At 36.5% G+C, this 72089-nt stretch overlaps 1 protein-coding gene and 2 pseudogenes across 2 annotated transcripts; 2 read left to right on the top strand and 1 right to left on the bottom strand.

The window, feature by feature from the left end:
* Positions 1-38197: 38197 nt before the first annotated feature.
* On the bottom strand, positions 38198-40053 carry LOC110742853 (annotated as a pseudogene).
* A 6852-nt stretch (positions 40054-46905) lies between these two features.
* On the top strand, positions 46906-68914 carry AGR3 (anterior gradient 3, protein disulphide isomerase family member). Of its 2 annotated transcripts, XM_009203297.4 has the most exons (9): positions 46958-47010; positions 48196-48227; positions 49657-49792; positions 54072-54135; positions 65644-65696; positions 66237-66313; positions 66876-66939; positions 67719-67802; positions 68696-68914. In XM_009203297.4, exons 3-9 carry the CDS (start codon positions 49687-49689, stop codon positions 68743-68745), a joined length of 498 nt encoding a protein of 165 aa, XP_009201561.1. In that variant the 5' UTR covers positions 46958-47010; positions 48196-48227; positions 49657-49686; the 3' UTR covers positions 68746-68914. The 2 variants fall into 2 exon arrangements, with proteins under 2 accessions (XP_003896290.1, XP_009201561.1); XM_003896241.5 differs by lacking the exon at positions 48196-48227 and having other exon boundaries at positions 46906-47010.
* On the top strand, positions 60476-64593 carry LOC100997656 (annotated as a pseudogene).
* Positions 68915-72089: the final 3175 nt, after the last annotated feature.

The raw sequence follows: 72089 nt of genomic DNA, 5'->3' as shown, positions 1-72089 counted from the left end.
TTTTCACAGGAATGTTCAATGTTTTATAGTACACTGTGGTTTCGCATTTAGGATCAAATTTGGAACAGAACCACTTTCCGTTCAGTAAAGCACAACTAAAATGTCACAGCTGTGAAGATTCATATCCTTTGGAAGAAGGCTGCCCTGTCATGAGCACCACCAAGTGGCCTGTACAGCTCCTACAAGCCTCCCACGATGTTACTTGATTGCAAGGTTCTAATCCAAAACCTTGACCAGCTGTTTATACAGAGTACCAGTTTTTAAGTATACCTTTCAATGACTCAGAGAACCTATTTGTTAGACTTCCACAAAATTTATTCAAAAAATAAGAATTGCTGCTGCCATCTGAAATCCCAAATGTGGGACCTAAAAAGTGTTGTTGGATGCACTATACTATATTATCACAAGTGTGTACATTGATATATGGGAACTAAAAATAAACCAAAAACTTGAGGGCATCTCTGCCTCCATGGATGCAAGCTGGCCCCATTTTACACAGCTGTAGAAATCAATTGCTCTCTGTTCCTGAGATGCAGCCCAACTTTACTGAGCAGCTGTAACCTAGGAACAGGAAGGAGATGAATTGCCACTATCTTTAGTTTCACATGAAAACATTTCTCATCTCGTATGTGTACAAACACAAGGCTGAAAGATTTTTCACATTGACAACTTGCCTGATTTTTTTAACTATACAAAAACTGGTTACGTAGAACACTAGAAAATGTGGCCTCTACCCTCGAGAAGATGAGACTCAAAGGACAGTGCTACCACATCATCATTCCCTTCTCTGGTTACAAATGCAAAATGTGTGCTGTGGGGATGAGGAGAGGGCTGCTGGGTGGCCGTTGGTGAGAAGAGTGAGCTGAAAGTGATACTTCAAAGTACATCTTCCAGAGCCTCCATTCCCAGCCCTGTCCATCCAAGTCATGGCTCACTCCCATTGTGACAAACAAAAAGCAAATTATAAATGGTCAAGATTTGTTCAATATTTCAGGAATTTTAACTTATTTTAGGGTCAAAGAATGTTGTCTGGAAATCATTTCTGTAAGTAATAAACAAAGGATTACGATTTCATGAGGCAATTAGTAACAAATGCCATTAGAGCAGAAGAAGCCTGTCATATGCACTTGCAAAGTATTTAAGAGTCAGAAGTATTACCATTATTTTTAAAAATACACTTGGCAAGCCTTAAATTTTTTTTTTTACAAAAGAAAAAAATATATATATATGTAGTCAGTTTAAACAGATTTCTAAATTGACACTGATTAAAAGTTGCATAAGCCCTCAGGTAAAGAACTGGGGACCTGACAGGTGCCCAATTTGCCTAAGGACACAGAGCAAGGAAGTAGTAAAGTCCTGTGATGCCACCTTTGCATTCATATGGTATTTTGCAGTTTACAAAATGCTTTCAGGTCCTTTTGTCCCCTTCATTTGAACCTTACAAAAATGCTGTAATGTGGAGTGCACATCATCCCTTTAAAGTTAGAGACTGTGATTCTGCTCTCAGAAAGAATAAAGATTGGTAGTGGCTGAGAGGCTGAGGGCTAGCACCAGGCCAGGGTTACCTCATTCTGCAATCATTTGCATTGACTTTATAGTTTTCAACACACTGTAGTGTTTCATTTATTTCTCTCATATGGGTAAAGCAAACATCTTTCCTAATTAACAAGTAAAGAAATTGGCAATACAGAGAGAAAGCAATGTGCCCAAGATCCAGAAGAGCTGCAACTAGGAGTAGAACCATATCTCCTGGATCCTCTCTTGCTTTCTTCCTACTATTCTCTACTGCCACCTTCAAGATCCTAAGTCATCTACTGCAAGACTCAAAGCTGAAGTCAGACTTTAAAGTCAGACCTTAGGCCAGGCACGGAGGCTCATGCCTCTAATGCCAGCACTTTGGGAGGCCAAGGCAGGCAGATCACCTGAGGCCAGGAGTTCAAGGCCAGCCTGGCCAACAGGGTGAAACCCCATCTCTACTAAAAATACAAAAAATTAACCAGGTGTGGTGACAGGGGCCTGTAATCCCAGTTACTTGGGAGGCTGAGGTAGGATAATCGCCCGAACCTGGGAGGCAGAGGTTGCAGTGAGCCGAGATCACGCCATTGCACTCCAGCCTGCGCAACAAGAGCGAAATTCCATTCTAAAAATAAATAAATAAATACAACAAATTAGCCAGGCATGGTGGCGTGTGACTGTATTTCTAGGTATTCAGGAGGTTGAGGCAGGAGAATCACTTGAACCCAGGAGGCAGAGGTTGCAGCGCAACGAGATCACACCACTGCACTCCAGCTTGGGTGACACAGTGAGACTCCATCTAAAAAAAAAAAAAAAAAAAAAGTCAGACTTTAAAGAAAAAATGTCTGTAAGATTAGTTGGAAAGCAATAAAGAAGGGAAAGGTGGGGATTTCTAAAACTGTACCCGTGAACTCAGACAATTGCCACATATCGTTTTAGTCACAAATATTGAACTAAGAAAAAATACGTTGGCCTATAAAATGGCAATTTATCAGAAGATTTTATATCTAGTAGCAAAATGATTTAAGAGAGATAAAAATTCCAGAACTACTTCTCCACAACTGCTGAATGGTCAGTTCTGAAGGTGAGATTTGCACTTTCATGGAAGGCAAAGCGTGATGGGTAATCTCGGGCAGCCCTGGATGTGGAAAGAACCTTCAGTGTGAAGCAAACTGCTGAGATCCATGATCACAAAGCTCTTGTAGAAACACATGTCAGAAAACCCGGTTCCAGCTCGATTCTGCTACCTGGGAGTTAATCAATTACTCTCTACATCATATTGTAAAATGATATAAATGATCATAACAGTGACTTCCTTTATGCCAAACAAACCACTTGCTTACATTCTGTCAATCATTCTTCACACAACCCCATAATGTAGGCATTATACTCATTCCCATTTGACTAAACCAATACCTAGAGAAGTTATTATACTCAGAGGCACCATGGTCTGATTCTAAAGATAATTCCTTTAACCTGCCTTACTGGAAAGTAATTTGTTTTCCTTGATAAAGTAATAAACTAGTATTCTGGTTTTACATATTTGTCTTTCATGAGTTCTGTTTGTGAATCAGCCCAGCTTCAAGGATAATGCCAAATTTCTGACATTTCAGAGCTGAAAACTAGATCCCAAAGCACAGTAACGGTGAAACCTATGTTAAATGGTCAGGATGTCGGTCACTGGAGACGCTCCTCTAGGCCTGTTTTCAGTACAAAATGTTGGCAACTATCATGACACTGCCATGACCTCTTCTCAATTGTAGTGGGTGGGAAGATGAGGTGGAGTTCAAGCTCACTCTCTGGCTGGGTGTTGAAAACCGTTTATCATACAGAGACTGAAAGAGTGAAGAAAGTCAGTGCCTTGAACTTATCCTCTGACTGAATGTATTTGAGATCTCAAAAAAGATAGTGGCAAAGATAGAAACTGAAAGACTTCTTCACCAGAAATGGAAATTTGAACTTAGATGTGAAACAGACCCCTACTACCAAACTGTACACAATGAAAAAATAGCTAGGACAGCTTTGGGCTGAAATGAGGGATGGGCTGAGAGTTTCTCAAAGGGGAATTTGTATTGCTTAGGGAGAAATAGATTATAGCCAAAGCAAGGATTTTAAAATGCTGATTTTAAAATCAGGCATGCTCAAACTGTTAGCAGGCCGAGGCCACTAGGCCTCATTTGTTTCATGACAGGGATTAGGAACCCGACCAAGTCCCCAATCACTTCTCCTATTAGAGAAGGTAGAAAGCAAAGTTGTTTTTTTGTGTTTTTTTTGTTTTTTGACCGAGTCTCCCTCTGTTGCCCAGGCTTGAGTGCAGTGGCGTGATCTCGGCTCACTGCAACCTCCACTTCCCTGGTTCAAGCAATTCCCTGCCTCAGCCTCCCGAGTAGCTGGGAATACAGGCACATACCACCACGCCCAATTAATTTTTGTATTTTTAGTAGAGACGGGGTTTCACCATGTTGGCCAGGCTGATCTCAAACTCCTGACCTCAGGTGATCCGCCCGCCTCCACCTCACAAAGGAAAGTAAAGTTCTACATGCACAGGTTTGGGGCTAGGTAGGTGAAGGTGTGATGAGAAGAAATGTGACCAATCACAAAAGAAAGTGTGTGTGTGTGTGTGTGTGTTTAAAAAATACAAAAAAATAATAATAATTTTTAAAAAAAATACATTGGGCTAGAAGTCCTGCACTTCCTGGGAATGGGGATTGGGTGACGTATAAGCAGAAATAAAAATTAATGCTTCACTAGAGAAACACTAGTGTTTCATGTAAAAGACATTTCCTGCCTACTCCCTAGGTAAATATTTCAAACAAACAGAAAAAAAAAAAAAAGATGTGTTTTAATCTCCCTTGTAGAGGTAACACCCCACCCCATTTCTCTAAGACAGCTTGGCTCTAGAAAAGGTCTAACCAGTCTAACACCTTGGGCCACTGTACAATTTGACCCCATCTCTTCATGGCCTGGGGACTTGGCCTACCTGGTGAAAACAGAAAATCATGTGGGAAATGAATTGCCTAAGAAATGAACCCTCTATGGAAGGTAACTTCTAAGACTAAATACTGCATAGCTCTTTCAAAAAGAGAGGGCCTTCTACTTGTATGCTGCTCTGGAAGAATCCACTGTGCCTCCTGCAGCATGATTTGTTAAATATTAATGAATCCACAAGCTGTAAAGAACCCCTGGAGTGGCCTAATTGCTTTTAGAACTGCTTAATTCCTGTGAGTAATCCACTTCATTAATTTTGCCAAGCAATACTTATTCTGTGTTCGACCTTTCATGGCTCATTTCCAAAATGCTAACGTTAAGGCAACAACACTGTTTGCAAACCACAGTCTGATAAATAAAATGCTAAAAGCAACAGCAGAAACTTTCAATTACATTCACTTCTGTGAATTGTTCTACTCAGTGCTTTAAAGACTAAAATCCCGTGGCCTAAGCTATTTAGTTTTTTGTTTGCTTGTTTGTTTGCTTTTTACTATGACCCTATAGTAGACCAAATAATAACTCCCCCAAAGATGTCCACATCCTAATCCTGAGAACTGGATGTGGCCTTACATGGCAATAGGGACTCTGCTGATGTGGAGAAGTTAAGGATCTGGTGATAGGGAGATTGTCCTGGATTACCCGGGTGGAGCGCTGTCTTCACAAGGGTGTTTATAAAAGGAATACAGGAAGGTCAGGCAGAGGGGAAGGCAATGTGACGATGGAGGCAGAGACTGGGGTGATGAAAGCACAATCTGGAGAACACAGCAGCCTCCAGAAGCTGGAAGAGCCAGAAACAGAGGCTGCCCTGGAGCCTCCAGAAGGAATCAGATACCACCACCTCCCACCCTGATTTTAACCCTGTAAGACTCATTTCAAGCTTCTTACCTCCAGAACTTTGAGGCAAGAAATCTGTATTGTTTGTAGCCACTAAGTATGTGGCAAACACTTGTTGCAGCAGCAACTTTCTTGTAAATGTATTTAAGTTTGAAATATCACTGTAGACAGCCCATGAAACACCTTCAACATCTGCCTTGCTTTCCACTGCTGTTTGAGCACAGTGGTCAGTCCGTTCCTCATGAATAATCTGTCCATCGGCCTGGCTACATCTGATTGGACCCCCTATAGCTACACGCACAGGCCTATGGCTATGAGGAAGCCTGGAACAAAGTCTGCCTTGGAAGACACTTCAGGAAGGACAGTGACTAACCAAAGGAATCAGATTCTCTCCCAGAGACTTTTGAGTGCAAGACATTGACAAGGCAATAAAACTATAAGGAAAACAACAGGAAATACAAAAAAGACAGGAAGGGAAAATGGAGAAAAAAGCTAAGGGGCCAATAGGATGGAGTCGGGAGTAAGGGACACCAATTTCTGGAGACCAGGCCACCACACTTCTCCACGGCGCCAGTGCCTACCATAACCCTGCACGGGGGCCCTCAAATGACTGCTGAACATTTGAACAATAGTAAAGTGCATACCATTTCTTCGTGAGACACCACTGCATTACTGCTAAGATTGGTTGTACTTCCATATTTCCCCATGCAGCCTTATAATAACCACTCCCCACCTCAGATGACCAGAGTAGGTTTTTTTTGTACAACTCTGTTTTATTTTATTTTTGAGACAGAAGTTGTGTTATGTCACCCAGGTTGGAGTGGAGTGGCATGATCTCAGCTCACTGCAACCTCCGCCTCCCAGGTTCAAGTGATTCTCCTGCCTCATTGTCAAAGCAGCTGGGACTACAGGCATGCCCCACCACGCCCAGCTAATTTTTCATACTTTTAATAGAGTTGGGGTTTCACCATGTTGGCCAGGCTGGTCTCAAACTCCTGGCCTCAAGTGATCCTTCCACCTCAGCCTCCCCAAATGCTGGGATTACAGGCATGAGCCACCGTGCCCAGCCTGTTTTTTACAACTTTCAAGAGCCTAACCATGATTCTCTCCTCTCTAGTCTTATCCTTATAATGCAATTTTAAAAAATCATTGGGGGCAAAGAACTTGAATAGACCTTTCTCCAAAGAAGATCTACAAATGGCCAAGAAGCTCAACCAAAGATGCTCAAAGTCACTGTGGAAATGCAAATAAAAACTACATGGAGAGACCAGTTTATACCCACAAGGATGGTTATCCTCAAAAGAGCTTTGAGGAAAATGCAACAACATTGGAACTCTCATACACTGCTGCTGGGAATGCAAAATAGTGCAGCCACCACAGAAAACAGTTTGGTGGTTCCTCAGTAAGTTAAACATAGAATTACCACATGACCCAGGAATTTCACTCCTGCATATACACCCACAAAAATTAAATAACAGGCATTCAAACAAAAACCTTGTACACGAAAGTTCACAGTGACACTACTTACAATAGCCAAAAGATGGAGATAACTAAAGCATCTGTAGATGGATGAATGAACAAATTTTAGTATATACACACAATGGAATATTATTTACCCATAAAAAGGAAGAACTAATACATGCTACAACAGTAATGAACCTAGAAAGTATTATTCTTTGTGAAAGAAGTCACAAAAGGCTACATAATGCATGATCACATTTATATGGAATATCCATAATAGGCAAATTCATCAAGACACAACGCAGATTCGTGGCTACCGGGGGGAAATGAAGAGTAAATGCTTAATGGGTTCAGGGTTTCTTTTTGGAGTAATGAAAATGTTTTGGAACTAGAGAGTGGTGATGGTCGTACAACATGTTGATGTACTAAATTCTACTGAATTGTACATTTTTTAATGGTTAAAATGGTGAATTTTAGTGAATTTTACCACACTAAAAAAGATGATGGGAAATGCATTTCATGTGAGATCTTCCTCTATTTGCCACATGACTGATAGACAATTTATTATTTAACCATTTCAACTTATGGTTAGATATCCGAAATGCTGCTCTTGCCCCAGGTGGCTTCAGGGCTTGAATTATTCCTTTGTTAGCAAGGGTACAATCTAGGGTTTATAACACACAGACACCTGTCTGTGATCTCCCAGTGTCACACCCAAAATTTCTTTCATGTGGGCCTAAGACTTACAGATCGTTTTGTAATATGGAGTAAAAAGCCAACCAATGTCGTGTCCTGATTAAACTGATCCTGGGCTAAGCAATAAAAACCACACAAAATTTAGAGTGATGTGGGTCTTGTATTTCAACATTTTAATGTGAGATCAAGATACCTTAAAATAAAGAAACTAATCCCTTGATAATAAGAGTTAGTCACTAAGTGGATTAAGAAGTTAATGATGACACAATTAGGGAATCATTTCTATAAAGACAGTGACTGATACTTCAAAAGAATGTGATAGGTATTTGCCACTGAGCTCTTCAATACAGTTAAATTTCTCAATTAAAAAAAAATGACAGATTGGTCCACCTTTGCTTAAAAAAGTAGAAAAGAACTCATAATTGTGTTTGCTTCTCAAAATATTCCAGAAGTGTTTTTATTTTTAACAGCAGGTGGCGCTGCCAACATAACTGAAATTTAAAAGCTGCCTGGCCATTTTCTTCAAGCCCTTTATTATATAGGAAATATGGAATAATTCACTTTTTGAATGCATTTCATGCTTGAAATACATTTTACTATTCTTGGCATTAGTTGGGTATGTTTAAGGTTCTGCAATCCTAAGAAATTTAATTCAATTAACTCATGGAAACAGCTTTTAAAACATTATTTATTAATGTTTTGAAACATTCATTATTATTAACTAACATGGATAGGGTATTTTCTATTGGTAGGCACTTTACTGCACCCTCACATCAGCTTTCTCCTTTATCTTGATAAATTTAAAGGCTATTATTTTCATTTTAAAAAGGAGAAAACAGATAGGTAAATTATGTTCTCTGCCCAACTCACACATCTCTGCAAGGAGTAGAACCAGGATCCAGAGAGAACTGACTCCCTCCAAGGCCCACATCCTCAACCATGTCATCCCACATCACACATAGTGCCATAGTGCCCTAGGATTCCCAGCATTTTGGAAAGACATTCAAAGACAGGTTTACAAGATGAATATTGAGGCAGATAACCCGAAACCACTGAACATGCAGGTGGCCCTCACTCAAACCATTTAGACAGCTAAGTTCGTTTAACTCCTAAGCGCCAGTTGTATTCAGAATTCAGTCAAAGCTTAAAACAAGTGTGACCTTATTTCTGTTTGGGAAAAGTTAAGAGTGTAAGGTGATATTCCATTGAGTCAAACTGTGTAGGACAAAGACTTTGCACAACATTCAGAATGAAAGGCACCCTGAAACACAGAAATCACGCCAACTCCATTTACTGTGTGAAACAAAAGGAAGCTAAACTCCAGCAGCAAAGAAAGGAGAAAGAAATAGGTTATTTGCATACTTGAAATTTGACCTTTCCACGATCAGATAGTCATTGTCTGTTATGACACTGTTCTGAGTAAACAGTTTGATAATAATGCAAAAGTTGAAGAAAAAGGAAGTAGAGCACAGCGTAAGTATTCTAAATCTTTCTGACAGGCACATCCTACGTAAGGATCTATAAAGGTTACCTGTTTTTAACAAATTGAACACTATATGAGAGTTTTTTCTTCTCTCTAAAAAAAAAAAGAAAATTGTTAGCCATCTCACAAGTAAAGATAAACTGAGGACTGGTCAGAACCCATTGCTCCATTTTCTCATTCAGTCATTTGATGCCATCACCCTCGGGAGAAGAAGGAACACTTGAAGCACATGACGGTGGTTTTAATAAATTCAATAAGACTTTATTCCCGGGCACTTAGGATCAACCCTCATGGACTGGACTAGACCATGTTGTTTCTCTGGCATAACACAAAAACCAGAGTCCCTCTACTGGAAGCCACATCTGAACATTAGCCCTTGTCATTTCACCTTTTCAACAGCAAATCAGGACAGACCCAAGCTTAGAGAGAGCTCTCTCAGGCATCCCTGCGGCAGAGAGGCCTTCCTAAGCTCCTAAGCATGGCAGATCCCACAGGTCACATGGGAGGGAACATAAGGACAAAAGCAACCCCAAGAGGCCCCAACATACAAAAGCATCGCTTCCAATTTATTCATTCTTCACACTGCGCTGCCCTCCGCCCAACTCCTAGCACCACGGCCCATCAGTGTTCTTCCCTTTGATACTATTTCTGGTGTGTTGACTAAGCGTATCTCATGTTGTATGCAAAAACACAGCTTTATTTTTTGCCTCCTGATGCCTTTTAAAATATATCCAGTGGGAGTAATCTTTCTTGGCCCCTGGATTAAGAGCATGTCCCATGCTTTTTCTGCTCATTCTTAGGTAACACAGTTCTACATACATTGGAAGTGGCCAACAGACTAATTTCAAAAAATAAAACTTTCAGTACAAAATATAAATCAAAACTCCTACTTTGATTAAACAGCAAAACCTTCTCCCTTTTCTTGGCTCAGGCTGGCTTCAGGCTAAACCTACAATAGGAGAAAGAGGCACAGATGGATTATTTTGTATTTCTCCCGCTTGTACTTTTCTCCCTCCTATCTCCTTCCCTGTTTCCTAGCTGATTTCTTCTTCTTCCTGAACGGAGTGAAGGGCGGGGTACAAAATGAGAAAGAGCAAAGTATTGAAACTGGATGAGAAATATCTTACCTGAAATGGTACCAAAGACAGCTTGCAACTCTCTGGGTCTGGCAGAAGTAAGGATGACTCACTCTTGTAGAAATACCATTGTGGGTTCTTCACAGAGATGCACACTGGGGATTTCTCTCGTAAACTTCCCTTGACTCGGGCAGATGCTTCTCCATGCTGAGTGATCACTTGCAACTCCTTCCTTGGCCCTTAAGTATTAGGTCTTTTCTCCCAAGTTGCTGCTCCCCTATAGGGAGCAATCTTTGCATACAAATGTCCCTGCTGTAGGAGGGCAGGTCCTCGGATGGCCTTTTTTGACCCAGCTCTCCCCTCTGCAACTTGTAGTTCTCAGAACTGTAGAATTTGTTCAGAGTGCATTACCATAAGAAAAAAAGAAACAGGCTAGAATAGCCAGAGCTATGAACCTCTAGAAGAGGATATTCTGCAATACTTGAGCCCAGGGAGCAAGTGATACCCAAGGTGCAAAATACAAGATGATGTGCTTTGGGGGTCCCTTGACTGCAGTACAATATGGGACATGCACAGACAAGACTATTCACACTGGAGAGCTTTCCTGAGCCCTGGGGAACCAGCTCTCCATGGATCCTAGACTATGTTTTTGCTTTCTATCAGTGAATAATAAATTTGCTTTGCCTGACTTGTTGTGAAAGTTCTGTGTCTCACTGTTCTAATGCAAATAGTAGAAAACCTTTGCATCTGCCAGTACATTCCACATCTAGACCACAATAAACAACCATGCATTCCACATCACTTTCAATAAACCCTGGGGTAAGCAACTCTCCTGGCTTCACAATCAGCACTGACAGCCCATCTAAACACTTTCTATTCATGAAGATACTAAAGTTCTAGTGTTGCGGAACAGGTTCTGGACCATTTTGTGCCTGCAGGGTAGGGTGTATGTTATATCACACATTTTGTGACAATGCTTTAACCAGTTCTATAATTTCCCACAGTAAGTAGTTACGGCTTCCTGGAAATTGTTGAAGTAACATATTGAAGACTGAAACCACTGTGGTGTGCAGGCCCTTATGATTTTTATTTCCTTCATGACACACACTAGCATCTTGGGAATAATAGAGGGAGCATCTTAATTTCAGGTCAAATAATATTCACCAAAGTCTACATAGGTTAAATATTTTATAATACTTTTCACAGATCTTCTTCCTCAATAATTTAACCCCCTAAAAATAAGAATCTTAAAATAGGGACTTTCAGAATTGTTGTACCTCAAAAATATCTTCTGGTGATCATAGAATGCTTAAAATGCTAACATAAATAGCTCCAAGCCAATGAACACTTCAAAGTAGCCAAGCAAGCCTAAGCACACCAGGTCTCTTGATGATCCACACAGTGCTCAGAGCCAGAGGGCTCCTCCCTGACATCTGACACCAACAGAGGCTGTGATCAGGGAGTAATGTCTGCACGGTTATGAAACAGAGGAGTGATTGCACTCACGTAGCATATTTACCATCACAGATCTAGATGCAGGGTATTGAGCCACATATACACAATGGCAGGGAATCTGTCATCCTAAAACATTAGGAAGAAGAAATTGAAGATTAAAAGAAATACTATATTTTTTCTCGTTGTCATTTTTACAAGAAACCTTAGTTTTCTACAGTCTTTCATCTATAAACTTAAAGAAGCTTGGACTTGGAGAAATCTACTATCAAGCGATAAATAAAATCCTGTTATTTGTAGAAACATGGATGGAACTGAAGGACACTTTATTAAGCAAAATAAGCCAGGCACAGAAAGGCAAACAAATATTATATGTTCTCATTCGTATGAGACAGCTAAAAGAGCTGATCTCATAGAAGCAGAGGGTAGAATGATGGTTACCAGAATCTGGGAAAGGAACTGGGGAGGCGGAGGATAAAGAGGGGCTGGTTAATAGGTACAGAAATACAGTTAAAGAGAATGAATAAGACCTTGTGTTCTGTAGCATAGTAGGGTAGCTAACAATAACATTGTATATTTCAAAATAACTAGAAGAGTGAAACTGGTATGTTCCTAAAACAACAAAATGATAAATGTTTGAGCTGATGGATATCCCAATTACTCTGATTGATCATTACACATTGTATGCTTGTATCAAAATAACACATGTACCCCCCATAAATACATACAACTCTTCTGTATCCATAAAAATTATTTTAAATTTTTTTAAATAAATAAATCTTTTAAAACATAAATAAAAGAGGGGGAAGCAGAGCAAGATGGCTGAATACAACTATCGAAACAGGGAAAAGCGTCCTAAGAACCAAAAATCAGGTGAGCACTCACAGTACCTGGTTTTAACTTCATATCACTGAAACAGGCACTGAAGAGGCAGATAAAACAATCCTGAATCTCAGATGCGACCCCTTCCTCTCCCTCAGTAGCAGCAGCAGCAGTGTGGTGCGGAGAGCATCTCTGGGCACTGGGGGAAGAGAACACAGCAATTGTGAGGCACTGAACTCAGTGCTGTCCTGTCAGAGCAGAAAGAAAAACAGACCAAACACAGAGGGAGCATTTAAACCAGTCCTAACCACAGGGGAATTGCTCACCCCAGGGGTCCAAACTTGAGTACTTGCAAACTTTACCACTGAGGATCAAGGTGTGCTCGGTGTCGAAGTAAACTTGAAAGGCAGTCTAGGCCATAAGGACTTCAACTCTTAGGAGAGTCCTAGGCTGAACTAGGTCCAGAGACTATAGACTGTGGGAGCATGTGACATACTGAGACACCAGCTGGGTAAGCCAAGGAAGTGCTGGCATCGTCGCCCCGCAACCCTAGACTGCACAGCTTGCAGCTCCAAAAGAGATCCCTTCCTTCCACTTGAGGAAAGGAGAAGAAAGACTGGAGATGACTTTGTCTTGCATCTTAGATACCAACTCAGCCACAACAGGATAGGATACCGGTCAGAGTCATGAGGCCCCCTTTCCAGGGGTCTCATACCCTAGGACAGAAGGGAACCCACTGTCTTGAAGGAAAGGATTTAGTGCTGCCAGCATTCATCACCTGCTAACTGAAGAGCCCTTGGGCCCTGAATAACCAACAGCGATACCCAGATAGTACGTCAACTGCCATGGATGAGCCTCTGGGACTTCCTGGCTTCGTGTGAGATTCAGCACATTACCAGCTGTGGTGATGACAGGGCAACTTTGTCTCGCACTTTAGGTATCAATACCACCACAAGGGGGCAGAGCACCAAGTGGAATCTTGGGGTCCCCAATTCCAGGACTTGACTCTTGGATGGCATTTTTGAACCTGCCCCGGGCCAGAGGGGAGCCCACTGGCCTGATGGGTGAGTCCGAAGCCTTGCAGCATTCACCATAAGCTGACTTAAGAGTCCTTGGGCCTTAAGGAAACAGTGGTGGTAGTCTGGCAGTACTCCTCATGGCCTAGAGTGGTGGTGCTATGGGCTGAGACTCCTCTGCCTTTGGAAAGGGAAGGGAAGAGTGGGAAGGACCCCATCTTGTGGTTTAAGTGCCAGCTCACCCACAATACAATAAACCACCAGGTAGACTTGTAAGGTTTTTGACTCTAGTCCCTGACTCCCGGCACTTCTGGACCCACCCAGGAACTAAGGGACCTCGTTGCCCTGGAGGGAAGGACACAGGACTGGCTGACTTTGCCACCTGCTAACTGTAGAGCCCCAGGTCCTTCAACAAACCTGGAGAGTAGACAAGGAGTGGTTAGAGCAGGCCTTGGGTAAGACCCAGCACTGTGCTGGCTTCAGGTCTGACCCAGCACAGTCACAGTGGTGGTGGCCACAGTGGTGCTTGTGTCACTCTGCCCCTAGCTTTAGAAAGCTCAGAATAGAGAGAGAAACTCTGTACGTTCAGGAGAAAGTAAGGGAAGAGAACAAGAATTCCTGCCTGGTAATCCAGAGAATTCTCCTAATTCTTGTCTAAGACCATTAAGGTGGCACCACTACAAGTCTGCAACAAGCACAGTGTTACTGGGTTCTTTCAAATATCTGGAAAGCCTTCTCAGGAAGGATGGCTACAAATAAGCCCAGACAATGAAGACTAAAATAAATTCCTAATTCTTCAATGCCCAGACACTGAAGAACATCTACTGGCATCAACACTATTCAGGAAAACATGACCTCACCAAGTGAACTAAATAAGATACCAGGAACTAACCTTGGAGAAACAGAGATATGTGAACTTTCACACAGAGAATCCAAAGTAACTGTGTTGAGGAAATTCAAAGAAATTCAAGATAACACAGAGAAGATATTCAGAATTCTATCAGATAAACTTAACAAAGAGATTGAAACAATTAAAAACAAGCAGAAATTCTGGAGCTGAAAAATGCTATTGACATACTGAAGAAGGCATCAGAGTCCCTTAACAGCAGAATAGATCAAGCAGAAGAAAGAATTAATGGCCTTGAAGACAAACTATTTGAAAATACCCAGTCAGAGGAGACAAGAGAAAAATGAATAAAAAAACATAAAATATGCCTACAGGATTTAGAAAATACTCTCAAAAGAGCAAATCTAAGAGTTATTGGCCTTAAAGAGAAGGTAGAGAAAAAGACAGGGGTAGAAAGTTTATTCAAAGGAATAAGAACAGGGAACTTCCCAAACCTAGAAAAAGATATCAATATCCAAGTACAAGGTTATAGAACACCAAGCAGATTTAACCTAAGGAAGACTACCTCAATGCATTTAATAATCAAACTCCCAAAGGACAAGGATAAATAAGGAATCCTAAAAGCAGCAAGAGAAAAGAAACAAATAACATACAACAGAGCTCCAATACATCTGGCAGCAGATTTTTCAATGGAAACCTTACTTACTTACTAAAGACTCTCAGGAGAGAGTAGCATGACATATTTAAAGTGCTGAAGGAAAAATATTTTTTACCCTAGAATAGTTATCCAGCAAAAATATCCTTCAAACATAAAGGAAAAATAATTTCACAAAGTAACAAAAGCTAAGGGATTTCATCAATACCAAACCTGTCCTAAAAGAAATGCTAAAGGTAGTACTTCAATCAGTAAGAAAAGGAAATTAATTGGCAATATAACCTGAAGGTACAAAACTTACTGGTAATAATAAGTGCACAGAAAAACACAGAATATTATAACATTGTAACTGTGTTGTGAAAACTACTCTTTCTAACACTCCTAAGTAGAAAGACTGAACAATAAACCAATCAAAAATAATAACTACAGCAACTTTTCAAGACACAGTATAATAAGATACAAATAGAAACAACAAAATGTTAAAAAAAAAAAAAAAAGTTAGGGGACATAGTTAAGGTGAGTTTTTATAGTTTTTCTGTTGCTTGTTTGTTTATGCAAGCAGTATTAAGCTGTTATCAGGTTAAAATAATGGGTTATTATTTGCAAATCTCATGGTAACCTGAAACCAAAAAACATACAATGGATATACAAAACATAAAAAACCAGAAACTAAATCATATCACCAAAGAAAATCATTTTCACTAGAGGATGACAAGAAAGAAGGAAGAGGAGACCACAAAACAACAAGAAAACAAATAACAAAATAACAGTAGTAAGTCCTTACTTATCAATGATAACATTGAATGCAAATGGACTAAACTCTGCAATCAAAAGACATAGACTGACTGAATGGATGAAAAAACAAGACCCATTGCTCTGTTGCCTGCAAGGAACACACTTTACCTATAAAGACACATATAGACTGAAAATAAAGGGATAGAAAAAGATACTTCATGTCAAAGGAAAGCAAAAAAGAGCAGGAGTTGCTATATTTATATCAGAGAAAACAGATTTCAAAACAAAAACCATAAGAAGAAGGGGTCACTATATAATGATAAATGGGTCAATTCAGCAAGAGGATATAACAATTTTAAATACATATGCACCCACCACTGGAGCACACAGATATATAAAGGAAATATTAATACAGCTAAAGAGAGAGATAGGCCTCAATACAATAATAGCTAGAGATTTCAACACCACACTTTCAGCTTTGAACAGAACTTCCAGACAAAAAATCAACACAGAAACATCAGTCTTAATCTGTACTACAGACTAAATGGGTCTCAGCTATTTACAGAACATTTCATCCGAGAGCTGCAGAGTACATTCTTTTTCTCAACACATGGATCATTCTCAGGATAGACCACGTTAGGTCACAAAATAGGTCTTACAACATTTGAAAAATTGAAATACTATCAAGTACATTCTCTGACCACAATGGAATAAAACTAGAAATTAATAACAAGAGGAATTTTACAAACTATACAAATACATGGAAATTAAACAATATGCTCCTGAATGACCAGTGGGTCAGTTAAGAAATTAAGAAATAAATTGAAAAAATTCTTGAAACAAATGACAATGGAAACCAAACATACCAAAACGTGTGGGATACAGCAAAAAATAGTACTAAGAGGGAAGTTCATAGCAGTAAGTGCCTACATCAAGAAAAGAGGCAAAGCTTCAAATAAATAACCTAACAATGCATCTTAAAGAACTAGAAAAGCAAGAGCAAACCCAAACCCAAAATTGGTAAACAAGAGTAATAATAAAGATCAGAGCAGAAATAAATGAAATTGAAAAAAACACAAAAGATCAATGAAACAAAAAGTTGGTTTTCTGAAAAGTTAAACAAAATTGACAAACGTTTAGTAAGACTAAATAAGAAAAAAAGAGAGATCTAAATAGGTAAAATCAGAAATGGAAAAGGAAACATTACAACTGATATTGAGGAAGTTCAAAGGATCATTGGTGGTTACTATGAGCAACCACTGTGAAAGACAAATATTGTATGTTATCATTTATATATGGAATCTAAAAATCACAACAATTGAACTCATGGACATAGAGAGCTACTTATCTTAACTTTTTCTACCATGAAGACATGGGTAAATTTAGCATAGTTTGACAGATGAATAAGACCTACTATTTGATAGCACAACAGAGTAAGTATAGTCAATAATAACTGTACATTTTTAAATAACTTAAAGAGTGTAATTAGATTGCTTGCAACCCAATGGCTAAATGTTTGAGGGGATGGATACTCCATTATTGATGATGTGCTGATTTCATGTCACATACCTGTGTCAAAACATCTCATGTACCCCATAAATATATACACCTATAAAGTACACACAAAAATTAAAAAAACAAATCCATAAATAAATAGTTGATGTTTTCTTAAAAAGAAGTAAATGATACCACTCTGTTCTTGCATTCACCTTATCTGAGGGAGCAATTTTATTGCCAGGTGAGAAATTGGCATCTGAAATAAACTATTTTTCTCTTAAAGTCAGAATTTGCAGCACAACAGAGTGATTACAGTCAACAAAAATTTATTGTACATTTAAAAATAAAAGTATAATTGGATGCTTTGCAACAATAAAGAAAGGATAAATGCTTGAGATGATGGATACTCCATTTGCCCAGATGATTATTACACATTGTATGCCTGTATCAAAATAGCTCATGTACCCCATAAGTATATGCACCTACTATGCACACACAAATTTTTTTAAAAGAATTTGCATTGGTGACACCATTAATCTCTAATTCCATTTGTTTCCAGCAGTGGCTGACCTCTGTTCTAAATTCCTGAAATGACAACTGAGAGCAAGACTTCATGACCATCCACTGAAGATCCCTGAACAAAAATAAAAGCCTTGGGTATCTCATGTCAATCACTCAAATCGGCACCACTTGGTCATTTTTTTCCTCTCTTTGGATATAATCATACACACAACTACAGAAATTAGAGAATGTCTAAGAAATAAATCAGAGTTAAATTAATAGCCTGTTGAAAAATGAGAGAAATTAGGAATTTATTCCTCGCTTGATTGCCTCTTTGGTTGTAGATGTTGACAAGTGGATATCAATTGTAGTCACATAAGGAAAATTGAAGCTGAAACTGAAAGACAATAATCCAGGTGATCAATTTCTGTACAATCCACCATTCATGGCATCATCAATCCAAAATCCAAAGTATTACATATTAAAGTGCTGCCTGTTTTGAGATGAGACTTTTTGACTCCCCAAATAATTAGCTAGTACCACTTTTCTACTAGCAAGAGGCAGAGATAAAGATATTAACTATTGTCAAACTTGTTTTTCCACAGGGAACTTTGACCTAAGGTTTCAGAATCACTGTTTTCATCAGTCCAGATTTTACTAACTACACCTAGCACTTACGATACTTGCAAGTTGTAGTATTAAGAGCAGAGGCTGCTTCTGATGTCAGTTTTAAACTTTATGAGGAACTTTGTTTCTTAAATATGTGGATCTTGAATATTCTAACTACAATCTGTCAAACTATGCTAAAATTTACCCAAGACTTCATGGTAAAAAAAAGTTAAGATAAACAAAGTTAAGGAATGATGCTAAAGCTTCAGCCAACCTGCCACCACCAGCACTAGCTTATGAAGATTCAGAAAGACAATGTATGTTTTCAGTACTGTAAGGCACTGAAGTCAAAATCTTATGTAAAACAGCCAACTCTGGTGAGGCACTGAACTGCTTTGGTAAAGACTTTACTAAGTCTTTTTTATTTTTTTATTTTTTTGAGTTCCTTGGTATTAATTACCAAATTATTTTTTTTAATTCACCTGTTTTTCTACCTTTTTATTTTTTATTTTCCCATAGGTTACTGGGGTACAGGTGGTATTCGGTTACATAAGTAAGTTCTTTACTGGTGATTTGTGAGATTGTCATGCAACCATCACCCGAGCAGTATACACTGCACCCTATTTGTAGTCTTTTATCCCTTGCCCCCCTCCCACCTTTCCCCCCAAGTCCCCAAAGTCCATCATTCTTATGCCTTTGCATCCTCATAGCTTAGCTCCCACATATCAGTGAGAACAAATGATGTTTGGTTTCCATTCCTGAGTTACTTCACTTAGAATAACAGTCTCCAATTTCATCCAGGTTGCTGCAAATGCCATAAATTCATTCCTTTTTATAGCTGAATAGTATTCCATCATGTATATATACCACAGGTTCTTTATTCACTTATTCATTGATGGGCATTTGGGTTGGTTCCACAATTTTGCAATTGTGAATCATGCTGCTATAAACATGTACGTGCAAGTATCTTTTTCATATAATGACTTATTTTCCTCTGAGTAGATACTCAATAATGGGATTGCCAGATCAAATGGCAGTTCTACTTTTAGTTCTTTAAGGAATCTCCACAGTGTTTTCCATAGTGGCTGTACCAGTTTACATTTCCACCAGCAGCATAGAAGTGTTCCCTGATCACCACATCCACGCCAACATCTACTGTTTTTTGATTTTTTGATTATGACCATTCTTCCAGGAGTAAGGTGGTATCACATTGTGGTTTTGATTTGCATTTCCCTGATCATTAGTGATGTTGAGCATTTTTCATATACTTGTTGGTCATTTGTAACTAATAGTGTCTTTGGCCTTTAAATTTGCACCCATATCTTGGCCCTTTGCATTTTTCCACTCTATCAAGAAGAATCAAAGAAATATAAACTCAAGGAAAAGTTCAATAAGAGGAAACAGAGCTAAGCCAGCTACCACAATCTTCCTTGATAAGCCTCTGCCAACAAAAAAGCACCTTGGGCTGTTTTATCATGTCTGCTTCATGTAAACCCCTTGAGAGGAAGAGCCACACTGAACATACCATGAGGAAACAGAAGCTTTTAACCTCCTTGAGCTTCACCAATACATTTCACTCCTTTAGTACAAGAGCCCAGTGAAAACTTCACCCTTAACCCAAGTCGGAATTTTACTCTGCAAGGAATAAAATAAGCAAAGAGAGTTCTAAACATCTCAAAGAAAGGGATCAGAATTCAGGGAGGCCAGCAGAACACTGTAAAGGAAGGTAGAGTATAATAGCAAAAGGGTAACTCAAGCTTAGTTTTATTCTCACAGTTGCATCCAGCCAGGCCAAAGAGATTTAGTAAATACATAATAAAATGCCTAGGATAGTATTTTTTTCCCAAAATTTCAATCAGCTTGAGATAATCATTTATACACACACAAAAAAAGACCCAGAACAATATCACAAAGTAACTTTGACCTGAAGAACCACTGTAGGAAGAGATCATGCCAATAATGCTTGACCAAAAATGAAAGAATGAACGAGTCTCATCATGTACCAGGGACCTTTTTGACTAAAAAATTTTAAAGATATTCTTTTCTTATATCTAAGAAAATAACCACATGTGTACATTTATGGAGAAATCTATTATAAACTAGCTGTCAGCACAATTCTTAATAAGTACTTGAAAATTTTAAACCTCAAACATATAAAGAATTACTATAGAGAACAAAAAAAAGTGTGGTGGAAAATATGTGTAAAATCTGTCCAGTATAGATGGCAAGTAAGTAACCTGTGAAACATATTAGCATAGAATAAATGAAATAAGCAAGTAGCACATATGATATTTTTACATAGATTTAAAAGGATGAGGGGAAAAAAACCCAAGAGCATTATTTAGGAATAAGGAGGAAGAGAAAGAGGTAAACATTAACTATGCATAAGGCACAAACCTTCAGTTCTTTTCATAAAGGAGTACCTGTCACAAGATTGGACAACAAGGCAAGTAGACAAATACTGAAACAACTGTTTTTCATGAATTACACAATAGGCAATATGGGAGGCAATTCCTGAGAGGATAAACAATGAAGTGAGTTTGACAATCACCCCAGCTTTTTGCCTGGAGGTAATTTCTGGACCATAGCACAAGGAAGGATCATATTAACAGAGCTGAGGGGAAAAAGATTCAAGTTCAGGGAGACCACGAGGGTTAGAAATTGTGGACCAGAGGAGGGGTTAGGTATAGAAAGGGTTATATACTGAAAGAACTACAGAAATATGCTAAGGTTTTCCTTAAGTCTTTGGCTGAATGCCAATTTACAAACACATAGAGTGACATTCCAGGAGGCCAGAGAAGAACTACTGCTGGGAAATAACAAATATCAAGAATCTGTAAACTAAACAATTCACCGAGTTCACACAGGGCTGGGAATTGTTTGAGTTTCCACCAGCCAGAGTGAAGAGACCTCATTGAACATATGAATTCACAAGAAAGCCCTTGGGTCACACCTTAATAGTGAGACTAAACTGCCCTAGAATAAAAGCCACACCAGGACCACTTTCAAAAAGCTTAAAAACATGGCCTGTAATAATCAAGACTGTCATGAAAATATTCTACACACTTTAAATAAACTTGTTGAAAAATCACTCAAAAACGTAAAAATTTAAATATTTGTCATCCAATCAAAAATTACCAAACATGTAAGGAAGCAGAAAATTTAACCACTATACAGGAAAAAAAACAACCAATATAAACAGATCCAAGAAAGACAGTGATGAAAGAATTTACAAAGAATAATTCTAAACAAGCTTTTATAAATATAAATAGGATATTTTTAAGAATATAAAGAAAAACATAAATCTAGTAAAGAGGGAAACAGAAAACATAAAAATAATCAAAGGAAACTGTTGGAGATAAAAAATACATATCTGAAATAAGAATTTCATGGGTTATGATTAACAGCACATCAGACACTTCAGGAAAAATGATCAACGATAATATATAACAACAGAAACTGCATCCTGGAGTACAGAGAATAGCACACTGAAAAATGATAAACAGGTTCAGTGACTTCTAAAGAATGCCAAATACATATATATGTATATAATATATTAACATATTCACAAAGTGATAGAAGAGAGACAGGAAAGAAAGTGAAAAAAAAATTTAAGACATAATGGCTGAAAATTTTTCCAAATTTGGTAAAATCTTGAATTCACATATACAAGAAACTCAATTTATTCCAAGCAGGAAGAACTCAAAGTCAATCACAGCAAGTCAAATTTCTGAAAAATAGTGATAAAGGAAAAAATTCTAAAAACCAGACAGAACTAAAGGATTCAATATTTTAAAAAGAATAAATCTAAGTATTGTCATAAATTTTGTGTCAGAAACAATTTAACACAAAAAACAATGTAATGATATCCTATAGCTGAAAGACAAGAATGTCTATCTAGAACTCTAAATCCAGTTTTAAAGAAACAGTCTTTAAAAAACAAAAGGCAAAATAAAGACATTTTTGACAAGTGGGAGTGAAAAGAATTTATCAGCTGCAAACATGCACTCAAGCAAGCAGTTAAGGGCATTCTTCTGGCAAAAGGAAAATGATCACAATGAAAACTTGGTTCTCAAAGACAAAAACCACATGATTCTCTCAATAGATGCAGAAAAGGCCTTTGACAAAATTCAGCAGCCCTTCATGCTTTCTTAATAAATTCGGTATTGATGGAACGTATCTCAAAATAATAAGAGCTATTTATGACAAACCCACAGCCAATATCATACTGAATGGGCAAAAACTGGAAAAATTCCCTTTGAAAACTGGCACAAGACAGGGATGCCCTCTCTCACCACTCCTATTCAACATAGTGTTGGAAGTTCTGGCTAGGGCAATCAGGCAAGAGAAAGAAATCAAGGGTATTCAGTTAGGAAAAGAAGAAGTCAAATTGTCCCTGTTTGCAGATGACATGATTGTATATTTAGAAAACCCCATTGTCTCAGCCCAAAATCTCCTTAAGCTGATAAGCAACTTCAGCAAAGTCTCAGGATACAAAATTAATGTGCAAAAATCACAAGCATTCTTATACACCAGTAACAGACAAACAGACAGCCAAATCATGAATGAACTTCCATTCACAATTGCTTCAAAGAGAATAAAATACCTAGGAATCCAACTTACAAGGGATGTAAAGGACCTCTTCAAGGAGAACTACAAACCACTGCTCAATGAAATAAAAGAGGACACAAACAAATGGAAGAACATACCATGCTCATGGATAGGAAGAATCAGTATCGTGAAAATGGCCAAACTGCCCAAGGTAATTTATAGATTCAATGCCATCCCCATCAAGCTACCAATGACTTTCTTCACAGAATTGGAAAAAACTGCTTTAAAGTTCATATGGAACCAAAAAACAGCCTGCATTGCCAAGACAATCCTAAGCCAAAAGAACAAAGCTGGAGGCATCACGCTACCTGACTTCAGAGTCTACTACAAGGCTACAGTAACCAAAACAGCATGGTACTGGTACCAAAACAGAGATATAGACCAATGGAACAGAACAGAGTCCTCAGAAATAACACCACACATCTATAGCCATCTGATCTTTGACAAACCTGAGAAAAACAAGAAATGGGGAAAGGATTCCCTATTTAATAAATGGTGCTAGGAAAATTGGCTAGCCATAAGTAGAAAGCTGAAACTGGATCCTTTCCTTACTCCTTATACAAAAATTAATTCAAGATGGATTAGAGACTTAAATGTTAGACCTAATACCATAAAAACCCTAGAAGAAAACCTAGGTAATACCATTCAGGATATAGGCATGGGCAAGGACTTCATGTCTAAAACACCAAAAGCAATGGCAACAAAAGCCAAAATAGACAAATGGGATCTAATTAAACTAAAGAGCTTCTGCACAGCAAAAGAAACTACCATCAGAGTGAACAGGCAACCTACAGAATGGGAGAAAATTTTTGCAATCTACTCATCTGACAAAGGGCTAATATCCAGAACCTACAAAGAACTCAAACAAATTTACAAGAAAAAAACAAACAACCCCATCAAAAAGTGAGCAAAGGATATGAACAGACATTTCTCAAAAGAAGACATTCATACAGCCAACAGACACATGAAAAAATGCTCATCATCACTGGCCATCAGAGAAATGCAAATCAAAACCACAATGAGATACCATCTCACACCAGTTAGAATGGCGATCATTAAAAAGTCAGGAAACAACAGGTGCTGGAGAGGATGTGGAGAAATAGGAACACTTTTACACTGTTAGTGGGATTGTAAACTAGTTCAACCATTATGGAAAACAGTATGGCGATTCCTCAAGCATCTAGAACTAGAAGTACCATATGACCCAGCCATCCCATTACTGGGGATATACCCAAAGGATTATAAATCATGCTGCTATAAAGACACATGCACACGTATGTTTATTGCAGCACTATTCACAATAGCAAAGACTTGGAATCAACCCAAATGTCCATCAGTGACAGACTGGATTAAGAAAATGTGGCACATATACACCATGGAATACTATGCAGCCATATAAAAGGATGAGTTCATGTCCTTTGTAGGGACATGGATGCAGCTGGAAACTGTCATTCTCAGCAAACTATCGCAAGAACAGAAAACCAAACACCACATATTCTTACTCATAGGTGGGAACTGAACAATGAGATCACTTGGACTCGGGAAGGGGAACATCACACACCGGGGCCTATCATGGGGAGGGGGGAGGGGGGAGGGATTGCATTGGGAGTTATACCTGATGTAAATGACGAGTTGATGGGTGCTGACGAGTTGATGGGTGCAGCATACCAACATGGCACAAGTATACATATGTAACAAACCTGCATGTTATGCACATGTACCCTAGAACTTAAAGTATAATAATAATAAACAAACAAACAAACAACAACAACAACAAAAGAAAACTTGATTCTACTCAAAGGAGTGAATAAAGCTTAAAATAATATGTAGGAAAACATTTCTTTAAATCTGTTTTAATTTCTCTAAATAGTAATTTACAGTATAACGCAAAAATAATTCAATGTATTATGGGGTTTAAACACTTAGAAATATAATTCAACACATCTATTCCAACCACTGATAGATCAAGTAGGCAAAAAATGAATAAGGACACAGAAAAATGAACACTATCAACCACCCTAATCTAGTTAATATTTATAGACCATCTTACCCAAGAATGACAAAACATATATCTTTTTGTTATATATCTGTGATATATATGTATCTATATGTTCATATATTTATATATATACACACCCAAAAAAGAATAAATCTAAGTATTATCATAGTTTTTTGTCAGAAATAATTCAACACATCAAAATGAAATTAAAAATCAATAATAGAAATATACCTAAAAAATTCTCAAAATTTAGAAATTAACACATTTTACCAACCAATGTGTGAAAAAGGAAAAAAAGATGAGAAATTTAGAAAATCTTTTGAACTGAATGAAAATTCTTTTAAAAGGTCAAAATTTGGGGGGATGTAGCTAAAAGAGTGTGTAAAGGGAAATCTGTGAATTAAGTGTTTTTATTAGAAAGGAAGATGTGAAATCAGTGTCCAAAACTCCTACCTTAAGAAGTCAGAAAATGAAGAGCAAATTATATAGAAAGGAATAAGAAATAAGGAAATAATAAAGTACAAACCAGTAAAATATATAACTGAAAACAGAGAAAAATCAATGAAACGTTCAATAAAAAGATTAATAAAATTTATAAACAACATAGACTTATCTATAAAAAAGCAAGAAACAAAATGCCAATATTAGAGAAAAGGGGACATTATGGCAGAGATTTTAAGCATAAGAAAATAACTTTATGAAAAACTATATTCCAACAAATTTGAATATATACATGACATGGTCAAATTCCTTAAAATATTCAAATTACAACAACTGACCCAAGAAGAAAGAGAAAATCTGCATAGAATTATCAATTTAACAAAACTGAATTCCATAATGAAAAGTTTTTCATTCCAATTCTGCACATATGGAGTAGAAGAAGTACTTTTTCCTACTATTCCCACTAAGTACAACTAAACAGTCAGGACATTTATATATAAAACTAGCATAAGATGACTCTGAAAGATGGAGAGAAGAAAGCAGACAAGTTAGAGACCTCTGATCTCGAAAAAGATTACGTTCCTGAGTTTTGGGAATTTTTTTTATCCTCTTATATCCCAAACTTAGTGTCAAACAAGGCAGCAACACCAGCTGGAGCTGATCAACAAGAAGCTTCATCAAAAGCCAGTTCATGTAACCAAAGAGCAGGAAAGGGACAACCTAGAAATACAGAACATTTTTAGGCAATATCTACTCCACTGTAACAAAATACCATAGAAGAAAAACCCCTACAAATTCACGCTCACTAACACAGGTCAAATAAAGAATCTAGACTCCTATCACTGCCAGGCTGAAAGGAATCACTTCAACTTACCTGTGAGAGCGATGTCAAAGAAGGCCAAGGAGAAACCTGGATTTTTATATTCATGAGGTCACAGTGAGGTCTACTCTCACAATGTCTGTGAAGACCACACAGGAAGTCTAGACTTCCACACCCACTAGGTGATAAGAAAATACTCTTTTCATTCACCTCTGGGTTAGTGTCAGAAACCTAGTAGAAAGTTGGGACATTCACCGTCACTCAGTGTTAATGAGGTCATCTCCCCTGTGGCCTCAGTGGAGGCTGCATGGGGAAAAGTGGCAAAGTCCTCCGATTCTTCTCAGGCAGAGTGGTATTAGCAAGGCATAGTGGAGAGTCAATACTCCCGCCCTCAGTATCAACTGAGGTCATTTGGGAAACTGGAATTTCATCTTCCCCTAAAAATAAATGGGCATTATTTCCTAATTCCCTACCCCTACAAGAGTGGAGTCAGAGGAGGACCACTAAAACAGAAAATTTATTAAGATCGTTTCATAACATAACACCAAAAATGTCCAGGTTTCAGTGAATAATCATGCATCATACTAAGACCCAGAAAAATATCAACCTGCATGAAAATAGACAATCAATAGATGACAGAAATATTAAAATTATCTGACAAGGATTTGTAAACAGTGATAATAAAAATTCTGTAATGAGCAATTACAAACATGATAAAAACAAATTTTTTTAAAAAGACAGAAATGAAAGAGAAAGTCTCAATAGATAAATAGAAGCTATTAAAAAATCAAAAGGAAATTTTAGAGCTGAAAAATACAATCACAAAAATTAAAACTAACTAGATGGGATCAACAGCAGAATGGAGAAAACAGAAGAAAGAATCAGTGAACTAGAAGATAGAACAAAAGAAATGACACACTCCAAACAACAAAAAGAAAATCGACTGGCAAAAAATAAACAGAGCTTCAGGGACCTGTGAGACCATAACAAAAGATCTAACATCCATGTCATTGGAATTTTGGAAGAGAAAGAAGGTGAGGCTGGAAAAATATTAAAATAAATAATGGCTAATAAATTTCCAAAAATGTAAATGACAGAAATTCACAGATTCAAGATTCTGAGTGAACCTCAAACAGAAGAAAACCCAGAGAACTCCTCCTAGAGACATATCAGAATAAAAAATTCTAAATAACTAAATACAAAGAAAAAAATCTAGAGAGAAAAATTATACATTACCTAAAGGGAAAAAATATATTGTCAATTAATTTGTGACAACAATTCAAATGACAGCAGATCTATCATCAGAGACTACAGTGGACAACATTTTTCAAGAGCAGAAAGAAAAAAGTTATCAATACAAAATTCCATCCAGTGAAAATAACCTTTAAAAATTAGACAGGTAATCAAAATAAGATGAAGAGAAATTGTTGTCAGCAGATCTGCCTTAAAGAATGACTAAAGGAAGTTCTTGAAATATAATGGAAATAATAAAAGATAGAATCTGAGAACATCAGGAAGGAAGAACAACAGAATGAGTAAGAATATGAATAAATAACAACAGACTTAACTTCTTGAGTTTTCTAAATTATGTTTCAAGGTTGAAGCAAACATTAGAATGCTGAAGTAGTTCTTAATTTATGTAGAGTAAATTTTTAAGATAATTATATTATAAGAAGAGGAAGGTTAAAGGCCATAAATGGAGATTAGTCATTGTCATGGCTCAGAGTTGAAAGAGGGAAGAGGATAGGGGTGACTATAAAAGGATAGTATGAGGGAGATTTTTGTGATGATGGAATAGCTCTGTATATTAATAGCATAAAAACCGCACAGAACTATATACACATTTTGTGGCAATACCAGTTTCCTGGCATTGTTATTGTATTGTAGTTAGGTAAGATATAATCAATAAGGAAAACCGCTGAAGGTTACACAGAACCTCTCTCGACTATCTTTGAAATCCCTTGTGAATATATAATTATTTCAAAATAAAAGGTTTTTTTATTTTAAACTTTCCACAAATAAAACTCTAGGTCCAGTTGTCTTTATGGTGAATTCTACCACATATTTAAAATAAAGAAATGGAGGCATGTTTGCACAACAAAATAGGTGGAGGCAAGATGACTGATTAGAAAGCTAAGGTCCACGGCACTCACAGAGAGGAAAGAAAAGGGATGAGTGAATTCAGTACCTTCAACTGAGGTATCCAGATTATTTCATAAACAGGCAAGCAGCTGGACCCATGGAGAACAAGGAGAAGCAGGGAGAGGCAGTGGCCTACCCAGGAGTGGCACAGAATCAAGAGAACCTCTACCCCTAGCCAGTGGAGGTGGTAAGTGATCGTGCAACCCTGCCCAGGAAGTCACACTTCCCCTATGGATCTTTGCAATCTGTGAATCGGGAGATCCCCTTGTGAGCCCAGACCACCAGGGCCTTGGGTCCAATACACAGAGCTGTATGGAGTCTTGGCAGAGCAGCCACTCAGGCATGCAGAGACCTAGGAGTTTTACATACTCTGACTCCCAGATCCCTGCCAAGATGGAAAATCCATCAAACAGAAAACACCACCACCAACAAAAACAAACACAAAAACCCCATTCAAAGGTCAGCAATTTCAAAAATTGAAGGTAGATAAGCCCGTAAAGATGAGAAATAATCAATGAAAAAAAAGACTGAGGGGGGAGGGGGGAGGGATTGCATTGGGAGTTATACCTGATGTAAATGATGAGTTGATGAGTGCTGACGAGTTGATGGGTGCAGCACGCCAACATGGCACAAGTATACATATGTAACAAACCTGCACATTATGCACATGTACCCTAGAACTTAAAGTATAATAATAACAACAACAACAAAAAAGGCTGAAAACTCAAAGAGCCAGAATGCCTCTTCTCCTCCAAATGACCACAACACTTCTCCACCAAGGGCACAGAACTGGGCTGAGGCTGAGATGATTGTATTGACAGAAAGAGGCTTCAGAAGGTGGGTAATAACAAACTTCACTAAGCTAAAGGAGCATGTTGTAACCCAATGCAAGAAACTAAGAATTATGATAAAACAATATAGGACCTTATAGTCAGAAAAGCCAGTTTAGAGAGGAACATAACTGAGCTGATGGAGCTGAAAAACACAACACAAGAACTTCACAATGCAATCACAACTATCAATAGCAGAATAGACCAAATGGAAGAAAGAACCTCAGAGCTTGAAGACTATTTTTCTGAAATAAGACAGGCAGATAAGAATAGAGAAAAAAGAATGAAAAGGAAAAAAAGAATGAAAACCTCTGAGAATTATGGGTTACATAAAGAGACCAAACCTATGACAAATTAGGATACCTGAAACAGACAAAGAAAATGGAACCGAGTTGGAACACATACCTCAGGATATCATTCAGGAGAACTTCCCCAACCTAGCATGACAGGCCAACATTCAAATTCAGGAAATGCAGGAAACCCTAGAAAGATACTTCATGAGAAGATCAACCCCAAGACAAATAATTATCAGATCCTCCAAATTGAAATAGAAGATAAAACATTAAGGGCAGTCAGAGAGAAAGACCAGGTCACATACAAAGGGAAACTCATCAGACTAACAGTGGACCTCTCAGTGGAAACCCTATAAGCCAGAGGAATTAGGGAGCCAATATTCAACATTCTTAAAGAAAATAGTTTCCAACCCAGAATTTTAATCCAGCCAAACTAAACTTCATAAGCAAAAGATAAATAAGATCCTTTTCAGACAAGCAAATGCTGAGGGAATTCATTACCATCAGGCCTGCCTTGCAGGAGCTTCTGAAGGAAGCACTAAATATGGAAAGGAAAAACTGTTACCAGCCACTACAAAAACACACTGAAATACAGACACCAGTGACACTATGAAGCAATCACAAACAAGTCTGCATAATAACCAGCTAGCATCATAATGGCAGGATCAAAGTCACACTTAACAATACTAACCTTAAATATAAATGAGCTAAATGCCCCCAACTAAAAGACACAGAATAGCAAGCTGGATAAAGAGCCAAGACTCATCAGTATGCTGTCTTCAAGAGACCCATCTCATGTGCAAAGACACACACAGGCTCAAAATAAAGGAATGGAGGAAAATTTACAAAACAAATGGAAAACAGAAAAAAGCAGGGTTTGCAGTCCTAGTTTCTGAAAAAACAAACTTTAAACCAACAAAGATTAAAAAAAGACAAAGAAGGGCATTACATAGTGGTAAAGTGTTCAATTTAACAAGAGGGAACTATCCTAAATATACATGAACCCAATACAGGAGTGCCCAGATTCATAAAGTAAGTTCTTGGAGACCTACAAAGAGACCTAGACTTCCACATAGTAATAATAGGAGACTTTAACACCCCACTGACAATATTAGACAGATCACCAAGACAAAATTAACAAAGGACCTAAATTCAGCTATGGATCAAGTGGACCTGATAGATATCTACAGAACCCTCCACCCAAAAACAACAGAATATGCATTATTTTCATTACTGCATGGCATTTACTCTAAAATTGATCACATAAGCCAAAGTAAAACATGCCTCAGCAAATGCAAAAGAACTGAAATAATAACAAGTAGTCTCTCAGACCATAGCACAATCAAATTAGAACTCAAGATTAAGAAATCCACTCAAAACCACACATCTACATGGAAATTGAACAACCTACACCTGAATGACTCTTGGTTAAATAATAAAATTAAGGCAGACATCAAGAAGTTCTTTGAAACTAATGAGAATAAAGAGACAATGTACCAGAATCTCTGGAAAGCAGCTAAATCAGTGTTAAGAGGAAAATTTATAGCACTAAATGTCCACATCAAAAAGCTAGAAAGATCTCAAGTTAACAACCTAACATTTCAATTGAAAGAACTAGAGAATCAAGACCAAACAAACCCTAAAGCTAGCAGAAGACAAGAAGTAACCAAGATCAGAGCCAAACTGAAGGAGATAGAAACACAAAAAAACCCTTCAAAAAAATCAGTGAATCCAGGAGCTGATTTTTTGAAAATAATAATAATAATAATAATAATAAAATAGACCACTAGCCAGACTAATAAAGGAGAAAAGAGAAAAGAATCAAATAAGCACAATCAGAAATAAGGGGAATCTCACCACTGACCCCACAGAAATACAAACAACCATCAGAGAATACTATAAACACCTCTCTGCACATAAACTAGAAAATCTAGAAGAAATGGATAAATTCCTAGACACTCACACTCTCTGAAGACTGAACCAGGAAGAAATTGAATCCCTGAATAGACCAATAACATGTTCCGAAATTGAGGCAGTAGTAAATAGCCTACTAACCAAAAAAAAGCCCAGGACCAGACAAATTCACAGTGGAATTCTACCAGAGGTACAAAGAAGAGCTGGTACCATTTTGACTGAAATTATTCCAAAAAATCGAAAAGGAGGGACTCCCCACTAAATCATTCTATGAGGCCAGAATCATCCCGATGCCAAAACCTGGCAGAGGTACAACAAAAAAAGAAAACTTCAGGTCAATAACCTTGATGAACATTGATGCAAAAATTGTCAATAAAATACTGGCAAACTGAATCCACAGCATATCAAAAAGCTTATACACCACAATCAAGTTGACCTCATCCCTGAGATGCAAGGTTAGTTCCACATATACAAATCAATAAATGTGATTCATCACATAAATACGGCTAAAGACAAAAACCATATGATTATTTCAATAAACGCAGAAAAGGCCTTCAATAAAATTAAGGATCCCTTTATGTTTAAAACTCTCAATAAACTAGGTATTGAAGGAACATACCTCAAAATAATAAGATCCATTATTGACAAGCTCATAGTCAATATCATACTGAATGGACAATAGCTGGAAGCATTCACCTGGAAAATCAACATAAGACAAGGATGCCCTCTCTCATCACTCCTATTCAACAGAGTATTGAAAGTTCTGGCCAGGGAAGAGAAAAGATAAAGAGTGTTCAAATAGGAAGTAAGGAAGTCAAATTACCTTTGTTTGCAGATAACATGATCCTATATATAGAAAACCCCAAAAGTTTCTTAAGCTGATAAGTAACTTCAGTGAAGTCTCAGGATATAAAATCTATGTGCAAAAATTACTAGCATTTCTATACACCAACAACAGGCAAGCAGAGAGCAAAATCATGAATGAACTCCCATGCACAATTGTTACAACAAGAATAAAATACCTAGGAATACAGCTAACAAAGAAAGTGAAGGACGTCTTCAAGGAGAACTACAAACCACTGCTCAAAGAAATCAGAGGACACAAACAAATGGGAAAACACTCCATGCTCATGGAAAGGAAGAATCAATAGCATTAAAATGGCCATACTGCCCAAAGTAACTTATAGATTTAATGCTATGCCCATTAAATTGCCACTGACATTCTTCACAGAATTAGAAAATACTATTTTAAAATTCATATGGAACCGAGAAAGAGCCCAAATAGCTAAGTCAATCCTAAGCAAGAAGAACAAAGCTGGAGGCATCATGCTATCCAACTTCAAACTATACTATAATGCTACAGTACCCAAAACACTGGTACTGGTATAAGAACAGACACATAGACCAATGGAACAGAATAGAGAAATCAGAAATGAGACCACACACCTACAACCATCTGATCTTCTACAAACCTGATAAAAACAAGCAATGGGGAAAGGATTCCCTATTTAATAAATGGTGCGAGAGAACTGGCTAGCCATATGCAAAATATTGAAATTTGACCCCTTCCTTACGCCATACACAAAAATTAACTCAAGATGGATTAAAGACTTAAATATAAAACCTAAAACTATAAAAACCCTAGAATAAAATCTAGGCAGTACCACTCAGGACAACCATGGGCAAATATTTCATGATGAAAATGCCAAAAGCAATTGCAACAAAAGCCAAAATTGACAAATGAGATCTAATTAAACTAAAGAGCTTCTGCACAACAAAATAAACTATCATCAGAGTGAACAGGCAACTTACAGAATGGGAGAAAAATTTTGCAGTTTATCTATCTGACAAAGGTTTAGTATCCAGCATCTATAAGGAACTTAAACAAGTTTACAAGGAAAAAAAAAAAAACCTAAAACTAAAAAGTGTGCAAAGAAATGAACAGACACATTTCAAAAGAAGACATACATACAGCCAACAATCCTCTGGGAAAAAAAAAAAACACTCAGTGACACTGATTATCAGAGAAATGCAAATCAAAACCACAATGAGATACCATCTCATGCCAGTCAGAATGGCGATTATGAAAAAGTCAAAGAGTAACAGATGCTGGTGAGTTTGTGGAGAAAAGGGAATGGTTAAACACTGTTGGTGTGAGTATAAATTAGTTCAACCATTGTGGAAGACAGTGTGGCAATTCCTCAAGACCTAAAGATAGAAATATCATTTGACTCAGCAATACTATTACTGGTTATATACCCAAAGGAATATAAATCATTTTATTATAAAGATACATGCACATGTATGTTCATTGCAGCACTATTCACAATAGCAAAGACATGGAATCAACCTAAATGCCCATCAATAATAGACTGGATAAAGAAAATGTGGCACATATACACCATGAAACACTATGCAGCCACTAAAAAGAATGAGACTATGTCCTTTGCAGGGCCATAGATGGAGCTGGAGGCCTTTATCTTTAGCAAACTAACACAGGAACAGAAAACCAAATACCACATGTTTTCACTTCTAAGTGGGAACTAAATGATGAGAACACATGGATACACAGAGGAGAACAACACACACTGGGGCCTATTGGAGGGTGGAGAATAGGAGAAGGGAGAGGAGAGGGAATAATAACTAAGGCACACTAGGCTTAATACCTGGGTGATGAAATAATCAGTACAAGAAACCCCTATGACAGAAGTTTATCTGTGTAACAAACCTCCACATGTAACCCTGAACTTAAAATAAAAGTTAAAAAAATAGAAAAGAAAAAAAATAGGTGAGTGGCTAAACAAATTGAGATCTGTTTATATAGTGGAATAACACTCAGCAATAACAAGGAATGAAATACCAATACATTAAATAACATGGATAAATCTCAAAAATATGGTTAGCATAAGAAGCTAAACACAAAAGACCACATTCTATATAACTTTATTTAGAAAAGACAAAATTAATTATACAGACAGAAAGAAGAGTAGTGGTTGTCTAGGGTTTATGGTGGGCCATTGACTGCAAAGTGGCACAAGGAAATTTTGGGAACTGATGAAAATATTCTATATCTTGATTGTGCTAGAAGTTACATGAGTGTGTAATTTCTTCAAAAGTCTTAGAAATATAATTTTAAATGGATGCATTTTATTCAAATTAAATATCATTAAAGATGTAAAAGTATATACATATAAGTGTGTATGTATATATATATATATTTTTTTCTAGATTCAAATCATGCCACCTTCATTAACATCATAGTTAAGTCAGTCACCCATTGTTGACACTCATTCTGGCTCCTCATGTTTTCTGTCCCATAGAGACAAAAGTCATTGCTATTTAAAAACAGCTACTGGCCATTTTACCCTGTAGTCTCTCAGATATACCAACATGACTTTGAGCACCTTCTTTCTGCTGAGCCTCCTTTCCCATGTGCAACGCAGTCATCATAAGCCTACCATTAGCAGGGAACACTAATGAAGTGGAAAGGGGCAGGATATATGGATATAATGCAGCTCTGGATTTAAGTATTGTAGTCCCTCCTTCTCATTTGCATCCCATCCAAGTTATGTTACTCTTTGCCACTTGCTTCTCACTGTGTTTTGACTCAATAAACCATGTAGTTTGAGGTCTTAATTTGGTCCATGAGACCTTGGATCCTGACTTCTGAAACAGTAGCATAGTTAGAAGCTATCATGGCATCATGGTAATTTCTCATCTTGACAAGACTACAGCCTAACTATATACTGTGAAATCCAAAGATGTACAATGGAATCAACCTTAAGAATTGGAATTTTTAAGACATTGGAACAACAACAAAAAATACATGTAACAATGAAATAGAAAACCCCTAAGTAAAAGTGGCCAAACAATGAGAAATGGTGGAATTAAACAGTAGAAAAATACAGTTCATTGTGACATCAATATGTGTCTGGTATTGGTGAAACAAGGTCCTTAATCATGATGGTAATCAGTGATTGTTAAAGTTATAGCACCAAATATTAATAACATGTTCATATTTTTAAATTGTATGCTCCATTCATCCTTTTGTCAGTGAACACTTGACATAATTAAAACAGAGTGGCACAGACACATTGAGACATATATAAGCAGTAGTCCTCTTTCCTTCCATTATAAAAACTTAGCAGTTTTAATGCATGCAAAGATTAACATAACCCAGATAATTTAGCTGTAAGTTTGGTTCGGAATCACCAAGAAAATGATACAAGTATTCAGAAGAACAGCTTCTGAATACTTCCATTTCTTCTCAATGAGAATAACCAACAGAAAACAAAAATATCAACCAATTGTCAAATAACAATTAGGTAATTACTATGGACTCAGTAATCTAAGCACTGCACATGATGCAAAAACACCTTGAACATGAAAACTGCCTGCTCTTAGGCCCTTGCCATCCAGTCTTTCTTCTTCAACCAATCTACATGAAACAGTTTACATATATTGCATTAATTCTCACGTACAGCAAAGGAAAAAAATCAAGGCACTTTAAAATAAACTTTGTCACCAGTACTGAGAACCCCACTCCTATCCCCAGTATCAGTCTACTTCCTGGGATCACCAAGGTAATGTAGTTATGTTAGACACGAATCTGCCTTTCTGAATCTTCAGAGCTGTATCCGCCTGTTGATGCCCATCAGAATCAAGGCCTTCATCATAGCTTGAAAATAGATGTAGACATGTAAAGACCAAGCTTCTCTCTGCATATTTCATATTTCTCTCCATGTGGGACCTTCCCACCACTAAAGCAATGTAAAAATTAGCAGCTCAGACCATTATCAAGAGGGTAATGAGAATGAACTTTGATACTTATACTTGGAACCTAAACCAGAGATCTTGTGGGCTCTTGATAAGCCAAGTTATACATACGCAGGCTGATATTCAACCAATAAATACTGGTATAGTCATCCCAGTTATTAATATGTCAAAGTACTTCCCTCAAGAGTTGATAAATAGGTACTACAGCAGTTGTTCCCCATCGGATCCTCCCTACACCCATATGGAGTGCCCTTATTTTCCACTGAAAGCACTAGCCATGACTAGATTTAATTCATTGGTACCTATGCCGCACCAATTGTTAGATATTCTGAATCTATTCCAATAGTGTGTGCCAGTTCACACACATAACAAGATACATTTAATATAATATCCCTTGGGAGGATGGACTTTTCAGTTCACCCAGCTGCCTAGCAATAAATGGAAACATTAGTTTGGTCCCCTGCCCTCCAACTGTTTGTAGGTATTTTGCTTAAGTAAACAAATGTGAATGTATCTGGTAATTCTACTTTTAACACACAAATACTAGTAACCTGGGGTTCTTCACATCTTTAAGCAAAGAAACTTTGGAAATACCTGATAAAGTATATAATTGAAGAATATTTGAAAGACAACTTAAGCCTTAAATTAAGCTCAGAAGAACTAGACCTGGTGATCTGGTCCGTAAAATTATCATTTAGAACTTGTTAGGAATATTCTGCACTGAAAATCTTTGAGGGCCTCTATCAGTTCTATCATCTATTAGGGGAAGAAATACCAAGATGTGCAAAGTGGTTAGGAGTTTTTCCTAGTCAATGTCTTAGGAAAATGAATGCGGTTGCCATACATATATTAAAATGCTCCTTTTTCCCCATGGCAAGGTGGATACGCAAATCATGTCACAAGTTCTTATCCAGGAACTTTGCACCACAATTTAAACACTTCTCTTTCCTCCACCACATTGAAGTTTCACTTCACTGCTAGGTTGCCCGCTCTACTTTCCTTTGATTGCAGTGACATCTAATGTCAGAGTCAGAGAGTAGCTCAGCTCAGCTCCTGTTGAACTTTCAAACTGACTCTTCAGGTTGTAAACCCACCTCCTCGGCAGACAAACAGTTCACTAGGATAATTTATTGGGCCAAGAAAAACATGAACAAAACTGAATTAAACTTGTTTAAAATTGAAATGGAATTAGTACTTGAATCATGAATTTTCAAAACTGGCTCCTACTCATCTTGAGAGAAGTCTACCCTCTAAAAAATCGTGTTTTGGGAAAATACCTAATACATCAGCCCATCTGATTGCTAAAAGAGTTTTCTCACTAGTTTCTGGGCTTAGTGGGCTCACTTGAATAATAGTTATATAATAAATAAGAGAAGCTAATATTTATTGGGAACTCATCAGCTATCATTTTTAAAATACTCATTTATTTTCTTTTCCAAAAAAGAGAGCAACTTGACCTTTGTATTTGCTGTTTTATCTTCATTAACTACCAAAGAGACCAAAGAGCCTGCTCTAAGGTAGGCCCACATGTTTGGGAAGGTACTGACTGCTGTCACTTTTCACGTTCTCTCACATTTCATCATTACAACACTTCTGTACGATAAACATTATCATCATTTCTATTTGCATTAGTAATTTGTCTGTAGTCACGGTGGCTACTAAGCAGGATTGGAACCCAGACATCCTAGCCCCAGAATAGAAGGACCACTGGAGGCTGGATGCTCAGGGCAAATGGCCCCATGATCACTTCTCCTCACATAACTAACAAGTCATGACAATTGTTAAGGCAATGACAACATTGTTAGAGGAAGCATCACAAAAGGTGGGATTGAAATCAGTGGTCACACTGTAAGGTAAAGTGTGAAAAGAAAATTCTCTTTTCATGTTCATGCTTGACTGGAGAATCGATTCCTTGTCATGGTCCCCTATAGGCCCACTCCTCCAGATGTTAGAACCTGTCTACTCTCCTTCTGTAGGACTCCCACTCTTAACTACTATGCATACTGCCTTCCTAGTGGAAAGAACACAAAATTTGGATTCAAATGATCTAAGTTTAAGACCAGGCTCTGCTACTTACTGTGAGTTTGGACAAGTCACTCAACCTATGTTAGGTTCAATTTAAAGTGGAGTAAATGGTAGCATTCTGTACAAGATGCCAAACTCAGCCCACATTCTTCTTTTTTGAACATAGTAAGGAAACAATTATACCCTCTTGAAAATGACAGAAAGATGTACTTAGTCAAACTGAAAATTCAAGAAATCTAAGACAGCACAGACAAGATCAGAGTGTGAGGACTGACACGTCCATAATCTAATATGTATAAAAGACAGCCTGTAGAGCGTAAGTGAAGGGACACCACCTGCCTCCAACAGGTTTGCAGTGGGGCCTGAAAATAAAGCTAAGTCATGCGATGATTTGTGGGAGAAATTGTTCATTCTGCTGGCATTTCCAGGAAGTGGATTAAAACCTGGAGTCTTCATGCAGTGGGGAGCTACAAAGGCACCCACAGTGTAAACCTGGCAAAGGTGCAGGCTTAGGAAATGAGGTCACTCTGGAGGCTTAATAGCTGGCTACACCCCTTACAGAAGCATCTTATCATACAGATATAAAAACAAGATCTATAGTCATAAACAAAACAATTTGAAACTAGAAAAGAGGTTTCAAAATGAAAAGTGTGACTGCTAACCTTTTTACTGTAATGGGAACAATAAAGAATAAACTGACTACTACAAGGATCAAATCGGTTAAGAAAAAAAAAGAAAAAAAAAACAACGAGAAATTCAGGTCTCTGTGGAGGCAGGCTAGAGAGATGCAAATTAGAAAGGACACATAGCAAATAATGTCAGATTTCCAATACAGATGGTCCCTGTCTTACTATGGTTTGACTTACAATTTTTCTATTTTATAATGGTGCAAAAGCGATATGCCTTTAGTGGAAATCATATTTTAAATGTTGAATTTTGATCTTTTTCCAGGCTAGTGATATGTAGTAGCAGACTCTCTTGTGCTGGGCAGAGGCAGTGAGCCCCAGCTTCCGGTCAGTCATACAATCTGGAGGGTAAACCAATACTCTACAGTGCAGTGTGTTGCCAGATGATTTTACCCAGTTGAAGACTAATATAAGTGTTCTGAACACACTTAAGGTAGGCTAGGCTAAGCTATAATATTCAGTAGTTTAGGTATATCAAATGCATTTTCAACTTGCAATATTTTCAACTTATAATGTGCTTATCAAGATGTAACTCCACCATAAGTCGAGGAACATCTCAAATCTGGAAAACAAGTTTTCCAGAAATAAAGAGTTGATCATAATGAAACTCAATAACCAGCTAGATGATAAGAAGAAACACTTCTAGAAACTGAACACAGCCTTGGGTGTTTATAATTAAACACATTTATTGAGTCTTAGGCAAAATTAAGAAGTAGCAATTTATATTTTATAATATCTTGATGAAATTTTTAACCAAAACACTTCCATTTTAATCTTCAAAGAAACTCTTTTCTTTTTTTCCAAGATAATCATGATTAACTTACAAAAAATGGGTATATGCCTTCAAAACATTTCCCTTAATAGGAAACTTAGTTTTATAAGATCTAAACACTAAAAGGCGGAAAAAAAAAATCTATTTTCTTTTCATTACAAGACAAAACAGAATCCAGCATAAGTCAAGGAAACACATTCATACTTCAGGTCCTCCTCCTCCATGAACCAACATTATTATATTATTTCCATTTAGTGAAATCTGATCTAATTTAGTATCCTTTCTTCTGGTAGGATTTCAAAATCAGTGATATCTTGCAGTACCGTATTGACAAAGTTATCAAATCCTAGAAGAGTATGAATAATTTCTTTATCACTCTTCATCACAATGAGAATTTTTGATTCTTAGATTTGTCTATAAGCTCTAGCAGTAGCAGCTATAAGGAGCTAGTACTAGTGTTAGCCGCCATACCTGTGATGGAAATGGTCTTGATCTTGATTAACATTTTTTTTTTCTTTGAGACAGAGTCTCGCTCTGTTGCCCATGTTGGAGCACAGTTGTGCCATCTTGGCTCACTGCAGCAGCCGTCTCCCAGGTTCTAGCGATTCTCCTCCCTCAGCCTCCTGAGTAGCTGGGATTACAGGTGCGCACCACCATGCCCAGCTAATTTTTGTATTTTTAATAGAGACTGGGTTTTGCCATGTTGGCCAGGCTAGTCTCGAACTCCTAACCTCAGGTGATTTGCCCGCCTCAGCCTCCCAAAGTGCTGAGATTACAGGCGTGAGCCACCACGCCTGGCCTTGATTAACATTTTTAGTTTTAAGAACAAGCAAATAATTCTACAAGCTTCTGGACAAGAAAAAAAAATAGGTCACATAATAACGACAGATGGTCCTCAAACCTTTCTTCCATACCAAGTAGAAGATGGTGCACACTAAATAGGCAGAACCCTCAACAGCTGTATCTAAAATGTACTGAACTATGAATAATCCAACATTCACACAAGCTCCCATCCCCAGGAGATGAACAAAAAGGCACTTTAGACTTACAAAGATTAATTAATATCACCAGTGTACGCTTCTTCTAAAATTATATGCACAAAAAAATTTTACCCAGCCTATTAGTAAAGCAAAATAAACAATGATAAAGATACGACATAAAAGAAAAATCAATCAAAAATGAAACTAAATGTCAAAAAAGTTAAATATGTAATTATGAAATAAGCAAATGCTAAATAATATTATCAATTAGGATACTGCCTGATAGCTAAAAGTAACAAAAACTCAGCTGGCTTAAACAATGGGAAGAAAATTTTTTTCTTAGAAAAAACACTAAGATATGACAGCTTCAGGCTGGAGGCTGATTAAAATGGTGATTCTGATATTTAGACACACACACACACGCACAGAGATTCTCTCCATCTTTCACTCAGGTTCTTTAAGGTACATCAACATGGTTTTTCCTAATCATCCTCATGAAACTACGGTGGCTGTCAGAGTTCAATACACTGCATCCAGATATGACCATATCAGTGGAAAAGGGAGCCATTTTCTTTACATTTATTGATTTTTATTAATGAGTAGAAACTTTCCTTAGATTTCCCCTATTTCATCAGCAAGAATTATATCACATGTTTATGCCTAAACCAACAGTGATTTAGAAGGGGACCACCATGATTGGGTAAAAGTAGACCAGGAGTTCAGCCTCATCACTAATGACATTTTGGGATGGATAATTCTTTGTTGGAGGGAGCTATTCTGTACATGGTTTAAAATCCTCCTTGCTCTCTACCCACTAGATGCCCATAGCACCCTCCCCAATCGCAACAATCAAAAATGTCTCCAGACATTGCCAAATGTCCCCTGGTTAAGAACTACTTAAATACACTAATCAATCTAGCCCCTAAGTCTGGCTATGGGGCCCACCTTAAATATAAAACACAACAGTAGAAAAGGAAAAGCTGAACCAATTCAGTATGTTTCAGAAAAGAGAGCTATATGAAAGAAAAACAGTCTTAAGTAAATAACCAACAATATTTTGTATGGTAATTCTATAAAAACAATATATAGCAATGGCAAAAAATATGAACTTAAAATTCTGTATTAATCAACTAAGAGGGATCGGGTGTAGTGGCTCACATCTGTAATCTCAGCACTTTGGGAGACTGGCCAACTTAGTGAGACCCTGTCTCTACAAAAAACACAAAAATTAGCTGGGTATGGGTGGCACGTGCTTGTAGTCCCAGCTATTCTGGAGGCTGTGGTAGGAGGATCACTTGAGCACAGAAAGTAGAGGCTGCAGTGAACTGTGATCATGCCACTGCACTCCAAGTTGAGAAACAGAGTGAGACCGTGTCTCAATAAATAAATAAATAAATAAATAAAATAAAATAAATAAATAAATAAATCAAGAGGGAAATGAATGAAGAGTTTTAGCAGGACTAAGGACTGTTAATGTATGGTTTAATCATCAAGCACAGAAAATATCAATTTGTACTTATAAGAATATACAATTTAGTTGACTTTTAAAATTCATCTTTGAAAACAAATTTTCATTGTAGATTTGTATATACAATATTTAGCCCTTAAGAATAAGATCAACTAGAGGAGCTATATTCTCTTTCAGGAGATAATCTTCTATTAGAATTTTTGAAGCTATCAAAATAAAATGATTCCCTATGGAAAGACTCATAGTTTCCCTAGAAAGATTATTTGTTCTATGGCTTGGTGCTTTTATGTCTGCAGCTTATGAATATATTTATTCTTTTAGATTAAAACATAACTTTTAAAATGTGGGTCACATTATAACACCTTATTTGCCATCTTAAAAAGGTTCTTTATCCTCTAATCTCATGATACGACCACATCCATATTCTCCAGCCTGTTGAATGGAGCCAAATGCCCCACACATCACTCAAGAGCCCTACCTCTCTTTCCTCCTCAAATCCAGTGGGTACTCCCTCCTTTCCCTCCTTCTGTTACTCTCTGGCTCTGCTTTCTTCTTCCCATTATCTGTATCTATTCTTCATCTACTTGAGAACTATTTGGAGATCTCACTTCAGATTTACTGTGGCTGCCTCCCAGCTACGCACAATTCGTTTTAATTTTATTCGTGTCTTCCAAAACAGGCCCTCCCTGAATTGGGCTGAGGAAACTGGCCAGGCTAGGTCCCTGATCTCCACCATGGGAGGAAAAAATGCTACGCCTGTTTAAGATATAAGAGCATTTTTATGGGGAAAAGTACAAAGTTTATCACCACAAGCTACAGGTAAGAGCCTGATTGAAGGACTTGAATCTCTAATCCAAAAGCTACATGCACAATTCTACTTAATCTTATTTAGTTCACAGGGCAAATACCAAGGAATAAATCTCATTTACATGTATATTGTAAAAATACCACAGGTTTATCAAGTGTTTGGATGTACTACCCTGCAAGTTCAGAGACTTTATGCTTTTTTTTTTTTTTGAGACGGAGTCTCCCTCTGTCCCCCAGGCTGGAGTGCAGTGGTCGGATCTCAGCTCACTGCAAGCTCCGCCTCCCGGGTTTATGCCATTCTCCTGCCTCAGCCTCCCGAGTAGCTGGGACTACAGGCGCCCGCCACCTCGCCTGGCTAGTTTTTTTTGTATTTTTTAGTAGAGACGGGGTTTCACCGTGTTAGCCAGGATGGTCTCGATCTCCTGACCTCGTGATCCGCCCATCTCGGCCTTCCAAAGTGCTGGGATTACAGGCTTGAGCCACCGCGCCCGGCCGACTTTATGGTTAATGGAAATAAAGCATTATTATTTTGCAACAGGAAGTGTAACTAATTTTGACAGAGCAAGAACCTGTAGGTTACAGACATTGATTATGAGAGGCTTATAAAAACACTATTCATTTAAATGTTTGGTATAAAATTACACTGCTCAGTAACAAATTCTGGAGCTATCTATTCCTGTAATCCAAAGAGTCTTCTTTCTCCAAACCCAATATTTTAAAAAATAACTATTTGCCTCTACAGGATTTAGAAAATAGCGATATATAAATGCTCTCGGCAAGACATTATTCTCTTTCATTTACTGAATAGTTTCCAAATACCTGTCCTAATATGGTACAATCTTCAATATTATTACATAAAAAAAGAGGTTCAGAAGTATTAATAGAATGGCACCATTTGTGTTAATATACAAATATAAATAGGTAGATAAAGAGATAAATAGATTGATTATTGAGAGATGATAAACAGATAGAGACATGCTTTAACAGAGAGAAAGTATTTCTGGAAGAAGGCTCAGAAAGCAATCATTATTGCCTCAAGAAGACCCATAGACTGGGAAAGAGGAATATCTACTTTCCACTGTCAGCTTTTTAAAATATATATAAATTTTCTTAGTAAGAGACTGATAAACTGAAATACAGACAAACAGATGGACACACACACACACACAAAGTGAATAGGTGATCCTAATCCTTTATTTAACTAATGACTTGTGTGAACAATTAAACTTGTTAAAATATAGAACAATGTCTTCAAAAGAATCAACTCCAAGAGAAAAATAGCTTTTATTATTAAAAGAGTATATAGTTAGACACACTTATATTCTGTTCCTGAATAGAATGAAATAGAGAGGCCCTACAATTTTGTAGCTTGGAAATTTAATGAAACATTTAAAATAATTATAAGGCAAGATGACTTATTTTACTTGTTTCATCTTGTAAAATTTTCTGTTGAAGAAGATACTCTAAGCAGAGGCTAAGAGACAATATTTGAGATAATATTTCAATAAGATTAAAATTAGAATTAAAACTGTCCTATGGTGAACTGGACTTTCTCAAATACCACGTAAACCATCAGCTATAGAAAGATTATTTTCTTAATTAAAAATAGGATGTAATATGACCTACAGGAAGAGTAAATTGAAGCTGTTGACAGTTCCAAATCCATTAATCGTAAGATTGACTTTGAAGATTATTGCAGGCAATTTTACGAAAAAATAAATATGAGGTCACATTGAAAAAATAAAGACAGTTAATGCCAGAAAAAATACCACCCACCTGGTATCAGATAGGTACAGTTAAGAAAATGATTAACATAAATATATACAAAGAATAATTTGTATAATTTGCCATCATGTACATGAATATACTTTAAATAATTTTACTTCTAAGAATAATCTTTCATAGAACTATTTGTGATCTATTACACAATAAAACCAATTTTGGCTAACAAATATACATTTCAAAATATTATTTTAAGATGCCATAATTCCAATGACTTTATTGCCTCCTTTTACTTTCAAAATTGTCCTGGGTTAGCGGACACATTGCATTATCACCCTAGTGGGAGAGACCTAAAGACACTGATCAGCTCAGACATTACAGGATCTAGTTTCACTATCTCACAGGTACTCGACTTCCTCTTTTTCACTCTTATCTTATATTTATTTAAATGAATACTATGTGAGAAGTTTGACAGGGATGCAGAATATTTTGAGATTTTTCCATAACCACTCTCAGTCAACAAGAAGTTGAAAGCTTTCCCAGACTTTTCATTAACAGAGAAATTTAAGGATCATTGCCCAGCCATTTCTTTGCTTTGCAAAGACTGGCTGGATTTAAAATTAAAATTATAGGTCAAATTTCTTAACCTTCAGCAAGAAGGATTCCATTTGAATAGCATGTTCCAGGGAAGGTTCCCTTTGAGAACCTGTGTAAGGAAGAAAGCATAGTTAGACAAGTACACAAATCAGCAGTACAGTTAAAGAATATACAACCTAGCTACATGAGGTTTCTTTCAGGACCATGGAAAGTTTAATTATGAAAACAGTAAAATTTTCTATATCAAATGAGAAAATTCATATACCCATCTTTATAGAACAAAATCCAACATTCCTGCTTTTAAGAGATGTAGTTTAAGAATAATGGTTACCTTCTTAATATGATCAACTCAGCCAAATCCAGCACTACGTCTGAAGTTAAAATACTAGAAGCACATCCCCTTTAACATCAGGAGCAAAACGACCATCACTCCCATTCCTGCACAGTACATTTGTTAATATATTCAGAGCAATTAGACCCTCCCCCACAAAAAAAAGAAACAAAAAAAAGAGTGAGAGAAGTGAGGGATGGAGGAATGGAGGGAGGAAGGGAGGGAGGGAGGGAGGAAGGAAGGAAGGAAGGAAGGAAGGAAGGAAGGGAGGGAGGGAGGGAGGGAGGGAGGGAGGGAGGGAAAGGAATGTATAAACAATACCCTGGATTACGCCACATTTTCTGTAAACATTTACTAAAGATAGTAAATATTTTCAGTTTTGCAGATCATACAGTCCCTGTCACAAGCACAGCTGACCCTTAAACAACATAGGTTTGAATCGTGTGGGTTCACATGGAGGAGAATTTTTTTTTAAATAAATACAGTCCTTCATATGAGCAAGTTCTACATCCACAACCAAAAGTGGATCAAAAATACCATGTTCACGGGATGCCAAACCTGCATATATGGAAGACCAACTTTTCATATCTGTGGATTATGCGGGGCCAGATATGGGACTTAGTGTGCACAGATTTTGGTATCCACTGTCCTGGACTGTACCGGACTTTGCTGTTGCAGTACAAAAGCAGCGATAGACACTAGTAAGTAAATGCACATGGCTGCCTGCCATCCGCCAAATCTCTCTCTATTTATGGACACTGAAAGTGAATTTCATATAACTTTCACATATCACAGAATATGATTCTTTTGGTTTTTTTCCCCAACCATTTAAAAATGTCAAAATTGGTCCTGTTTCCTGGGCTGTGCAAAAAAACAAATTTGATGACATCATGCCCTACATTATTTGAACAGTAATTAAATAATTACTCTCAATTAATTAAATAGTATCTAACTATTAGACAAATTTAAACTTATCTAATTGCTGTTTTCTATTTTTGTGCACAGCAAAGGTTTTATAAAAAAATTGTAAAGAATAATCAAATGATGAAAATGTTCAATTTTAAAACAGAATTATTTCCTTCTCTCTCTCAAAAAAAAAGGACTCAATCTCTTTAGCTGTTAATTATATTCCTGTAAACAGAGTAACCCTTAGGAATTTCTATTTGCTTTCTTTCTAATCTGCAAGCCTCACAGCACTCGCATCAAGAACAATGGCATGCACACAGTTCTTAAATTCAGTCCGGTTTCCTTCTTCCTTTTTTGTGTGTGTGTGCTGAACTTCAGCCAAACATTAAATTACCTTGGGAAATAAAAAGTAAAAGAGAAAGAACCACAAAGATGGTATTTAACCTCATTTTATGAGGACGTTCAATCTGAATTTAGAGAAAAAGAAAAGAGCTTTTTTAGTGTGAGAAGCATGAGAACTGGAAAGAAGCACAGAGTTTTTCAGACCAGCCTACTTTTTAAAGTTTGTTTTCCGGTAACTATGCTCTTGTTTCTATGCAGGTGAGGTTGTAGGTCAGGTGTGTGTGTGTGTCTATAAATCCACACCCATTTTTAACCAGAAACATCCAGAGTACATTTCCAACAAGAGCACTGGCCAAGTCAGGTAAGCAAGCAAAGTTTCCAGATTACTTAATCAGTGGTCAAGCTTTGCAATATTTAAATAATCACCTTTTGCTATATAAAAGCGAAGCTTTCAGTAAAGGCTGGGAAAGTGAAATGAATTTTTAATTTTCTTCTTTTACTGAACTGGATTTCCTTTGCTAGTTTCATAGTTTTATCTCTATTTATATTAATGGTATTAGAATAAATTGACGTCAACCACAAAAACGACTCTTTAAAAATTATTCTACAAGTAATAATAGCTCTTCTTTATACTCTTTTAAGTCTTGTTTTATTTTAAAATATAGGTGCTTATAATATCAGTTACTTATGTTAAATTACTTTTGAAAAATAAAATACTAATGTCAGAAAATGCTAATTGACCAATGTTTATACAACCTAATTTCTGGCATATGGTTATATGCCTCCCAAATGCATTTTAAGCTGCTATAGGCCTGTAACCATGCCATATTTATCTGTGTTCCCCCAAGTAGCTTAACCTTGCAACTGATTCTAAAGGACCCTCAGCAATTTACAGTGTATGTTACCAAGGAAAGCATTATTTATTCAAAATCTATAATGTACAAGTTGTACTGCTTTGTCACAGAATATATTTAATACCTATTTTATAATTTATCAATGTAAAACCAGAAAACCAAGATTTTTATTTTTTAATTAGAAAGTATTTGACAATAATACATAAATATTTGAAATTTTAAGGAAAAAAATGTTCCCACCTAACTCTAAGCTTGGCAGCTTTAAAATAGCAAAAATGATGAAGTTATGCTTTTTCTTTTTTAAAATGCAGATTCCAACTGCTTGTCTCTGTACCTAACATAGAAAAATCTTTCTAAAGTGTCCTCCAGATTGACTTTTCTTAACTCTTCTTTATATCCAAGATCCCTGGAAGAATTTTAATGAAGTTTTGGACCCTATTCCCATGGAAAAGGAACAGGCAGATAAAATTTTGCACGCAATTTCCAGGGGTTTTGAGCCTTCTGTAGTTCATCCACAGGCCTTCTAGAAGCCTGCTGGATTCAGGTTAAGATCCTGTCCTAGATGGTTACTTCAGTTCCTCCACTGCAACTCCCAACCTGTCTAACTACGGCTGCCTTTGCTGGGTTGGATTTCATGTTCCAGAGTCAAATGTCCCTGTCCTCTACTAAAATCCACCCTTTCTTTGTTTCAGTCTTTAAAGTACAAGATGACCGAGGCCTTAAGGTACAAGATGACATTCTGAAATGTTTTATGGCTTAATAAGTTATGGAAACTTAAACTGAAATCCTTATCAGGCACCATGATCATTATTTAACAGGGTTTTTATATGCCTGGAAAGAAAGGACGGAAGAGGACGGGAGGGGAAAGGAGGGGAGAGGAGGGGAAAGGTGGGGAGAGAGGGCAGACCAAAGGAGGCCGGGAGCTGTGGCTCACCCCTGTAATCCCAGCACTTTGGGAGGCTGAAGCAGGTGGATTATTTGAGGTCAGGAGTTTGAGACCAGCCTGGCCAACATGGTGAAATCCTGTCTCTATTAAAAATAGAAAAATTAGCCAGGTGTGGTGGTACACACCTATAACCCCAGCTACTCGGGAGACCAAGGCAGGAGACTCTCTTGGCTAAGGAAATTTTACTATTTTGGTGACAAATTCAATACTAAATAATGTAAGTCAATAGGAAAGACGTCTTAAAGGAACTTTAAATAAATGTGAAGGATATCTGTATATTTATTTTATATTTTGAGGTAAAGTTTCAAAACTGCATGTGCCAACCATTTTCAAATGAGTTTTATATGCTAATGCTGTAACTAAACATCTCACAAGTATTACAGACTTCCTGTAATATATTTATCAAGTGGTTTATGACCAGATCCAGATCAGGCCCAACTTTGGACTTTAGTTTTTATCTTAATGCGCAAAGTATAAAAGACTCACATTGAGTTAAGAATCGGTTTGAATTCTAGCTAACCAGGAGAGAATGTAATCATGGCACATCTACGCTTCTCTATACATATGTCTAATTTATAGTAATATGACAGTATTTTATTTTTATAAAGAGCTGTATTATAAACTGAAGGGCAAAATTCTGAGTAATTGTTGAAAGGATGAGAAAGGTAAGAAACTATAAAGGAACTGAAAGACAAGAATCCTCCATATTCTATTTTTCCTCTGATTTCTATTTTAAGCAATATTTGTTCATGTATAATCTTATCTTGGTATAGAGTCAAAATGTTTTGACCTACTAGATACAGGAGAATCAAAAGGGAAAGAATATTTCTGCATGCTAAAAGTCACTTTATAGTTTACAAGACATTAAAAAACATAATCTTATTTGAGTTTCATCTTGGTGGTGTGAACACTACAGGGTGATTCAGAAGTAGGCTTTGTGTGCCCTGAACCAGCTCTCTTTTACTTATACAGCACTCTGCCCAGGATGCTCAGAACGTGACTTCTCACCAACTGAGCATGCATTGAGTTGATTAAGTATTTTAAAAATAAAATGTGAATGAAAGTTCTATGTGGTTGGTTATACCATGTCAAACCAAAAAAGCAGAACAGTCTGTCGTCACAGTATTGGTCCAACTCTTAGCAAATATCTTTTAATAATAGCTTGAAGCAACTCACTAGATTCTGAGAATTCCTTTCTGTCATCTAGCTTCTTCTGAGAGATTCTCTAGAAGACACGATGCTACACTCAGCTTTGGCTCTCTGCCTCTTACTCGTCGCAGTTTCTTCCAACCTTGCCATTGCAATAAAGAAGGAAAAGAGGCCTCCTCAGACACTCTCAAGAGGTGCTGTAATCTCATTTTATTTTCTAAACTCAGTCATTTGGATTGCTTTTTAAAATATCTGGTGTCTTCACTCATGGTCCAATTATAAAACAAATTCAACTAACTGAATGATTTTTGCTGTGTGTGACTTCAAAATGGATTTTTAAAAACAGAAGGAATCAGTTTATTTTAGGCAGTGAATCAAATCAACTAGCAAACAATAACATAAGTTTGCATTATCTTCTGCTAAAATAATGGAGAATTGACTTGCTGTCTATAACTTTGATAACCAGAGTCCTAGAAAATAATGATTGATTGCTATGTCATATTGGTGTCCTAATAGCAATTTAAGGTTCCTCAAAATTTGCTCCAATTCCCAGTCCTCTATTTCCCAGTTCTCCAAAAAAAAATAATAATTTGGAATGATTTTATATAAGCCTTCCCAGAAAATTATACTGTACCCCAAACCCTGAGAATTTGGGGTACCCAAGTCTTTGCTATATTGACTCTGGAAGACAGTGGTTTTAGACATAATCAAGGATTGCCATTGGCTACATGTTTAGAAAACATTTCTTTTTGTATTTACTGTTTTACTTTGGCCTAAGAAACAAATACATATTCATCTGTAAAGAAACATTTTATAAAAGAAAAAATTCTCAATGTTGGTTTCTATATCTCTAAGTAACAGAAGTAGGAACAGAATTATTTGTCCCCACATAGCTGTTCAAAATTATCAGTATTACCACCAAGTACTTGACCATTTGTTTGCTCCATTCACATTACCACTGCAAATAGTGGTCAAGTGCCTTGTAGTAATACTGTTAGTTTTGAATAACCATGTGGGAACAAATAATTCTGTTCCTATCTCTGATATATATATATATAAAAATTAGATATAAATATATGCTATAGTTATAGATATATATTATATAATTTCAAATTCTAAAAGATGGACTTGCTTCCCAAGTACATTCATTTCTTAACAGATGTACTGAGTGCCAGCCAAATGCTCATCAATGTTTACCTAAGCTAATTAACTCTACTTTAGCTTAACAAGCACACAAACTATATATACAGAAAGTCAATATATTTTTGCAAAAGAAATGAATGAAAAAGTTGAAATATTTTCCTAAACATAACTCTGTCTCTCTATATAAGCATAATTGTTGCAAAACAATGAGCTCAGTAGCCTTAAAGTGCCAAAGACTAAACTAATTATTGCCCTTAAAGATTTTCCAGGTCTGCATTAAGCAGCACTGTGATAACTGTACCACAAAGCATCAACATTCTGTGTGTTCACTTCTAAATATTTATTTAAAACTCTTGTTGAATGTTTTGAAAAATATATTACATTTGTATGCTCTATTTTAAACAACTTAAAGGTTCTGTTATTTCAATTGATAAGAAACTAATTTAACACAGAAGATTACTGATATTAGCTGAGAACACCATTACTGAGAATTGGTTTATATTTGGCGAAGTCTTTTATCATCTATTGCTACATGGTAAACAACGGAGAGAATGAGGCTCAGAATGAATGAAGATTAAAGGTAGGGGTGAGTGGGAGGTGTTTGGATACAGTACAGAGAGTAGCATATGGAGCCCCTTAGAGTACAGGGCAGCACCAGTTAAGTAGAGAAGGAAGTAAGAAGAAAAGGAAGATTAATTAGAAAAAGGTAGTAGAAGATTCAGGGAGAAAAAAAATACATACGCATACAGTGATCCAAGAAAATCCCAACTTCCTTTGAATCAGAATTGCTGAGTACCTAGTCCAGTGCTCGGCAGATAGTAAATACTTAATAAATATATGTTAGATAAATGAATAAAATCTCAAAAGACAAGAAAACATAGCCAGAGACAGAGATAGGGATAGAATTAGAGTAATGAGCAGAAGCCATGAGGTGCATTTAAACTATACCAGCTTTGACCTATTGTGATTATAACAGAGTATATAAAAAATTATTATAATGCAATATGGCTTTCCTACAGGGCTTCGGAGAATTTTTTTGAGAATAGGGATTATATTGTCTATGTTTGTATTCCCACTGCTTTCTGGAGTAAGTTATGCAGCAGATGTTCCTTTACTGTTTGTGGAACCAAATTGAGCAGGAGCAGAGAATAGAAATTTTCCCCACTGCTAATACTCCAGCATTGAATGATATTTGCATCAGAAGAGGGAAAATTAAGCAGAGGCCTAGTCTCACTTGCTGTTTTAGAATAACTTTTACTTAACGCAAAATGTGGTGTATAGATATTGCATGTGTTCAACCAAAGTTGGAAAGAGCATCTTTCAGGATTATTACAGAGAGCAAGAGTTCCTGTTAAGATGTGGCATTAAACTAACAAGAGATGTTTTTCAATGTTAAGATTTTAAATCAGGCAAAAAAAAAAAAAAAAAAAAAAAAAACCAAAAACGTTGCTGGTGAGAATATAAAATGATGCAGCCACTTGAGAAAATAACCTGACAGCTCCTCAAAAACCTAAATATAGTGTTACCATTTGTTCAGCAGTTCCGCTCCTAGGTGTATACCCAAGATAAATGAAAACATATACCACTCAAAAACTTGCCTATGTATGTTCACAGTGGCATTATTCATAAAAAAGAAAAAGTGGAAACAACCCAAATATCCATTAACTGATGAACAAATAAATAAAATGTGGTATATCCATACAATGGAATAATATTTGACCATAAAAAAAGAATTAAATAATAATACATGTCACTATATGGATGAACCTTAAAAAGGTTATGCTGAGTGAAAAAATCTAGTCACAAAAGCCTACATATTGTGTGATTCCATTTATATGAAAAGTCCAGCATAAGCAAATCTATAGAGACAGAAAGTAGATTAGGGGTTTCTTAGGGCTGTGGCAGTTGAAGAAAATGGGGAGCAGGTGATAGCTAAATGGTATAGCGGGTTTTTTTGAGGAGATGAAAATGTTCTAAAATTGGTTGTGATGATGGTTGCACAACTTCGTGGATATACTGAAAAAAGTATACATTTTCTTTCTTTTTTTTTTTTGAAATGGAGTCTTGCTCTGTTACCCAGGCTGGAGTGCAGTGGTGCAATCTTGGCTCACTGCAACATCCACCTCCCAGGTTCAAGGGATTCTCCTGCCTCAGCCTCCCAAGTAGCTGGGTCTACAGGTGCATGCTACCACACCCAGCTAATTTTTGTATTTTTAGTAGAGACGGGGTTTAACCATGTTGGCTAGGCTGGTCTTGAACTCCTGACCTCAAAGGATCCACCCACCTCAGCCTCGCAAAGTGCTGGGATTACAGGCATGAGCCACAACGCCTGGCCAAAAGTATTCATTTTCAATAGATGAGTTGTATTGGTGTATTAATTTTATTTCAATAAAGCTGTCACCAGAAAACAAACATGAAAAACAAACAAGCAAAAATCATGGAATCATATTTTTCAAATTATTATCATATTTACCATGACATTAAAGCCAGAAACTGTGGTCTGACAACATTTGAAATGTACGTGAAAATCTGGGCCCAAACTGACTTCCAAATATTGCTAATTTTCACATTAATTCAATCTCTCTCATTGATAGACTGAGACACTTTCTGAAAATACTCAGTAATGTTTTTGGAGGTTCTGTGCATTCTTCTCCTTGATGATCTTATTCTTTAATTGCTAATACACATTCCCAAATAATCATACCATTTCTTTAAGGCTAATGGGTTCTCTCTATATTTATTGCTTTCTGTTTTTTCTCTCCATTCTTTTGGGTGTTTCCAAAACACATGTGTTTTATTATGTCTCTCGGCCATGAAATTCCCATACAAGAATTTTTTCCAGGTCAGAATTCAAAGCAAAATTCAGAATTCCCTTATTTCACAATGTATACTGACTTAGAAGAGGTCAGCATCTCTTGGGACCCAAAATAGGAGGGCATTGTAGAGTACAGCCCAAAGGATTCCTAATAATTTTACGAAGTATGCAAAGATGAACTGTTACTTTCCAAACATTCCTAAAGCCAGAGCTTTTACATTATCCAAAGATGTCCTTTCAATCAGCTCTAATCATAACAATATTTATTAAGCACTACTGGCTTCAAGGCCATGAGCCTCAAGGTTTGAAATACAGTAGCAAAACCTCAGTACTACAACATAAAGGGAAACCACCTCCATATCTAGTGAAAATTGTGGGTCCTCTGCACCATATATCAGCCAACAGCTTGAAGGCTTAGTTAAATATCTGTAGGTAGATATCTGATTATTAGATACCCATTTCAGAGCTCATCTCTAGTTCTGGGTTACTGCATTGATTTCTCTCTTCTATTTCAGGATGGGGAGATGACATCACTTGGGTACAAACTTATGAAGAAGGTCTCTTTTATGCTCAAAAAAGGTAACATGACTCTCAGCTCATTTTTTTCCTTTTATCTGTAGTAGACTCATAATAATTGTACATATTTATGGAATATAGAGTGATATGCTGATACATGTACACAATGTGTAGTGATCAAATCAGTGTAATTAGCATATGTATCACCTCAAACATTTCTTTTCTTTCTGGTAGGAACACTCAAAATCCTCTCTATTCGCTTTTTAAAAATATACAATAAACTATTGTTAACTGCATGTACCCTATAGTGCTGTAGACTACTTGAACTTATTCCTCCTATCTAACTGTATTTTTGCATCTATTAATCAACCTCTCCTTATTCTTCCAGCTCTGAACCCTTCCCAGCTTCTAATAACCAGAGTTCTACTTTCTACTTCTATTAGTACAACTTTTTTTTAAGCTACCCTATATGAGTCAGAATTCATGGCATTTATCTTTTTATGTCTGACTTATTTCACTTAACACATCCTCCAGGCTCATTCATGCTGCTGTGAATGAGAGCATTTCATTATTTTTTATGGCTAAGTAATAGTCCACTGTGAATATGTAACACTTTTTCTTTATCCATTCATTCATTGACGTACATTTAGGTTGATTCTATAAATCTTGGCTATTGTGAATAGTGATTCAATAAATATGGAGATGCAGATATCTCTTTAATATACTGATTTTTAAAATAAATACTCAGTAGTAGGAAAGCTGAACCATATGGTAGTTATATTTTTAGTTTTTTGAGAATCCTCTATATGTTTTGCATAATGGCTGTACTAATTTACATTCCTACCAACAGTGTATAAGAATTCCCTCTTCTCTGCGTCCTCACCAGCATTTGTTATTTTTTGTCTTCTTGATAATATCAATTCTAACTGTGGTGGGATAATATCTCATTGTGGTTTGATCTGCCTTTCCCTGATGATTAGAGATGTTGAGAGTTTCTTCATATCCTTGGCCATTTGTGTGTCTTCTTTTGAGAAATGTCTATTCAGATCTTTTGCCCATTTTAAAATCAAATCATTTGGGGTTTTTTGTTGCTGAGTTATTTGAGTGCCTTGTGTATTCTAGATATAAGGCCCTTGTCAAATGAATAGTTTGCAAATAATTTTCCCATTCTACAGGTTATCCCCTTATTCTTTTGTTTCCTTTACTGTTCAGATGCTTCTCAGGTGACATAGTACCATTTGTCTATTTTTGTTTTTGTTGCATTTGCTTTTGAAGTCTTACCCATACATTTTTTTTGCTGGGAACAATGTCCTGAAGGTCTTCCCTTATATTTTCTTCTAGGAGTTTTATAGTTTGGGGTCTTACATTCAAATCTTTAGTTCATTTTGAATTGATTTTTGCATATGGTGAGAGATAAGAGTCTAGTTTCATTCTTCTACATATGAATATTCACGTTTTCCAGCACTGTTTATTGAAAAGGGTGTCCTTTCCCCAATGCATATTCTTGGCACCTTTGTCAAAAATCAGCTGACTTTAAATATGTGGATTTATTTCTGGGTTCTCTATTCTATTCCATTGGTCTAGGTGTCTGTTTTTATACCAATACCATGCTGTTTTGTTTACCATAGCTTTGCAGTATATTTTGAAGTCAAGTAGTATGATGCCTGCAGTTTGTTCTTTTCACTCTGTATTGCTTTGAACTATTTGGAGTCTGTTGTGGTTCTATACAAATTTTAAGATTTTTTATTTGTTTCTGTGAAAAATGTCATTGGAATTTTGATAGAGATTACATTAAATCTGTAGATATCTTCCAGTAGTATGGTCGTTTTAGCAAAATTCATTCTTCCAATCTATGGCATGGGATGTCTTTCCACTTTTGGTGTTCTCTTCAATTTCTTTCATCAATGTTTTATAGTTTTTCTTGTAGGGATCGTTCACCTCCTTGGTTAATATATTCCTAGGAGTGTGTGTGTGTGTGTGTGTGAGTGCATGTATGTGTGTGTGGTTTTTGTTTGTTGTTTTCTTGAGATGGAGTCTCACTCTGTCGCCCAGGCTGGAGTACAGTGACGCGATCTCAGCTTGCTGCAACCTCCACCGCCCAGGTTCCAGTGATTCTCCTGCCTCAACCTCCTGAGTAGCTGGGATTACAGGCACACACCACCATGCCCAGATAATTTTTTATTAGTAGTAGAGACAGGGTTTCACCATGTTGGCCAGGCCGGTCTTGAACTCTTAATCTCAGGTGATCCGCCCACCTCAACCTCCCAAAGTGCTGGGATTGCAGGCATTAGCCACCACGCCCGGCCTTTCTGTGATTATTGTAAATAGCACTGCTTTCTTGTTTCTTTTTTTCAGCGAGTTTGTTATTGTTGTATAGAAATGCTACTGGTTTTGTGTGTTGATTTTGTATCCTCTACTCCCCGTTAATTTTAACAGATCATATAGATACCTCAGAGAAGAATCAAAGAAGGCATTTTAGTTTTCAAAAAGATGTCACAAGTATTTGGTCTGCTATTGTATGCCAGTGGGACTAATAGTTGCTGTTAGAATGCATTTTATAAACGAAAGCTCTAAATACCTCTGTATTAATGAATTTATTACTCAATCAAGCTTTTGAGTATATTGTATAAACAAAGTAGTATTACTTATTAGGCATTACACAGGCTTAAACAGAAAACAGGTTTAGGGCAGCAGTTCTAAGGCCTGCCTGTTTGAATATCAGAGCAATATGAGTAGCTTTTTTAAAAATCCAAATTTGTAATTAATCAGTCAAGTATTCCTTGAATGTCCATTGCTATGTGCCAGACACTGTTTTAGGCTCAATGACCAAGTATGATACTGTTTTTATTCTTAAAGGCCTACTGAGTCTTTGGGAATAAAGCTGAGAAACATATTATTAAATTAATGAAATATCTAAAGAACATTCTATTGCAATACTCTTTAAAGATGAAGAAAGATTTCAAATTAACTATTGTTTTAATATTGGACAAGTATTAGAAAAGAAAAAAGTCTACAGAAGAATCTCACTTCCAAATATCAGTGTAACAAACAAACAACATATTAGTAAGGAGCACCAGCAGAACATTTGAAAAATATACCCTGATAAATTGAGGTTTGGTCTGATAATGCCAGCGTGGTTTAGGATTAAGAAATGTACTAATTAAAATAATTTAATATTTATAAGGAGACAATCCATACAAGTATCTCTCATCTCCATAAATTCTGAAAATGCATTAATAGAATAAAACATCTATATTTGAATTTTTAAGACTTTGCATTTGACAATATTAATTTCTTTAAATTAACCCTAACAAAGAAATAGCATTCCAACAGTAGCAACAACAAAAAAAATGAACACGTTATGCTTACTGGGAAAACAAATAGAAGTGTCCCATTAAAGTGTGGATAAGACAAGTATATCTATAATCACAACAATTACTAACATTTTTCTGGAGGTACTAACTAATGCAAGTATAGGAGGAAAAAGTAGAAAATGTAGAAAGGAAAAGTTAAAAGTATCTTTATTTGCAAATGATAATTTATATACCTGAAAAACTTTAAAAATTTATGTTCAGAATAACAAAAATTCTGTTGAATTAGATGGGAATACACTGATATTTAAAAATTGACTGTATTTATATATAGAAAAACACAGCCAAAAAAACTTGCAAAATACCTCATTTACAATGACAAAAAAGGAAATACTCCAGAATAAACTTGACAGAAGATGTGCAAAATCTATATGAACCTAAATACACTGAAAAGATAAAAGAAATTTCCAAACCAATGGCAGTGCACATTATATTCTTGGATTGCAAGACTTAACATCATAAAAATGCCAATTCTCTCTATACTTAAAAAACTTTTTAAGATGATCACAATAAATTGCAATAAGATTTTTTTTAAAGATAATTCTAAAATTGAAATTAAAAAATAGACATGAGTAGTTAGGATAGTTAGGAACATTCTGAAAAGAGAGCAATAAGGATTAGGCCTTAATCATTATTAAACATTTTACAAAGCAATAATAAACAGTATGTTACTTGTAAATAAACAAAACATAATAAAAGTATAGAAATAAAACTTTGAATGTAAATGGATTTGGACCTCCAGTCAAAAGACATAGAGTGACTCAATGGATTAAAAAACAGATTCCCCCTGCCCCCTGAAAAAAAAAAAAAAAAAAAACCTCATAAGACCCAACTATAGGCTCAAGCGATCCTCCTGCCTCAGCCTCTCAAGTAGCTGGGACTTCAAATGTATGCCACCACATGGGCCAATTTTTGTACTTTTGGTAGAGACAGGGTTACACTATGTTGCCCAGGCTAGTCTCAAACTCCTAAGCTCAAGCAATCCTCCCACCTTGGCCTCCCAAAATGCTGGGATTACAGGCATGAGCCACCATGCTGGGCCTCACTTCACCTTGAAGGATGCTTATTAACTGCAGTTGAAAGGATCAAAAAACATATCCTATACAAATAGAAACAAACCAAAAAAAAAGTAGCTACACTTACATCAGATAAAACAGACTTTTAAGTCAAAAAATGTAAACAGAAACAAAGAAGGTCATTATATAATAACAAACATTAATTTACCAAGAAGGTATAACAATTATAAATATATATTCATCTAACATCACAGTACCTAAATACATATATCAGATATTAATAGATCTGAAAAGAGGGATAGATTACAACACAACAATAGTAAGGGACTTCAATACCCCACTTTCAACAATGAACAGATCATCCAAAAAGTCAATAAGGAAACATTGGACTTGAACTACACTTTAGACCAAATTGACCTATCAAACATATACAGAGCATTTAATCAAACAGCAAGAGAAGATACATTCTCAATAGCGTAGGGATTCTTTTATAGAACAGATCACATGATAGACCACAAAACAAGTCTAACAAATGTAAGAAGACTGAAATTATATCAAGTATCTTTTCTGACCATCAACAGATGAATTGATAAATTATGGTATATGTACACAATAAAATACTATTTAGCCATTGGAAAGAAGGAAATTCTCAATAGCTATCCAAAGACCCTATCTCCTTTGACGCTCACAATTCACTTAAAATTAAAGCAGTATTTAAAAAGCATTCTATATACCCAGACATTAGTCTGGGCGATGATTTTTTTTTATATGACCTCAAAAACATGGGAAACAAAAGCAAAAATAGACAAGTGAGATTACATCAAACTAAAAAGCTTCTGTACAGCAAAGGAGACAATAACAGAGTGAAGAAATAACCAACAGAATAGAAGACAATATGTGAAAGCCCTACATCTGAAAAGAGGCAAATATGTAAGGAACTCAACTCAATAACAAAACAAAAATGGAATTTGTGTTTTAAAAATGGACAAAAGATCTGAATAGACATTTCTTAAAAGAAGACATACAGGCTGGGCGCTGTGGCTCACACCTCTAATCCCAGCACTTTGGGAGGCCAAGGCGGGCTGATCACTTGAAGTTGAGAGTCCGAGACCAGCCTGACCAACATGGAGAAACCCCATCGCTACTAAAAATTCAAAATTAGCCAGGCATGGTGGTGCATGCCTGTAATCCCAGCTACTCGGGAGGCTGAGGCAGGAAAATCACTTGAACCTGGGAGGCAGAGGTTGTGGTGAGCCGAGATCGCACGGTTGCACTCCAGCCTGGGCAACAAGAGCAAAGCTCCATCTCAAAAAACAGGAGGCAAACAAACGGCCAACATGTAGATGAAAACAATACTTAACATCACTAATCATCAGGGAAATGCAAATTAACTCCACGATGAAATACCTCCTCACATCCCAGCATTTTGGGAGGCCAAGACGGGCGGATCACGAGGTCAGGAGATCGAGACCATCCTGGCTAACACGGTGAAACCCCGTCTCTACTAAAAAATACAAAAAACTAGCCGGGCGAGGCAGCGGGCGCCTGTGGTCCCAGCTACTCGGGAGGCTGAGGCAGGAGAATGGCATAAACCCGGGAGGCGGAGCTTGCAGTGAGCTGAGATCCGGCCACTGCACTCCAGCCCAGGCGACAGAGCCAGACTCCGTCTCAAAAAAAAAAAAAAAAAAAAAGAAATACCTCCTCACTCCTTTGAGAAAGGCTATTATCCAAAAGATGAATAATAGCAAGTGTTGGCAAGAATGTGGAGAAAAGAGAACCCTTTTACACTGTTGGTGGGAATGTAAATTAGTATAGCCATTATGGAAAGCATAATGTATGGAGATTACTCAAAAAATTAAAAATAGAACTACAATATGATCCAGCAATTCCCTGCTGGGCATATATCAAAAAGATAAAATCAGTATGTCTAAGAGATATCTGCACTGTCATTTGCAACAACATAGAAGAACCTGGAGGACATTATGGTGAGTGAAACAAGCCAGATACAGAAAGACAAATGTCACATAATCTCACATGTGTAATCTAAAAAAGTCAAACTCATAGAAACAAAGGAAAATGGTGGTTACTAGAGTCTGGGGGTAAGGATGGGGAGTTCTTGCTCAAAGGACACATTATTCAGTTAAGTGAAATAAGTTTTAGAGATCTGTTGTACATTGTGGGAATAATAGTTAATAATAATATATTTTACACTTGAAAATTGCTGAGAGTAAATTTTAAATATTCTCACCACAAAAAATAAGTATGTGAGGTGATGCATATGTGAAATAGCTTGATTTAACCACTGCACAATATACATATATCAAAACAGCATGCCGTACACCATAAATGTATACAGCTTTTACTTGTCAAATAAATAAGTAAATCGATTATTGATAACTGACAAACTCCATAGATAAATAGATACTACAGGAAATTTTTAATACAGGAAGTGGTATTTTAAATCAGGAATAGGGGAGACAGGTTACATAATAGTTAGTGTCAGAGAGAAGTTGATAGCCATCTGGGAAAAACAAATAAATTTGTATCCATATCTCACATTTATGCAAAAATAAATTAGAAAGATATAATCATGAAAATTAAATCATTAAGGTGCTAGAAGATACTACTGCAAAATTTTATTTCTTTAGATGCTTGGAATAGGGGAGAGCCAAGATTATAGTGAGGCAAGAAAGATATCTGGGATACAAAAATAAAGCCTCTAATTTTAGTCTTCTAGATGCTTCCCTGGCCTCATGCTAGTCCTGTGTGCTAGGCTTGAGCATAACCAAACAAAGAAAAGGAGCAAAGAAAAAGTCTGAAAGAAATGACTAATATTTCCAATTACATGGAATTTTCTGCATAACCAAAACCTTACAGTAAACAAAGGAAAAATATTTTTTAAATGGAAAACTGCAGCACATATTACAAGAGTGCTTTCTCTAATATACAATATACTCCATATTAATAAGAAAAAGGTCAACAAGTCAACAGAAAAAAATGAGCAAAGAATATGAAAGTTCACACAATAGAAAAATAAGTAACTCAAATATATAAGATTGACTTTTTTTTTTATAAGAAAGACAAACTACATTCATTTCCCTCTTTTCACCTGTTGGATTAAAAAAAATTTAAACTAATAACCAGCTTTAGTGAGAATAGCGAAAACAATTACTGCTCACACTACCAGAGAGAATATGAATTGGTACAGCTTCTATGGAGGGTATACATCGGAATTATAAATGCACACACTCTTTGACCCAGAAATTCTACTTTTGGAAACGTATTCACAAACATACCCATCTATGTGCAAAATGATTTAAAAAAAAAACAGCATGGTCTTTCATTTCAGGAATCTGGCATCTTCAGGAACAGTTACCTGCTTTTTAAAGAAGGTGAATTATAGTTTAATGTACTACAAGTCCTATACTATGGATGGGAACTATTACAGCTTATAATGTCAAAAACTTTTCTTAGACCAAAGGTATCTTCCACAAAGGTAACAGACTGGATGACCCATCTTTCAATGATTTTCTAGAGTGTAGAGTCCTCTCTACTATTACTGCCACATCATTAGGTGTGACTAACTCAAGTCATAGAGAAAAAATGAGCCTTCTACATTAGAAAGTAGGATTATTTCCAGCTAGAAAAATAGGAAGTCTATCTTCCTTAGAACAGATTTATGGTTTAGAAAATTCAAAAGACTATCTGTCTGAAAATGAATCATGGGTAGATAAATATAAACCAGAAATTTAGCATGCACTTGCTGTGCATAAAAAGAAAACTGAAGAAGTTGAAACCTGGTAAAAAGCTCAAGTCTTAGAAAGGCAACCAAAACAGGATGGATGTATTTTATTAATAACAGGTCCTCCTGGATGTGAAACAACAACTACCAAAAAAATACTATCAAATAAGCATGGTATTCAAGTACAAGAGTGGATTAATTCAGTTTTACCAGACTTCCAAAAAGATGATTTCAGGGAAATGTTTCATACTGAATCAAGCTTCCGTAGGTTTCCCTATCAGTCTCAGATAGCAGTTTTCAAAGTTTCTACTAAGAGCAACAAAGTATAACAAGTTACATATGCTTACTGATCCATCTGAGAGCTGATAAGAAGATAATTCTGGTTGAAGATTTACCTAACCAGTTTTATCGGGATTCTCATACTTTACATGAAGTTCTAAGGAAGTATGTGAAGATTGATCGATGTCCTCTTACATTTATAATCTCTGACAGTCTCAGTGGTGATAATAATCAGTTTCTTGTTTCCCAAAGAAATCTAGGAAGAGTGTTCTATCTCAAATATTAGTTTCAACACTGTGGCACCAACAATTATGATGAAATTTCTTAATCGAATAGTGAGTATAGAAGCTAACAAGAGTGGAAGAAAAATCACTGTCCCTGACAAAACTTCTCTAGAGTTGCTCTGTCAAGGACGTTCTGGTGATATGAGAAGTGCAATAAACAGCCTCCAGATTTCTTCTTCAAAAGGGGAAAACAACTTATGGCCAAGGAAAAAAAGAACGTCTTTAAAATTGAATGCTGTGCTGTCAAAATCAAAACGAAAAAAAAAAAAACCTGATAGGGTTTTTGAAAATCAAGAGGTCCAAGCTATTGGTGGCAAAGATGTTTCTCTGTTTCCATTCTGATCTTTGAGGAAAATCCTATACCGTAAAAGAGAATCTTTAACAGAATTAGACTCACCTCGGTTGCCCTCTCATTTATCAGAATATGAACGGGATACATACTTGTTGAACCTGAGGAGGTAGTAGAAATGTCACATATGCCAGGAGACTTATTTAATTTATATCTTCACCAAAACTACATAGATTTCTTCATGAAATTGATGATATTGTGAGAGCCAGTGAATTTCTAAGTTTTGCAGATATCCTCAGTGGTGACTGGAATACACACTCTTTACTCAGGAAATATAGGACAGCTATAGCTACGAGAGGTGTGATACATTCCAACAAAGCCCGAGGATATGCTCATTGCCAAGGAGGAGGATCAAGTTTTTGACCCTTGCACACAACCCAGTGGTTTCTAATAAATAAAAAGTATCGGGAAAATTGCCTGGCAGCAAAAGCACTTTTTCCTGACTTCTGCGCACCAGCTTTATGCCTCCAAACTCAGCTACTGTCATACCTTGCTCTACTAACCATTCCGATGAGAAATCAAGCTCAGATTTCTTTTATCCAAGATATTGGAAGGCTCCCTCTGAAGCAACACTTTGGAAGATTGAAAAAGCAACACTTTGGAAGATTGAAAATGAAAGCCCTGACTGACAAGGAACATGGAATGATCGACCCTGACAGTGGAGATGAAGCCCAGCTTAATGGAGGGCATTCTGCAGAGGAATCTCTGGGTGAACCCGCTCAGGACACAGAGCCAGAAACCTGGTCTCTTCCTCTGAGTCAGAATAGTGCCAGTGAACTGCCTGCCAGCCAGCCTCAGCCCTTTTCAGCCTAAGGAGACATGGAAGAAAACATAATAATAGAAGACTATGAGAGTGATGGGACATAGAAGCCAGCCTGCCAATCCAATTGCTACTTCACAGATTCATTTTTGTTTCATTCAGTGGTACTTCAGCAGAGTTAATATGCTTCTCTGATAAATTACACAACAGTTTGTTAATTCTCCATTCTCATAGTATTTCATCTCGAGAAACTAACTATTCTGTCATCTTGAAGTAAATAGAAGATCAAGCCTTCCAATAATCTCTGAATGTTTTGCTGTAGGATCTATTAAATCTGTGAGTGGTTGAAGATCAAGCCTTCAAATAATCTCTGAATGTTTTTCTGTAGGATTTATTAAATCTGTGAGTGGTTTAAGGAGAGGTCAGTGTGTATAAAGTGTGTTTGAACATTATGCCAAATATCAAAATATGAAGGACTAATTCAGAATGCAAAAATGTTACGGCGGGTTGTAAATATGAACTATATAAGAATTTAGTATGCAATTATGAGTGTAAAGAAACTGTGTGCCTTAAAAAAAACCAGCATGTTTACCAAATAAGTGTACAAATGTAAATGTTTAGGAACAATCTAAATACAAGAGATTGGAAACAATTTAAATATCCATCTTTGGGGGGACTAATAAGATAAAATATATTCATATAATAGAATATAATATAAAAGAATAGTGGCATAACTAAGATATATGTTATATTTTAAAAGCAAAATGTAGATACTTGTGTGCTAGTATTTTTGTTTTTTAGAAAGAAATACATGTACATAAATATGAACATGCATCTGGGTATATACAATATATACATATTCATATAGATTTTCAGTTATATGACCTGAAAACCTCTGGGAGAAAATATAAAGAAAAGTAATACAGCATAGTTATAGAAGTCAGCAGTAGGAGGAAGAATTTTTATCTTTTTCACTTTTTTATGGTTAAAATCAAAATGACCCCCCAAAAATGTATTAACTAGGAAATTTCCACTTATGTTGTCTGTACATTCTACAATGTGCCAGAATGAAAGGATATGAAAATAGCCAAATATTAACAGCTTTTTTGTAAAACTTTTTTAAAAACTACATTTAAGTCTTTGACTTTCCTGAAATCTTACACTAAGTGTTCATTGGAAATGAATACATTGTTCATAATATCCCTTTATCTCTGGATACACGATTGATTTTCTCTAACTGCACTATAGAGTACATAAGAATTACCTAATAAGCTTGTTAAACTACAGATGCCTGAAACCACCCGTCACCCCAAAGATTCTGATTGAGTGGGTCTGGGATGAAGCCTTTGGTTTTTTGTTTGTTTGAGACAGAGTCTCGCTATGTCGCCCAGGCTGAAGTGCAGTGGTGCTATCTTGGCTCACTGCAACCTCACCTCCTGGGTTCAAGTGATTCTCATATCTCAGCCTCCAGAGCAGCTGGGACTACAGGCTCACGCCACCACGCCCAGCTAATTTTGGAATGGAGCCTTTGCTAATTTTGGAATGGAGCCTTTGAATTTAAGTTCCCAATAAGCTACCTAGTGATACTGATACTGTCAGTTCTGGGGCCACAAATAGAGTAACACTGCTATTGACTACAGTGCTATGATTTGTAAATCTGAGTTACTACTGTAAGTCTTATTGAAACTAATAAAACTTCAAATCTAACTCCACTGTATGTTTTGACTCAAAGTTAATCATTTGACTTAATTCCATACTTTCTTTGTTTAGTAAGAAGCCATTAATGGTTATTCATCACCTGGAAGATTGTCAATACTCCCAAGGTAATTTTAGTCCCTGAGCTCTTATTATAATACATAATATTTCCAATATAAAATAGGAAAAGTGACCTGGTAATAATAGCTAAGAAGGCACTCAGCAAATCTCATTAAAAAAAAAAATTAGACAACTGCCAGAGTACCATCATTTTATTAAAGTGCTTAAAGACCACAACGATTGTTACCAATCTACTGAATATTTCTATTATATCCCCTTAGAAATTAGATATTCCTCTTCTTCCCATGAAAAGAAAGGGGTGAGCTGAGAGGGTGGAGAAACACTGAAAGAAAAAAGTTGTTGTCTTAACCAATGAGTCGATGAGTTACATAAAATTATAAAACTAGTGTCTTCACTGTGATCATCCTTTGATGTCTCCTTGAACAGACTGTCCCTCATTGCAAAGTGGCAATAGGCCAATGAACTATTAATATTTACACTTGAGTTATATATGCAAACAAATGCTAAATATTAGCTTTATTTTGCTATGCTACATTAAAGTTCTCTTGATCCTTAAAACTAACTGACAATTTTGTTTTCCCCTATAGCACTAAAACAAGTATTTTCCCAAAATGAAGAAATACAAGAAATGGCTCAGAATAAGTTCATCATGCTAAACCTTATGGTACATAAACTTTATGATGTTTTCTTAATATTATAATTTCATGGAAAATTTGAATCCCTTTTTTCTTTTTTTCTTTTTCTTTTTCTTTTTTTTTTTTTTTTTTTTTTTAGATGGAGTCTCGCTCTGTCGCCCAGGCTGGAGTGCAGTGGTGCGATCTGGGTTCACAGCAACTTCAGCCTCCCTGGTTCAAGTTATCCTCCTGTCTCAGCCTCCCAAGTAGCTGAGACTACAGGCACCTGCCACCATGCCCAGCTAATTTTTGTATTTTTAGGAAAGATGGGGTTTCACCTTGTTGGTTAGGTTGGTCTCAAACTCCTGACCTCAGGTGATCCACCCACCTCAGTCTCCCAAAATGCTGGGATTACAGGCATGAGCCACCGCACCCGGCCTCCTTTTTTCTATTTTTAAAGCACAAAGAGCTAAATGTTGGTTAATAGAGGAAGTTATGTGGAATTATAAAAGGCCAAAATAGAATTTACTGACAGTCTAGTTCACACAAAATCATCTTGAAACTATCAAAAACAAATGAATCCAATAACATTGTTTTTTTTTCTTCTGCTAGCATGAAACCACTGATAAGAATTTATCACCTGATGGGCAATATGTGCCTAGAATCATGTTTGTAGGTATGTATGTGATCTCATTTCATCGGATCTACAAAATTAGTAGAAGTCAGCATTCTTGCTTTTATTTTTAAATGCTGGTTCAAGTACTATTCTTTTTAAAGAGAAGTCATTTCTAATACAATCAATATCAGCTCTTGTCAGTTCTACAACCAAAATCCACTATCTCTGCAATTTGAAAATTTTAAATATTTTTTCAAAGCACGTATGCTATTAAATCTATATCCCAATGTACTTTCAATACACTGCCCCAGACTAGATTGACAGAGATCTATGACACACTAAAAGGAGAATTCAGGTTAATTCATCATGAACCGACATGTATGAAAACTAATTTTGCTTATAAATTTGCTTGACATTTGTTTTAGATTAAGAAACAAAAATGATTTTAAGAACATTTTATGGATGTAGCCAGAGGCCATTAACCTAAGCAAATTAACACAGAAACAGAAAACCAAATAGTGCATGTTCACACATATAAATAGGAGCTAAACACTGGTTACACATGGACATAAAGAGGGGAACAAGAGACAACAGGAACTCCAACACAAGGGAAGGAGGGATGGGGCCAAAGGGTGAAAAACTAACTGTTGGGTACTATGTTCAACATTTGGGTGTTGGGTTCAGTTGAAGCCCAAACTTCACCATCACACAATATATCTATGTAGCAAATTTGCACACATAACCCCCAAATATAAAATAATAATAATAAAATTTTTACAAGAGTGAAAAAAAAGAACATGCTAAATTATACTTTACTGACTCGGTTTTTTTCTTGACAGACCCTTCTTTAACAGTCAGAGCTGATATAGCTGGAAGATACTCTAACAGATTGTACACATATGAACCTCAGGATTTACCCCTATGTAAGTATTCACAAACGATCTGAAACAGTGGTCATAGCTGACCCCTGACTGTTAGTTAAGGGACAATGATGCCCTACATCAGTGCTTCTCCACAAACAGTGCTATCTACACACCAGAATCACTGAGGCTAGTGGTGGTGTTTAAAACGCCAACTTCTGGCTCCCACCAAAATCAGAATTTTGGGGGTAGCTCAGAATCTATTTTAACAGGGATGCCTAAGGGCTTTTATGATTACTAAATTCTGAGATCACTAAAAAGAATATAGTACACATTAAAATGACAGAAACTTGAGAGAGTCCATTCTCCTAGTATCAAAGATCTCATATGATTTCCTCAAATGATAGTAAAATCATTTCATCTTTCTTTAATGCCTATAAGCAAGGAGGTACAGTCTTACTTAGGACTTTAATCCTCTCTTTTTTTTTTTTTTTTTTTCCGTAGAGACAGGGTCTTGGTCTATTTCCCAGGCTGTTCTCAAACTCCTGGCCTCAAGTGATCCTCCCACCTCAGCCTCCCAAAATGCTGGGATTAGAAGCATGACCTACCATGCCTAGCCAAATCTATTTTTTACTACATTCATTGTCAACCACATTTAGTAAGACAACTGTGCCTGTAAGATCTGGCAATACTAATACAAAATGATCCATTAAAAAATAAAAGAGGTATTCCTCAAAACCCCTCTAATGAAATTATTCAACATAAAGTTGACCAACCAGCTCTCAATGGTCTAATCCCTAAATTTACATGTACACTTTTAGCATATTCCTTCATGTCACAGATGAATTCCCAAGTTTTCAAAGCTATTGGGTCAATTTCAGGTTCTAGAGTTAATAGATCATAGCATTTGTACTTTCATTTGTTAATAGCATAATATATATTAACTCTTATTTCAGTGATAGAAAACATGAAGAAAGCATTAAGACTTATTCAATCAGAGTTATAAGGGATGATGGAAAAATGCCTTCACTTCGAAGAAGTCAAATTGAATGAAGAAAACCTCTGGCACATTGACAAATATTAAATGTGCAAGTATATAGATTTTGTAATATTACTGTTTAGTTTTTTAATGTGTTTGCAATAGTCTTATTAAAATGAATGTTTTTTAAATCTGAGATTGACAATATAGTTTTATTTCTGCCTCATCAGTAGCAAAGAAAGCCTGCCAAGAGTAATAGTGGAGACAGGAGGACCTAAATAAGAGGTACCTATACGGTTTGTCTCTATTTCTTCACCTCTCCTTCACTCCATCAACTAATCTAATTTTATTTTTAATTTTCTAATTTTTTTTTTTTTTTTTTTGGTAGAGATGCAGTCTCACTATGTTGCCCAGGCTGGTCTCGAACTGGGCTCAAGCAATCCTCCAACCTTGGCCTGCCAGAGTGCTGAGATTATAGGCCTGAGCCACTGTTCCCGGTCCAACCACCAACTAATCTAATTTTAATTCTGTCTCCTCCACTGTACCATACCTGCCAACCCAGGTCATAAATGATCTCCATGTTACCAAAAAAAGTAGATAAATCTCCGCCCACTTGTGATTTTAAATTTTAGCTACATATTGCAGCATTAACCACTTACTTCTTTTCTTACTTTACACTAAGACAGACATTTAAAACCTAATTATATTTTTAAAATTCAACTACATTTATTTATTTATTTGAGACAAAGTTTTGCTCTGTTGCCCAGGCTCGAGTGCAGTGGTGCAGTCTTGGCTCACTGCAACCTCTGTGCCCCCGCCGCCACCCATCAAGCAATTCTCCTGCCTCAACCTCCCAAGTAGCTGGGATTACAGGTGTGTACCACCACACCTGGCTAATTTTTGTATTTCTAATAGAGACAGGGTTTCACCATGTTGCCAGGCTGGTCTGAAACTCCTGACCTCAGGTGATCCACCTGCCTCAGCCTCCCAAAGTGTTGGGGTTACAGGCCTGAGCCACTGCATCCAGCTACATGTTTTTCTTAATTAGTGGGTAGATACTTTAAAACTTCTAATAATTTTAAGAAAGTGTAACTCCTTCAGGAAAATTGAAGAATTCTCCAATTAACTAGTAGGGAAGGATTATATTTATTCTGAAATGATCAAATATCCAATCATCAACTCAGTTCTCCACAGGAAGCCTCCAGAGAGTTAATACCATGTCTTCTATTTATTTAAATAACAACAAGAAGAAAAAAATTCTGCTAATAGAAATCCCCAAATCAGCTGGGAGTAATTATCAGAAGGTAGAAAATATTTTAGAGGCTGGGCATGGTGGCTCACACCTGTAATCCCAGAACTTTGGGAGGCTGAGATGGGAGGATCACCTGAGATCAGGAGTTCGAGACCAGCCTGGTCAACATGGTGAAACCCATCTCTACTAAAAATACAAAAATTAGCCTGGCATGGTGGTGAGTGCCTGTAATCTCAGCTACTCAGGAGGCTGAGGCAGGAGAATCGCTTGAACCTGGGAAGTGGAGGTTTTAGTGAGCCAAGATCGTTCCATTGCACTCCAACCTGGGCAACAAGAGTAAAACTCCATCTCAAAAAAAAAAAAGATAAAAACAAAGAAAATATTTTAGATGGGCAAAAATTTTCCTAACTCATAGGATTTTATTGCATTTAGCAAAATTTGAATTGCTTTGTGATATAGAACTATACTTTTATATGAGATAGATATGCAATGTCTATGATATTATGTTATAGATCCCTGTAATTTCAACATTTGATGAGTCTGAGGAAAAAAAAGATTTTCTTTGGGTGTTATTTGATCACTATTCTGTTCATTTTAAGCAGGTTTATAGTAAATTGATCTATTTGAATATAAATAGGTTATATGATTATCAGTACTAGATACCCATTATCCTATTTATTTACAAAAGAATATTAAATATCCTATTTTAATTTTTATATTACAGACTATTTTGGCTTTTTAGATAAAAGTCTAGAGTTTTTATCTTAATGGATGCTAAGAGATCAGAATGCACTGGCATTCTCTGATTTAATAGTTTAACATATGAAGACTAAAGAAATATAGCTGATTCCATGGTTGCATAAATAGTTCAGAGGATCCAAATGTTAGCAGTTATTTGCAGTGAACTATAAAAGAGATCAGTTGACAATTTAGTTTTTTTAAGAATAAATAAAATTGATTATTCACTTATCTTGCTTCAAGTAGCATAAAAATGTTACTAAGTGATAAATTCTTCTTTGTAATAAAAATGTATACACCTTTACATTTTAATATGCATATATTGTTATTTTGTTATGTATATACTTTTATTATGCATGTAATTACATGCATGCCAACATTTAATATGTAGATATTTTACATATAAATATTCGATAATCAGTTTCAGTCATTGTAATCTTGTAACCCATTTCGTTTTCCTTCTCTCCTCACTTTAACGAACTCTATAATCCTCGCTGGGTACAGTGGCTTGTGCTACTTGTGAAGCTGAGGCAGGAGGATTACTTTAGCCCAAGGCTTTGAGGCTGCAATGAGCTATGATCAAGTCTATGAATAGCCACTGTACTCCGGCTTGGGCAACATAGTGAGACCCCAACTTGTTTTTTAGGAAAAAAAAAAAAAAAAACCTTTCTATATTATAGTTGATATTTCTACCCTATTTTATAAAATTAATTGTTTGGATTCCATTCCTTCTTAGGTTACCTCTACTTTGGAAATGTAGGACTATGTTTACTGAATTTGTGTCTGTGTATGTACATATAGGCGTGTGTGTGTGTGTTTGTGTGTGTATGTGTATAATTTTACTTCCATTTGTTTTTACCCTTATAACCTCCAAGAAATTATTCCTTTCCTAACACATCCAACATTTTAAAAAGTTACCAACATCAACTACCTGAAATAGTATGAAAAGCATTTTAATGCAGGCTTTCAGAGTTTCCATTTGCATTTCAAAGAGATAACAGTCAAAAAAGTTATACATTCAAAAAGGATTAATTAGATAAGGTCCAGCATTGCCACATAAAGTACAGGTCATCCAGTTAAATTTAAATAAGGGATAAACAACATTTTCAAAATATAAGCATGTCCTGTTTAATATTTGAGATATACTAAAATGTATTTGTTGTTTATGTGATATTTTAAATTAAACTGGGTGACCTGTATTTTTATTTGCTAATATTGTCGATACTAGTTTAGAATTACTGCAGTAGATCCTTCACCTCTTCCTTGTCCTCCTTCCCATTTGTTTTCCTAAAATAGCAACATTTCTATTCAGATCAAGCTCTCAATTCCTGAGATCAAAATAAAACCTAAATTATTTCCTAGCATTTAATCTTTCCCAATT

Source organism: Papio anubis, chromosome 4 (assembly GCF_008728515.1).
Source record: "Papio anubis isolate 15944 chromosome 4, Panubis1.0, whole genome shotgun sequence".
Lineage (NCBI taxonomy): Eukaryota > Metazoa > Chordata > Mammalia > Primates > Cercopithecidae > Papio > Papio anubis.
This window is presented reverse-complemented; position numbering and strand designations above follow the sequence as displayed.

Bases quoted from the DNA above. Each gene is read 5' to 3' on its own strand.
- AGR3 (XM_003896241.5), top strand. From the start codon at position 49,687: ATGCTACACTCAGCTTTGGCTCTCTGCCTCTTACTCGTCGCAGTTTCT. The intron at 65,697-66,236 runs GTAATTTTAGTC...TTTCCCCTATAG, and splicing joins AGATTGTCAATACTCCCAAG to CACTAAAACAAGTATTTTCC. The intron at 67,803-68,695 runs GTAAGTATTCAC...CTCTTATTTCAG, and splicing joins ACCTCAGGATTTACCCCTAT to TGATAGAAAACATGAAGAAA.